Raw genomic sequence first — 72,089 nt, forward strand, 5'->3', positions numbered from 1 at the left:
TAGACAAGATCTGCTGCTCTCCCCTCATCCATCCACATAGTTGTTTCATTGTGGAAGGCAATCAGGTTGCTCAAGCATGATTTACCTTTAACGAATCCATGCTGACTACTCCAGATCACCTTCTTTTATTCCCTGTGGATAGAGGTGCCCTCCAGAATGAGGTGCTCCATCACCTTTCCAGGGACTGAGGTGAGGCTGACCAGCTGATAGTTCCCTGCATCCTCCTTCTTTCCCTTACTGAAAACTGGAGTGAAATTGGCTTTCTTCAATCCTCAGGCACTAGTCCTGATCTTCATGACCTTTCAAAGATAAGGAAGCATAGCTATGATGTCCATCAGCTGTCTCAGCACTCCAATGTGCATCATGCAGATAGGACTTGTAGGTGGCAAGTTTGCTTAGGTGTTCTCCAAACGTACCTTTCTTGACCAAAGAAAATTCTTCCAGCATTCCTTTACCCTGGTCTCCTGGGTCAGAGATTACTGCAGGCTGGTCTTGCCAGTGAAGACCAAAACAAAAGTGTCATTCAGTCACTCTGCCTTCTCTGCATCCTGTTACCATGGCCCCCTTGGCCCACATTATCCTTTGTTTTCCTTCTGTTATTGAAAAAGCCTTTCTTGTTGTTCTTGACATTCTTGGTCAGACTTAATTCTATGTGAGCCTTGGCCTTCCTTGTCCCATTTCTTCTTAGTCTGACAACCTCTCAACATTATTTCTAAGTGGCATGACCCTACTTCTACCTTCTGTGTGTTTTGTGCTTGTACTTGAGTAGTGACATGAGTTCTTTATCCATCCCTGCAGGCGTCCCATTCCTTTGCCCAATTTCTTGCTCATCAGGATGTATCACCCTTGAGCCTGAAGAAGCCATCCTTGTAGAACATACTGTCTTGGACCTTCTTTCCCTCCAAGGCCACAATAATCTTCTTTTAGTCTCCATTCCCTGTTAAACTTTCACACTTAAAGCCGCTGTGGGGGCTTTTTACCCCTTAAAAGCCCCATATAGGGCTTTTACAAGGTAAGCAGGTCCTGCTGATCACCCTTGGCTCTTCAACCAGCCTATGGGGAGGAGCCATGGAGGCGCAGTTGCAGCAGTCATCTGACCGGCGCACCTTTGTGGTAGCAATTGGCACCAGCTGTTTTTCAGCCTTCAGCAACCCCACAATAGAAGGGTCCTCCAAGAGACTAGTCAACATAGACAGCTCCCTAACTTCCTTCATCTCCAAGGTAGCTATACCAAAGACCAGTTGTTATCCTTTTGGGTCCTTGAAATACCCTCTCCTGAGGTAGTTTACACCAAAGATGCCTCTCAGGCAATCAAAATAAGGTGCTTTTTCCATTCAGTCCCAGCCAGGCTGACATCAGCCTCCAATACAGTAGCTGCTGGGACTCCCCTGTCATTCCAGAAACACAAATGGATTCTGTCCCTGCACAGTTTGAGGGCATTAAGGGTACATTGTGCACAGACCCCAGTAAACCGTGTCCCACTCCTCCACCTGCCAGGGGTCAGACCCCTCTAGTCCTGGTCATAGGATTCCTCACTTACTTCTTGCAAAAACAGATTAGAATTCCTTTCCATGTGATATTGAGGAAGATCAATCCTTCCACTTTGCCAGGAGAACTAGTAACTGGAGACTGGACAACAGGTTTTCTGGAAGAGCCCTCATTTATGATTGTTTTCCCTTAAAGTCCAGATACCCAGGCCTCTAGGGTTGTGGTAGGTTTTCCATCCCATCTAATCATGTCTTCTCCATACACACAGAGTACCCCATGGTGTGTATTTTCTATAAACTCCCTCTTGATCAAAAGAAGGCTTCCTGTTAATAGGTGAGATACTGTTCCACACATGGTTCATGCACACTGGACTTGGTCTGGATCTGTGGGTAATTGCAGGGTTTTTGTATGCAGATGTGTAATCTCTAGCACAGCTAATTCCCTGAGGAATGGGATACCTCTTCCAACTGTGACCCACTTGCCAGGGTGTCACATGACATCTTTGTTGGGATACCTTTACTTCACATTTAACAGCAGTCACCCTCAGAGAGTCTGAGGACTTATGTCCCTTTTCCAATCACATTGTCTATGCCCCTTTCCCTAGAAGGTGATCCAGCAGCTTGACTTCCCTAACCTTTTATTCCAGGCTACTGACCCCACAATGCAAGCAGCCAGGTGACAATGTGCTCATATTGGACAACAGCTGAAACCTTCTCATACACCACACAGCTCACCTGGGGACCGGGATTGGGTGGTTACCTCTTGTTCTGCCTCTTCTCTCTGCCCTTGTGGTGTCCCTGCTTTGTCCTCCTGCAGTAAACAATCTCACTTTTGTGACCATTTCTTCGTTATGTATAGGGGCAACTGGTTGTATCACCCATCACTGGGGTATCAGTAGCTGTAGTACCTGGTGCTGGGGCTTGAGGAGATAGTGCTTGTCACAGGGGTTTGAGTACAAGCAGTGCCCATTGCTAGAATTTGAGCAGCAGCATTGCTTGTCCCATGGTTTGGAGTAGACACAAACAGTGCTTACCCTACACAAGATCTGAGCCACATTCATGGCTCCTAGCAGGAGCACCATGCTGGTTTGAGCACTCCAAGGCTATTCAAAAATTTCAAAATTCTCGAATGCTATAGCATTTGACTTAGAAAAAATGGAGAAAACGTGCAAAGGTGCCTTCTCCAAAACTGGTTCTTGGAGAAAAGGTAAGATGTGCAATCATTAAGTTTCCAAAAGATGGCTCCTGCAGTACAGACATGACGGCAACATTGATTACCATACCAGATCAATTTTAAGACCACTCATCTGTAATATCTTAAGCCATTATGCTAACGTTAGTCTAGCCCTTGGAGGTTATAAACAGGAGGTTGTGACAAGGAACACATTCTGCAAGTAAGCTGTTACATAAAACAATCCTGGGAACAAATGCAACAAAACTGAGAGTGAAAAAAACTAATATTGTAACCAGCTATTAAACTAATACAATTAATACTTATAATAAATTTGTTCTAATATGTTCTGGTCATATCTGCCATTATCTCAATGCTTTGTGCCCCTCATTGGGCACAAAAAAAGACCATGTTGGTTTAATCCCAGCCAGCAACTAAGTACCTTCCAGTCACTCACTCACTCACTCACTCACTCACTCACTCACTCACTCACTCACTCACTCACTCCTTGTTCCTCCCCTCTGGTGGATTAGGGAGAATTGGCAAAAGGTAAAATATGTGGTTTGAAATAAGAAAGGTTTAGTAAATAAAAAGAAGTAAAATATAGTAATACTACTACTAATATCAATATTAATATTAGTGCAAATAGCAATGGAGAAAGGAAAAAGGGAGAGAGGGATAAAATCCTAGGGAAAAAAAGCAATGCACAATACAAATCTTCACCACTCACTGACTGAAGCCCAGCCTTTCCCTAAGCAGCAATCACTTCCTTACAGCCAACTCCCTCTGGTTTATAATACTGAACATGGCATTCTATCTTTGGTAAGTTCAGGTCAGCTGTCCTGGCTGTTCTCCCTCCCAGTTTCTCGTGCACCTACTCACTGGCAGAGCATGGGCAAACTGAGCAGTTCTTGATTTAGAGTAAGCACTACCTAGCAACAGCCAAAACATCACTGTGTTATCAACATTATTCTCATACTGAATCCAAACCCAGAACATTGTACCAGCTACTAGGAAAAAAAAGCAAGGCTGGTCCATGGAGTCTACTGGTAATAGAATTTTTTCTCATTAATCAGAGCAGAAAGTAATTGAGATGAGTTAAAGATGGGTATCACTGTCTCCAGTGCATTTACTAGGAATAAAACAGGGGGTAAAATTCTGCATCCACCACTGTGAAGTACCATGAATCAAAAAAGAGGAAGGTCTTTATGATATACATATACAATTACAGGTTTTAATTAGTCATTATGTCTCAGGAAGAAGCTTAGAGCATTAGGGGTAGTTCCATGTAAACATAACATCAATATTTAACATTACTCAAAAAGGCAAATAGAATGTTAAGTGTAAAGGGAGAAATCAAGTACAGAGCAGGAAATACCAACTACCACACTGCTACTATATAGATATTTTGTGCAATTTCATCTAATTGATATGATAGGATATATGATATATGATATATGATATATGATATATGATATATGATATATGATATATGATATATGATATAATATAATATAATATAATATAATATAATATAATATAATATAATATAATATAATATAATATAATATAATATAATATAATATAATATAATATAATATAATATAATATAATATAATATAATATAATATAATATAATATAATATAATATAATATAATATAATATAATATAATATGTATTATATAATATCTCATAAAATTAGAAAAATGTATCTTCTTTTAAGAGTAATTTTGCAGAAATTGAAGAGATACAGCAAAAGGTGGTATAGCTGATCAGTGTTGCAGAAGAGCTCCTCAAGGAAGAAAAGATAAATAGATGAGGATCCTTTGAGCCTTGAAAGCAAACAGCTGCTGGAAAAAAATGGTACATGAATGTCCACAAAAAAGATTAACAGGTAATTAACAGTTTTGATGAGGATACAACTTGGGGAGACACCTTGTGAAATTTAAAAGTAATTGAAAAGCAAGTCCTTATTCCCCAGAACATAATTAAAGTGCAGGCTAATAAGGTCATTGACTGGCATGACTGTAAAAGCGGGGAAATACCAAAGCAAAAAAAAGAAAAAAGCACCATATTTTTTCCACACATTGAACTATCTGATCAGGTGTCAATATGAACTATTTGATCATTGCCCAAACATCAACATAACTCAAGCCCTGAAGTACAGCATTGTTTGAAAGTAAAGAAAAATAAGTCATATTTTTTTTATCCATCTCATAGCTTAGTTTAGGTTCCAAAGGGAAAACTCCTGTTTGTGAGGGACTTCAGGAAAAGCCTATTTTAACAAGAAAATACTTGCACTACCAGCTAAATTGACAATAATGGCTGTCCCCCAAGCCCCAAGTTGTTTTCCCTTCACCTAGTCAGTTGCTCTTCTGTAATTTGTCTTGCAACAAGCTGTTCAGACAACACAGGGGATGCACCACACTCATTCAGTTTTCTGTTCTTTATTGCAAATGGGTTTGCATTGTCTCCAGCACAAGGACATCATCAATCAAGTTGATTTTTGCTCTGAATATCTGGAATAGGTGGCTTTCTTTCTGCCATTCAGATGTCCCTTAATTTTTGTTACTATTACAGTTGACGTGAGGGGATAAAGAAAATAAAATTATGATTACGGTCAGGTGAAAAGGAGCCTGGCAACCAGACTGACTTGTGCTTTGCATTTGGGGTGAATATTTCCTATTTTCAGTGCTCCCCCAACTTTAGTGTGATTCAGCAGCAGTTGCAAAGTGAGATGCATCTGATTTGTACTTTTTCTGAATTTTATGTCAGTAATAGATGCAGTCTCTTTGAAGTCTCTGCTAAGATTAAAGAGGAATGCATTTAAATGAATACTCTTCATTTTATCTACTCTTATAAGAAAGATAGTGATGGAGAAAAGATGTCCTTTTTTTATTTAGCTCTACTACGGGATGGGAAGGTCCTCATCTGATGAAAGAAAGAACCATGATGATGTCAGTTGACCTACTTAGAAAAAACATATGAAACAGAATTTAAACCAGCTTAACCTGTTGTCTTCTACTCATTTGTCACACTAAAAGAAAAAGTCATAGGAGCAGGATTGGAAAATAGCTTGGAACTAGTTTGCAAGAGCTGCAAATTATCATGCTTGGAGTAACTTCTTTCTGCCCTGAATCAGAAAGAACTGGGAAATACTGAACTACTGCTTCTGGGATGTCTGTATCACGTGCAATACAAAACCATGCGCCACAACAAATGCCCTCACCACTGAGGTGTGGAGTCACTGACAGTGCCCTCTTCCTCCTGACATGCGATCAGGGTGAGCCTGTGGTCTGTAGAGTATGTTGGAATTTTTAGGCTAGAAGCACTGGTCTCAATTAGGGCAGTTCCTCACACACATATACAGAAAGTTGTTGATGTAAATTATAAATTTACAAAGCACAAATGTAGCTGAGATTCTGAAATTACAGATAAGTTGTCTAGAGATGCTCAGGTCTGCAGTAAGATGTTGTCTTGTGCTGATGTAATTTTGCTGCGCATATCCATTCCAGTCTCCCAGTCCACTGTTTTTCTCATCCTCATTGGTGTTACATATTGCATCCTCTATTACATTTACTGTTCTTTTTCTGCCAAAGCAGAAGTTTCTGCTGTTTTCCCAGACACTAGGTAAATCCCCAGTAAAACAGATCCCCTCGAAGAGAAGTGAAACAGCAGTTTTAGCCTCCACTGTGCACATAAAACAAGAGGAACTGGAGGGTTGCAGTGACCATGTTTTGGGCAGGCTGAAAGCTTCAGAGTATCCAAATCTTGGTAATTGCCTTTTCCCCAGAGAAACAGCAAATTTTGAGACAATCTGAACCACTGTGTGGATGTTCAAGAGCTTTGTTTTTTGACTTTTAAACCAACATCATCTTAGCCATAGTTGAGCAAGCACATTACTATAATTCTTCTACAAATAAAGAGCAGCTAGACAGTACTGAGAGGCTTCAGCAGCTTGACAATCAGCTAATAGTAAAGGCTCATGGATCATTAACTCTTTGGGTTTCCCAATGCCTGTTGTTGCAGTCTGATTTGTTGCCGAGGGGCCTAAGGCCCAATAGCCCCCCAGGAGTCATTGGAAAGTGAGAAAATTCACTAATCTTCTTGGGAGAGAAGATGAATCTCAGGTCCCACCACTAAGGGTTGACAGATAGGACCGCAAGTACATGAAGACCATTAAGAGGTAATGGTGGAGGCCAGGGAAAGAGACAGAAACTAGTCTCACCTGGGTGAAACTGGACTGAAATGAACAGAATTACTCTCAGCAGCAGTGTAAAAACTCTAGTGGGAAGACCTACAGTAGAGGCACACAAAAGCAAAAACTTCAGTGAGATGCACTGGCCGGACCAACCTTTGACAATTTGCACCTTGAGGAAGTTCTGACACTGGCTGCCCAGAGCTGGAGGTTGCTCAGGACCCATGCTAAGAGAAAGACACCTCTAATTGACTTTGGATGTCTTCTTGATGACTTTTCTATAGTTGAATGATGCTTCAGAGTGATGGAGTGAAGACAAGACTAGGGGGTGTGGTTGAGGAACATAGGGGATAGAAAACGGCCGTAGTAAATTTTTACAAATGTTAGCTGTCTGTTTTCATTAGACATGCAGTATTCCCAGCATACAAGCCTCAAATCTTGGCACAAAATACATTTGTAGGCAGCTTGCAGCTAGAGAGTCTTACTAAATACAAATTCTTTTTAGGTAGACCTCATTTCCTGATATCTCAATAACTAATTCACAGAGCAAAAGACTTCTCTTGAATTTCTGGTCCAATTTCAGCAGTAGCAGCAAAGACCTTAAGCTCCATTTTAGATGCATAAAAGTTTATCCAAGCTGCAGTCTGTTGCTATATGATAGTCTGTTGTCTATGATAGTTATATGCAGTCTGTTGTCTATGATAGCCAGAATCAGGTTATGAATATATTGGCAACGTATTCTTCCACATTCAAGAAAAATTAGGCTTGCTGGGTCCTAAACCCAAGGCAGACTACTAGTACTGGGTAAAATAATATGACCTGATGCAATGTCTAAGCCACTATCTATCTCAGGAGCAGCAGAAGTGGCTCCATTCTTATTATATCAAGGAAAACCTACTGAGCACTGAAGAAATAGCTGTCCTTATACTCTTATCTTGAATTTTGTATCCCCTTATATCTCATCCCCTACTGTCTTTTCTGTATTTTTCAAAACTCAGTATTTTAAAGTCTTCTACTTTTCTCTACCATTTGGATTCTTAGCTAACATTTTTTACCCATAGCAGAGTATTGTCACTTCTGGAAATATGAAAATTAAGGTGACATTCCGCTTTGGAGAAATAAGACCAAGAGAGTACTAAATAACACAAAACCTAATCACATGTATTTTAGTAAGAGAAAGCAGAACACTTCAAGTAAAAAAAAAATTGCCATAACCTAGTTACTTTTTAACTAGTAATATACTAGGCAGTAATATACTTAACTGAAAATGTAAATTGAAAACATACAGCATATCAAATAACAGATGTCAAAAAGAAGTGTCATCATTGGAGTAGGGTGCAGGCACGGAAAATAAAAGACTTCTATTTTGTCCAGACAAATATGGTCTATGAGCACAGTCAGCACAACTGTTCTGTTGTATTTCATTTAACCTCCCCATAAAAGAGGAAATTGCAGGCATAGCTTATTGCATGGTCAAGCTAATCTACTTAATATTGGTAAAGCTGAGAGGGCAGAAGGCAATATCAAACTGTGGGTTATACATTATGTCAACTAATTCAGTACTGCTCCAATAAATCTGTCTTACTAAACGAATTTCTGTGCTTAAGCAATGTTGCTAGCAATTTGAAATTCTCCTGGAAGATATAATATATTTGTATGGAAACCAAATCTTTGCATTGCATCATTGCCAAGAAGAAATCAAATATATATCTATTGCAGAAAACATATGCTAAAACAATTGGATAAATGGAAGTAACAGCTGTGTGAAAACAAGGACTTGAAACAACAAAAAGTATCACTTCTTTCAGTGAAGTATTTGGAGCTGCTTAACCTTGAATCAAACTGTGCATAGCAACAGAGGTGAATTTGGCAGTCAACTGTATTTACATTCTGTGCTATTAGCTTTTTGAAATATAAATATCTTGCTTTTACCACTCTTCTGGTATAAAAGTTTAGGTTTGATTCTCTTCACTCTTTGATGGAAAAGAAAGTGAGTGGTTGTCAGAAATGCAGTCTTAGGAGAAGAAATTAGCTTTTACAGGGGGAAAAAGAAAAGTGGACAAGAAAAGAAAAGAGAGAGGAAAAGAATGAGAGAGAGCCCAGTTCTCCTTTTGACATACTGCACTTACTGGTACATTGTTTGACCCCACTGGCAGATTGGCTCCACAAAGAGGATGAAGATAGATGTCCTCATTTCTGGAATGGTCCTCTGTCACACTGCGTTTCAGCAGCTTTCAGCCACTGCACTGGTCTGTGGTCACCTGAAGGTATGAGTATCACTCCCACCGTGTACATGAAAAGCAACTAGGAGAAACAATTCATTGCTCTGAATTCAGCTGCATGCTGTTCTCACCCCAGGTGGAAAATTTTCAAGGGCGTGCAGTCAGGATGATGCTGTATCAGAGCCCTGACTGGCACGAGAGCATTGCAGATGCAGAACAGCACATAGCAGCACGAGAACCTGCAGAAACAAGTCCCTGCTCAGACCTTGGCTGACCCCATTTCCTGCTCCGTGAGTGAGGCAGGTGAAGAAATTCCATAGGAGCGCAGAGTGCGGTGGTTCCCTCCTGCCCCACATATTCAAGCTCCTCTGTTAACATACAGGTGCTTTGCAGATTCAGCCACTTCTCCTGTGGCCACGTGGAAAAAGCCCACGCAAAGCGTACATGGACAGCACCAAGAGGCAGTGTGCCAATGCCATGCTTAAGCCCTGGAAAACCTCCCCACTATGGCAGTTCCAGCAGGACACTGACCCACCAAAATAAGTTTGATGGATGAAGAGCTACTCTACCACCACTACCACCACCTTTTTTCCTACTTTGATCATATCTGTCCATCAGACTTAATTCCCTTCTAGAGGGAAGGATGCTATGGCCATGACTAATGGCCACTTCTCCTGGACACATTGACTGCTGTTACTCATCTCTGAGGAGAGGCTGGGGAGACCCATCCTGCCAGAAGGGCAGAGGCCACAGATAGACTGCAGGGCTTCCTGGAATTTCACCATTAGTACTGTGGTTTTCAGAGCTAAAACCTTGCAGCGATAAAGTCAGCAAAGTATTACCAATACCTCCAGAGGAACATACACACACAGAACTCAGCAAATTGCAGAGTGGGTATGCAGAACATGGAATCAGGTTTTCATTCATTTCTTTATTAGTACCCTAGCATCAAATCTTGTATCAAGAAAATAGTTTGGGAACAAACTATTTGGGGCGCTAACTTGGTACACAGTGGGCATTAAGATGCTCAGAATACCGCTAATCCTGAAACAGGTGAAACAGGCTAATTGCTATTTTGATTACTCTTCTACTGTTAGCATAATTTAAATATTTAACCTTGAATTTTTCCTCTTACCGGGGGAAAAACATCCCAAGTAATTAGAGAGTGAAAGTCCATGTAAATCTCTTAGATTCCATACAGATTTTCCTACTAAAAAATTTTTTTTTCCTAAAGAACATAGTGTCAAGAACAAACCTATCATTAAAAATACGAGCTGCAGACTGGGGATCTCCCAAGTCAGCATCATGTGTCTTCCAGGCGAGAGGAAAACTCCCTGTAAGGCAGACAGGGAATTTGAATTATTAAAGCTGAAGGAATAATCGACTCAGACTGATCAGAGCAGGGCTCTCTTGAGAGATGGTGGGGTTTTTCCATTGGCAGGGAGACTATGTTTTGTACGTGAGCTGCATTTAAAGCAGTTTATTTCCATATTGCTTTCTCAAGCAGAATTTCTATTGCTGCAAGTAGTTTCCAAAGAAACCTCCACCACTTCACCACCCACACACACACACGAAACACCCTTGTTGTTAGAGATGATGAAATTCAAATGAGAAACTAAGATTAAACTCTCTAGAAAATAAAAAGTGATTTCCTCATCACTGCACTGATTCCATGGGGGAATTTTGGGGGGAATTTTTTGGCTGAAAATAGCTACGACTACAAGTACATAATGCAGCAAAATGAAAATCAATGGGCACAGGGTTTCCCAGGCAACCTCTTATCAATTGTCTGTTTCTTGGTGATACTGTTCACTGCAATATAAAACCTTGAACAGTTTCATCTGCCGCAGACTGAAAGAAGGGGGGTGGCAGAGGGAATCACCCAAATGAGAGGCTCATGAATAAATTAGTATTTATAAGATTATTTTGATTCCTCTGAATAATTTTCAAGCTGAGTGCAAAGACTGTTTGTCAAGCAATGCACTAATATATTAAGAGAAATTATTATCCTAAACACTAAAGTATTTTCAGTCTCTTTCAGAAAATATATCTTGTATTTTAAAAAATATTTCCTGGCACCCCTGTGAAATATTTCTGGCTCCTTTCATAATTCAGATCTGTCACTCACATTTATTATGACTTGCACCTCCTGAGGTTTCGCAAGAAGAAATGCCAATCATGCTGCAGACATACATAAATAATCACTTTGTTGGAGTCAGCCTCAAAGAGCCAGGCATCAGGAAAAGCAATCTGATGTCCTGACATTCTCTCCTCACCATGTCAGTTGCCTTGTTTATAAATTCTCCTCGAGGGGGGGAACAGAGGGTTGCTGGGGGCTGTGCTCTCACCTTGCAAATTTGCCTGGTGATATCACAAAGGGCTTGAAGTACCAGTGAAGCTGAAATCTCATGAAAGGTTATGTTTTGGGTAGGTATTTATGTGATACAAAGGTACGCACCTGCATTGAGAAAATTGAAAAGTCTCCAATTACTAAACACAAAAGCTTTTCAGGATATAAGAACGCCTGTAGCCATAAGCCTGCTATCCTCACTGACAAACATCTTGCGTAAAAATTCTCCTGTGAGTTCCTGCAGCAGCCAGATCTTCACCTTTTCTTTCTCTCCAGCACACTTCCTGCCCTTTTTTGTCTACTTGCTTTCATGAAAACCTGACATTTGGGTCAGTCCTGCCAAGATGGGTAAAGAGTGTGTGCCCGTAACCTAGTATGTGCCGGTAACTTATGGAGTCCCTAAGAAATCACAAGCGTATTTCAGGAGCCACCTTTCAACTCCCATCCTGCTGCACTAATTGTAGTTCCACAAGTACAACAACAAGGCAAACTCTGCTGTCTTTTTGTCCTTTCATGTTCCCTTGAGAAAATGGTGAAACTGTGTCCCATATCTTGGTGCATACGTACAGAGGGAAACAAGTTCTTCATTTTCTTTTATTTTCTCCTCATATGGCAAAACCACTAAAGTCTTGTTGTGGGCACACAGCTTTGTGGATTCCTCTCTCATGCAATTTAGATTGGAGATATGGGGAAACACTCAGCTGGGAACCTTCAGATCACTAATAGTTAGCAGGGAAGTAAGGGAAGAAATTTATGCCAAAAAAATGAGAAGGTCAAAAGCTGACTCCATACTTTGAATACTAAACAGACTAGCACTGCCTGGATATGTTCAATCACTTCCATATTTTTACTGCAGCTTGATTCCAAATTTTACTATTAAATCATAAGGTTAAAGCATTCGACACAAAGGAAATGTGACCCAGCTTTGGTAACAACAATAACCAGTAAACAGCAAGTAAAGCAGAACCACTGCTTCCTTCCAGAACCACGCACCACTGATAGCTAACATCTCATCAAGATGGAGTTTTTGAGACTCCCAAAGTAAAACTCAGCAACAATTACTAAATATGACAAAAGGAGAGTGACTTTATTTGATACCCATACCAAACACTATGACAAAATTTACTGCAATTTTTTATTTTGTTGGTTATACGTAAATAGTAGAACACAGAAATAATGTTTTGAAAATGAATTTTAGTAGAAGGCAAACAAAATCTGCTACTCTCATCTACAGGAGTCAAGAGGGAGAGATTAAGCAACACTACTGCTTGAACATTGCTAATTAATAAAAATTGTTCTGGATTAGTTAATTGACTTTGCAAGACAATAAAGTAATCCAGACCCTGATCAATTCTTTTTGCCACAGCAGCACCTCTATACAAGACAGCATCCTGCAAGAACTGCTTCACTATTGCTTAGTGTGGAACAGACCAGCCAGCCTCATGGAGGTAAAGCGCTAGATGGAAAAGATAGGGTGTGTGGTGTCAGAGAACTACAGCGTCACAGGTACCACCTCTAACTGCAAAAGATCACCTCAGAGAAGCAATTCAGTGTGGAAAGAAGCCTCACTGACATCAATGCCTTGCTAGTGTCGGAAAGCAAAAGCTCTGCAGTCTTACATGGCGTAGCTATGGAAGGCAGGGCAACAGTGATTTTTCAATTTGACAGTAATATACACAAAATACTTGAGTGCTTCTCTCAATTCCAGATCCCCAACAAAACTTATGCTATAGTAAGCAGAGATTTTGGATATTTTTGGGGAAAAAACCCTCATTGCTCCAGATTTATTCATATTTTTCTCCACAACACCTGTTGATATGCAGGCAGGACATAGGTCTACTGATGAAAAGCCCTTCACTGTCACCTACCTTAACTCTTAGCTACTGGCCAGAGGGTAATACACAGCTTACACTCAGAGCTAAAGAAATCAAAATTAAAGTCTTTTTTCTCAATGAAATGAGAGTGAAAAATTGAGATGCACTCTGTGATCTAACAAATACCACTTTCTCCTTGTTAAATGTTTTATTATCTTATGTTGTGGTTACAAGAAAAACAGTACCAATACGGGTGTAGCCTAAGTATGTATTCCACACCCATCTACATAAACCCTGATGAACTTTTAATAGTGAGCCATTTGCAGAAGCTGTCCCATGTACATCCCACATATGAGCTGAGTGTAATGTTTTCTTTGTCTTCACATGAAGATCCTTAAGGGGGATCATCTCAGACAATGAGCCATCAAGGACTCCCATAATATTCTATGACTCATAGGAATACATCATTCCATTGTGAAAATGCCCACCCTGGGGGAGGTACCAAACATTCCTGCCTGTATACAATCTGTGGCTCAGGACACCACCACCACCACTGGACATCTGGAGGGGGACCAGACTTTCCACAGGACTACATCTTTGAGAAAGACTGCAGTCATCTCTCAACAGCACTGCTACCACTGCCTAACAGAACTGAGACCACCACCCTGATTAACAGGGGCCAGGTTGTACCTCGTAGTTTTAAGCCAGTTTTCTGTATTCATTGCATTTGTTGCAACCTTTCTATTAAATTTCAACTTTGACATAAAGTCCCTTGCAAGGTATTTGTGTGGGGTTAACTTCTCCTGCTGGCTTACCTTCGAGCCAGCACAGTTTATTAAAAATAATACCTAAAAAACACTATCTCATTACCGCTGAGTGACCTTAACTCTTCTGTATGTATTTTTGCTATATGTCCAGATGGCCATAATCCTTAAAACTCCTCTATTAATTACCTTGATTAGCTGTGTAAAACATAGTAGGCCACAGTTAGTTTTTGAAGTGCAGAACTCTATACCTTTTTATCACCAGTTCCAAGTTCTGAAGTATCAAAGGACAGAGGTACCGCCATCTGATCACAATCACACAAAAAGGCATGAAATTAAGAGGTGTATCCATCCTGAACCCAAAGAGAGTGCCCCTCTCAAATGCAAAATCTGGCCACTGCAAAGTGCAGTACCAGGTTTCTCTTCCCAGTCAGCAAAGACTACCTTTTATGCTACCCTCTCATTGTATTGGTGGTTTTTGACAAGTTAGAGCACTTGATGCTGATTTCGCTGTCCTGTTGCAGCCAGAGAGCTCTGCTGTGGGCACGGGTCTGCCTTATGCAACTAGGTATTCCAGAACCCCCCTGCACACACAGGCTCCCCACAAGGGCTTTGCTGGGGTTGGGGTCGGCATTACTGGAATGGCTTAACTGCACAGACATCTCTAGGGACCTTCGTGACTGAAAATCTTCCAAACTAGAAAAACTAAGTAAAGTAACTGTTATGCTAATTCCACTGCTTACCCAGCAGGAGAACAAGCACTTTATGACTGATTTTTGGCAGTAATTTTACCCAGTATTGCCTGAAAATACCGAAGCAAAAGCAGTTACCTGTGCACAACTCTGGCATTAGAGTGCTGTTGATGGCTGTTTCCAGTCCCAGAAGTTAACTGAATGCCCAAAATCTCCTTTCACTTACAAGTAGGATCAGTTAAATGTTGAAAGAATGAATGCCATTCTGAATTCATCACCAACAGAGTTAACAGGCTTCAGCATTTTATTACTTTGCCATATAACCCAAAGAATATCGCTATTACTGAGATCTACCATGATTGTCTACAAGAGAAGCACAGCTATTTCACTGAGACTACAAGCAGAAGCCTCAAAGCTTAAATTGTGGCTTTTTTCCTAATGTTCACAATGAAAGAAGAACTGTGGGATTAATAATAAAATAATAAAATATAATTAAATATATTAAAATTTGGCTTTCTCTCAGGGGCAAACAAAATTAGCCTAAAAGATTACCATGATTACAGACGATGTGCATTTTTTCCAGATGTGGAGTTTGCAAAGTTCCTAAGTGGCAGCATTAAAAATCTATAAAACTCAAATATTATTACAGAATTGAGACTTTTACAAAGGAATCACAGTTTTCAAATATAAATGGGAATCCTGTTTTCTCAACCAAATCCTAATATTTAATATGGAAAGCATAGCTGAATACCTATTTTTTTTTAATATAACAGATTTTCCTTATGAATGAAGACATCTCAAAGGTTATTAGCTTTTCAAAGGACTAAATGCCAGCAGCCTGTGGACTGAAAAATGTTTCGTTGCAAGAGGAATGTGCTACAATGTGCTGCTTCACCTTCTTATTAAATATTTCTGGTTAAATGAAATAATGTTCTGGATAACCACAGACTCTTGCTATATGATCCTCTCACCAGCAATGCTAAGGAGTCATCCTCTGGACCTGATAAACCCAGGTAAGCTGATGGACAAGCTTCCCCCTATCATGTTGGATACACTTTGTACTTGACTCTAAAAAGAGACCATGAAATTAAAAATATGTGTAATAAACAGAGGCATCTCTATAAAAGTCCCCTAATTTAATTGCACAGCATCCTGTTGGTTGTCCAGCAGTTTCTTAATATTTCAATATTACAGAGTTGGGATGGTTTTGCCTCTGTAACTGCACTTGTGCCTTCAAGAAATGATCAGTAATAGAATCTTGTTTTTTTCTACTCCAGGAAGATTTTCCTTTTGCAGCATGATTAGACACAGCATAAAACAGACAAAAGCTTTCAGATGGGGCAGCAAGAGCTGTGGAACTTCTTACAGGGTTTCTGCTATGAAAAAAGGTTTCTGCATGTTTTCTGCTGTGAAAAAAGCAAGCTATCATACTGTGGTTTGATTTTTGTCTAAAAGCCACCTCCATATCAGGGGGTTTCATCAGTATCTACAGCAATACTGGAATAGTCACAACATTTCAAAGGGATGAATATAGAACTTATTAATCTGACGAAAATCTGAAGTCACTAATGTCTCTCTCATTTTTTGTGTGTTGTCAGTAAGTAAGCAAGAAGCTTCTCTAAAAGGCTTGGTCTACAGCAGACAAGTTAATGAACCCCCACAGGACATATACAGCTTACACAGCAGGACTGCTTATGCTGACACAGGTTGTTACTACTGCCACAAATGAAATAAACTGTATTGACTTGTTTGTGACAATGAGTTGTATTTGCACCAGACATTTACTCTGCTGGTATAAAAATGCCCATTATTTCATTTTTTACCCCACAAGCTCAGAGACTTGGAAGAGCTTTTTGCACCAACCTGTCCTAATGCCTTTCCTTCTCCCTCCTCTGCTGGAGAGGTCATTTCATAACTGACTGTGTTGCTTATGAGGCTGGTGGGTAGCCACAAGTCCTTTGAGCATTTGTTTTTCAATGCCCCTAAAAATGCTTAGGAGAAGAGGCAAGGGAAGAAAATTGAATTCTTATTTTTATTTAATCAGATCTCGGAAACTAGTTTTGGAATGCCATCTGCAGGAATGGGATCTGGGTGGAAAATTTTGGTTTACCACTTCACACATGCACAATTCTCAAAGACATGTAGTAACCCCTAAAAAAGGCTGCTGTGGATTAAGGAGACTATTTCTTTCCTCTTGTGCCTATCCAGTCCAAAATACTGTGCTCATAGATTAAAATTCTTGATAACCCAAAAGAGCAAGGATGACTATCCAGAAGATTCTTATATTATTTCATAGCTTCCAGTGTGTTTCTGCTCCTTCTTAATCTACATTAAGGAGATTGCAAAGACAAACAACTTTGCAGAAGTAGGAATGATAGTGACACTAAAGAAAGTATTTGTATTTGCTGGAAAAGGAGAGTCATGCAATACAGAAGCACATATCAGAAGGCAGGTATGACTGAATTCACTTATTTTAGCATACAGGCACTCTTGCAAGCTTCATAACATAAGGTGCAAGCAGCAACTGCCAGAGAGAAAAGAACTAAATATGCCTTTTCTGCTTCTTTTTAATACAGAAGTAAAGACCAAGACTTCTGTTATTCATTAGAAAGGCAAATTCTACCCATCTGGCCAAAATTTTAGGAGATAACAAGAAGTTGGATATTTGGGAAAAAAATCAAAGTGGTTTTAACATCTCTTTCAAAATTAGGAAAAGATGATTCTTCCGAAAGTTCAAGTACCCTTTATACTATTGCCTGTGACATAAGCAACAATTATCCTGTTATTTAAGGGAGGACCATCCTGGTTTTAAGGAACGCTTTTGTACCTCCTTATAGATTAGGAAAACATAAAACAAAGGAAATACATTTATGAAAGCAGAAATGTCTCATAACTACATGCCAATATCAGCACCTTATTTACTCCCTTCCGTATCAACTCCAGGCATATTTTAGAACTTCAGATTTTAAAATGCAGTACCAGGTGCCACCACCCTCCCCAAGATCTTTGCAGCAGTAGTGTCAACTGCCTGGTGAAAGAAGATGTAATTATTCATGTACAAAGCCATTACTCAAGTTAAGGTCCATAACAAATAATTCATAAATTTGAAATAAATCAACCAGAAAAGAGGTTTTCTTCCCCCTGAACTTACAAATTTTGCAAAACTGTAAAGAAAAAACTACAAAAACTAAATAATTGTAAACTCTACTTTCTCTGGCCTTTTTCACCCTTTATTCCTAAATCTGTAGCTCCCATATTTTAAGCTTTTCTTTGGCAGAACACCACCACCTAGTGATCATGTGTGCTTACAGGAGCTTCCAGAAAGCTGATAAGAACCCGAACATAAGGCTGATGGGAAGAAAAATCCTTTTTTTATTTACATTGGAAACCGTTCCTAAGGAAGATTAAATAGGACACTTTAAAGTAATGTAACAAGATTTTTAGAGACTGATTAATTGAATAATAAATAAGTAACATTATTGTTTGGGTAAGAAAATGTATCCTTTTAGCTGACACTATCTCAGATCAATTTATTTCATTAATATCAGATAAAATTAGAATTAAATTTACATGTAAAATACTAAGAAACAGGAAATCCAGACGTTTTTAGGAAAACCCTCCCAGTAGTGAGAGCTACTAAGTGGAAATAGCATCTTGATTACCTTATATCCTAAAACAAGGCCGTACACATTATAGAATTGAACCCCACATTTACCAGCATCTCATATAGTCCAACTGATTAATTTCTTTGGAATTTTTTTTTGGCTCTGAGATACTTAAGAATCAAGGTGGAGGTCTCATTTGTAGATAAGCTTCTCCCAAGCAAATCACTTAGTATTGGAATCAGTATTAAAGTGTTTTCTTCTGTGAGACCATACCACCACTCCAGTTATACTCTTTTCACCTTTGGAGTAATTTTAAAAGGCAGAAATACAAAATAAAGACTACCTCAGTATATATTTTCTAAATATTAAAAAAAAAAAAGGAAGCATACCAAATTTTTGAAGATGTGTTCAGAGACTTGTAAAATTAAATGTCATTGTTATGTTGAGCTAAATGTAAGTAAAAGATAACACACATTTAAAAGCCAGACACATTGAACTGTTCCCTAGAACGTTTCTCAAAATGGACATACCTGGAGCTTCAGCTTGTTCAAGCAATGAACAGCTATAACTAACACAGCTATAATGACAGCTACAACTAACACAGAGGAGCCACACAAATCTGCACAAAAAGCAAGAAAGTATTTCAGACAGTGAAACTACATTGCAGTCAGTTTAACCAGGGAAAAATCACCTCAACAAAATGGTCTCTTTTCAGGAAGTTCACTTCAGAATATTCATAAATGCTTTGCCTCTTTAAATGCTTGCTAAAGCTTATTGTCCTAAATTCTTCTGCTTTGAAGTGCACTGGAAGGATCATATTTATGCCTTTGTTGCCAATAAAGTTCAATTCCAGGCCCCATTCTGGAGTTTTGTCAATTATATTTTCTACGGCTGTAAGTGGGAATCTCAAGTAAGAGCTGTAGCAAAGGGAAGATTACAGTCCTGTAATTACCTGTCCTAAGCAGGAGGTGACAAAGAACTGTCCAAAAGGGAAGGCAAGCCACACCAAGCCCAGGTGCAGAGAGACAGAGGCCAAAGCTTCACTACTCCTCATTAGAGGAGCTCACCCCCTGCGAGGCACAGTCTTTGCCAAGGTGCCAGTGCAGGGCTGCCAGAGGGAAGCCCATGGCCTCAGCAGGGCTCAGGCTGTTCTCTGCCAGCATCCCTCCCACTCCAGGTGGGGACTCCGGGCTCTGACTGCTGCTGTGCTTGCATGGGGGGATGCCCTGAGCATTAGTGCCCCACTGCCATCGCCGGGTCAGGCTCCAGAGATGCTGGCTGACCCTGAGCCTGCTCAGCATCCCACAGGAGCAACAGAGGTGGAAAATGCCAGGAGAGAAGAAGCCAGCATTTGTGTCTCAAACACTGATAGCTGCATGGCTGTGGAGTCAGCCAAGGACTGGAGAAAACATGCAAGAGCTGTTGGAGGTAATAACCACACGTGAGAAAGAACAAGGTGTGACTGGAGAAGGGGGCCATGCTGAGGTAGGACACCACCTGACAAACATCCTTGTTGTAGTGCCTGGAGGTAAACAAAACACAGTACAGCAAAAGGGTAAGAATGAAGCCAAGAAGTGAGCATAGGCTGTAGAACAGAGTCAAGACGGTGCAAGAACCACCACAAAGCCTCTGACCCATTTCTGGATGGGTCTGAAGAAATGAACTGTGCATGACAACTAATTGGCATACAAGGCAGGAAAAGTGGCTTCTGAGCAGGGAAACCCACCCATTGAAAGGAAGCCCTTAAGTCCTGGGCCGTACTAACAGGACCATGGACATCTATTTTATCATCCGCATCAATGATGGAACCAGGAATGACATCCCATCATCTGGATTGATGTGGAACTAGGACTGTTGGTCTCTTTCTCTCCATCTTCCCGTCCCTCTTTTAATCCACCTCTCCTTTTCTCCCTTCTCTTTCATCATACCCCTTTCTTCCTAACCCCTCTGCCATGTGTAAATAGGGTAGGCTAGGACTGACAAAAGTGTATAATTTAGAACCAGGACTAGTGGTCTCTCATGCACTTTTTTCCCCCTTTTCCTCCCTCTGTTTAATTTATGTTTTCATCTCTGCTTTCCCTTTAACCCTGCCCTTTCTCCCAAACACTCTGCCTTGTGTATATAGGGTAGGGTATGGACTAATACAGTAATTTCCATGCCAAGTTTGTAAGTTACTAATAAAACTTGGTGAGGTTTTGCAGACCCTGTCACTTTTGCTGTTCCTTTTGATCACAAGCATTTACAAGTATTGTATGCTTCCTACCCCGTAAGGGGGGGATTCACTAGAAGGTGGTTTCACCATGGACACACTAATGAAAGGTCTGTCTCAAGAAGTTTTCTTCCTCCCATTTCTGGGAATCTCTTGGGCCAGTCCTGCAGGAGAGGACCACAGAGATGCCAATGGAGGAGAACACGATCCCCAACTGTTGGGGCAACTGCAGTGAGTGGGACACAGCCACAAGCTCTTAGGGCGTGGGGTCTGCGCTGTGCTGCACCTCATCCCATGACACAGACACAGTGCACAGGAGCTGTATTCCTGTACGAGTCTCCCCTGCGGTCTCCACTGGGATCCAGAGGCGCAGCCAGCAGTCAGGACCAGGCACACAGCATGCCTGTGGCAGCTCCCCTGGGCAAGCAGGACCCAGAAATGCCTTTGCCCAACATGGAGAACATCAGCAGGACACCTCTGCCAGGCCCAGAGAAGAATGGGGAGGATCTGAGTGTTATCTCCCAGACAGAGCCTTCTCACGTGCTGAAGACCAGCAGCCAGGTAGGCCATTGTACATCCCAGGAAACCTACATCAAATACTGGAGCTATATCACAGAAAATATCCCTCAAAAGAAACTGCCAGGAGCTATTTATTTGGACTTCCTCCCAGATATTAGTCCCCAGTTGGATCTGGCACCCTTTTCTACACCTGATACAATCCTGAGGAACTTTTAGCAGGTACTTTTTAAGCTTTCACCACACCTCTCTAAGAAGGGCTGTTTGTTTTGCCTAACACAGTAGGACACTTCTCACATTACACTTCATTTAGGCCTTGGATCACCACCAAATGGTGGACAGCTGATTTTTTCCTCTAATTTAAGGCCTCAAGAAGCAATGTATCAGCCATATGATACTAATTACCTGTAATCCAGCCAAACAAAGTATGAAAGCCCAGCTGCAGCAGGATTCACAGACTACAGGCAAGTAAAGCAAAGACACCTATTTTAATGAACACAACAAGAAGGAACCATTGTGTAACTCAGCTTCTCTCCAGCTTGGATCTGGATCTTATCTCCATGCTGTACTTATCCTCACTTGAAATTAAAGCAAGGAGGTCCTTATGATCTTCCAAATCCAGAAATACTATTTTGTCTTACCTCTCTTACTCAGCACCTTCTCTCCACCAGTAATGTGAACCAAACCCAAACTTTAATGGTCCCCTTAAACACTAAATAGATACATCCCAGTTGCCCCACAGGCCACTGGGAACGCTCCAAGAGACTGCAGAACAATGGCAGAGTGACTTCAGTTATGATCAATACAAAAGCCTTTATCTACAGTTTCATTATACAATTTTTCATACAGGTTATTTGGCAGCAGGAAGACAATTAAAAAGAAGAAAAAAAGCTGAAGGATAGAGAAAGGGACAAAGTCTACAAAACCCAGTTTATGCCAAATACCTTCTTCAATGGGAACACTTGGAAACTGAACATTTTAGTAAAGATTTTCTCCCTCCCTTCCATCAGTTTCAAATCTAGGGAAAAAAGGACACATTCCAGCTTCTACTCTTACAAAGAAATAAGTTTACCTCTTAGGGTCCTTTTAATCAGGATTCTTCTAAATGCCATGTTAATGAACAGCAATGACCACTTTGATCATGTGGAGAGAAAAGGTAGCAGTCAGAGAGGACATGAGAAGCATGTCCTAGGCCAGTTTATGAAATCATTGCATCTTGATTGGCAGAGTGAAGTAGCAACAGGCCAAAAATCTGTTTCCTAAAAGCAGGGTTCCTGTAGGTTATCTTTACTATTTTTATATAAATTAAATAGTGCTAAACAAGTAATAAATGTCTCCCAAGAAAAAAAATTGAGAGAGAGAAATTTTAAAGAACAGTACTTGGTGCAAATAAGTCTTCAGTTCCGGATTTAAGATGAAAACATACTATACATACATACATATATATATATATATATATATATATATAAAAATAATTTTTTTTTAATGCCTAAAAATCCCTTTTCTTTTAAATCTTTGGATACCTTTTTCATCTCCTTCTCTTTCACAGCCATTCATATCCTTGGCAGCTTTTTTATTAACTATATCAAGTCCTGCAGTAGTCTGTTTCAGGTCTAACTTAAATTTCTAATGATGCTGTGCCAGAATTAATGAATACATGGAATAGTCTGAACTATGAGAACATCCTAAGAGGACATGAGAAACTAAGTAGAAGCTCGGAAGCAGAAAAAGCTCTCGGTTTAACCCAAGAATGAGCAACACTGCTCACAGTGAGCAGACTGAATTTACAACAGCCTCACATTAGAGTATGTTAATGACTAAGGAAAAGCCCAATAAACCAAAACAACATTAGTACAGAAGAAAGAAATGAACTTGAAAAATGAGGTATAGAAAGAAAAATTGAAGACTACATTGAAAGATGAAGCAAGTTGTACTGGTAAATATTTTTTATTTTTTATAAAAGAAGTAGAAATCTTATAACAATGCTCAAGTTAATCAACTATTAGAATACCATTTGGCCACAGGCCTCTGAAAGACTGTTTCAGCTTGTCTAAGTGTGAGTACTTTTACGGCCAAAAAAATTGAAACTGGAAATACCACTGGATCAATACTTTTTTCCCTTCTGTATTTCAACTAGAATTCAAAAACTAGCATTCTCCACCTGTCTAGTAGTTGACTATATCCTTCTCTCTTGTACTGTGCACATAGAAGTTCACCAAACAATTATGGAATCTCCCAACACATCTTGAGATGTCTATTCTCAATTTATTTATTTTAATCAAACTGCAAGACTGATTAATTAACATTAAACTGGTTTCTTTCATACATTTACTAGATTGAGAATGTTTTAAATGTAAACTGTCTGCTGTGCTATTTTAAACCCACAAACAAACTTACATGTGGTTCATTGCTTTAAACTTAGTTTTGGAAGTTTTTAACACACTTTCAAGTATCTGCACACTACTGTAGAAAAAAATAATTCAGTCAAAAAAAGACTGGTGGATAACCTTATTGACATTTGACCTTTTTTTACAACAAGGAAACATTGAAACAAACATAATTCCCTCTTTTTTTTCCACTGCTAGCTAAGAGCTAGCATGACTAAGAGCTTCAGGAGTTCATTTGTTGTGCCACCTTCTTCCTTATCTTGGTATTGTAGGCATGCTGCTGGTTCTAGTGGTGAGAGCTGATGTTTCAACAATGTCAGCTAGAAAAAACCAAAAGGAAGAAAACATTTAGTTCTCTCTTCCACAAGCTACAAATGACAGTACCGTAATGATACAGTGTATGTTGATACCTTCTCCTCTACCATAAAACCAGAATGCAATACATGAAATAATAACTACCTCCATCTCGCTATCTGACATGCTTAATCAGTTGAGTTTTTTCATTCCAAAGGAATATGGTCCCAAAGCTGCAGCAACTGCTCTCCAACTTGTGGTTCCAGCTCCTAGAAGCGATCAGGAAATTAGGAAAGTTATTAGCACTGCTGCCATTGTGCATGTAAAAACTATTTTTACAAAATCCTTAGAAGAGGCTGCTGGTGGTCTTTATGAAAAAATTGTTACTTTTGCTATTGTGACTTATATTAGAACTATCCCTACAACAAGGGGTCAACAGAAGATTAGAAACTTTCATAAGCAATCCTCGCCTACCAGTTGTTTGAGGTTTTTTGTTTCAGGCGAGATGTCAATTCTCAAAAAACAATTTGTAATGAAGATACCATCACTAGAAGAGATGCACCATACAATTTGTGCCTTCCACAGGTCACTTCCTTATTAACTAAAGATCATTATTCTCCACATCTTTTAGATTTAATTCCATTAAATGCAGTGGAGAATGTGGAAAGGCAGGTCACAGATAATGCAGTAGCTCTTGGCGGAATCACAGACATTAATATAAATCACTTATTTTTTATATTGTTCAGATTCTTTAGGTATTAAGAGCGACTTAAAGGAGAAGCACTGTCAACTTCAACATGTGCTATGTTCCTTTCCTTATTCTTGCAGCATGCTCCTTTCCTTATTCTTACAACTGAAGAGGTTTTGGGGAAGCAGTGAGAAGACAATACAAAAAGTTTAGCTCCAGAATCTTATATCAAGGAGGGGACTGAGGAGAATGTAAAAGCTGCCACAGAGAATTCTTGTGCAAATTCTTTTCTGGCTTTTTGTAGTTGCATTTAGCTTTAATAAACTGGAGAACAGTACTAAGCTTTATTCTGCCTCAAATATCAAGATTCTCTTGAGGCTTTAAGGAAAACGCAGACCTCTATGACTCTATGAACAGTTATTTGGGTATGACAGACTATTTTATCTCGGAGAACACATCTGAACCAAACAGGAAACAAACTGCCAGAAATTAAAAGAAAACCACCAACACCCCATTTATTTTGAGAAAATTCAGCTTTAAATATTTTTTTTTAAACACCATTAACAAGAAACTGGTTTGATTTTAACAAATCCACTACTCAACAGTAATTCTGCATTAGCAGAAGCTACAATGCACACCAAGGACCTGGGATTCAGATTAATACATACATTAGCATAGTTGAGTTCAAGGCTGAACAAGCAATGAAGAAAACGCACTTCTACCAAGCAAAGAAGACTTTAGAAGAGGGTAACTACCTGGCCATCTCTGCTTATTTGTACTTTCTTATTGTCATTCCAAGGGTTGAGCAAATGATGCGCAAACTGAAAAGGAATGCTTTCTTTTCGGATCCACTCCACCTTAAATACACCTCCAAGTCCAGTAGATCCCCAGTCCTGACTTTTCTCACACCCTATTGATGAACACATTCTAGCAAAACCCTGGAAGAAAAATTTAAATATGAAAGAATGGACTTACTGAGAGCATATCTATTTGTGCTGGAATTAAATAAAAGACTGGACTTCATATGAAAGTTTCAAATTAGTTTCAGTGACTGATTCAAACACTAACACACATGAAGCTGGATCTTCTAAAATGTTTACACCTAGAAAGTTAGAAGTATAATTTGTTTTTTCCACTTCAAAAATACCTTCTAGAATTTTACCATAAAGGATGTCTTTTAATTAAATCTCTTGCAATTACTATTCAAGGGGCTTTTTAAAGCTTTGTAATAGAGGTTGAAAAGCTGTTGTAAAAAGTGCAAGGTATGAAGATGAATGTTCTATCCCCATTAGCTATTCCTTGGTACTTGTACAATATTCTTTCGAACATCGCTTCCTTCTATCATTTCTTCCTTCCACCCATCCTTCCATCCTTCTTTCCTTTATTCCTTCTTTGTTAACAAACTTTCATATGCAATTAAAAATGTGGAGCTGTTCTCCAAAGAAATATGTTAAAACTGCTTAAACTTCCTTTTTTAATGAAGCTGAAAGAAATTCCCACAGGTCAAGTATTCAGAAATTAAATGAAAGAAACCACAAATCCAAGATTGCATTTAACTTGCTTAAGGATACCCTTTAAACACACACACCAAACAAACCAAAAATAAACCCAGGGCACGCATAATTATCAACTGTTGAGGCAAATTTACTCCGGTTATGACTTAGGAGTCCAAGAGATGCAGTGCACTGCCTAAAGTTACCAGCACACACTGCTGCAGTAAGTCATGCAGTCCTAGGCAGCTCAAGCCTTAAATTAAAATCAAGGAAAATTAATAAAAGGAACAAAGGAAAAATATAGGCGGAAAGTAGAGACACCTGAGGCAAGAAGGTATTATTAGGAATGTTAATCTCACGTTCCCATGAAGATCCAAGATACTTCCATGTCAAAACTGGAAGGGAAAGCCAACATAATCAACCTACATCCTGATTTCAGTGTGTCCTCCCCTCCCAGCTTTCTTGTCTAAGAGCACCAATACAACAGCCCATTTTCAGATTCAACTGGCATGCTGAAAATTACTTCCCAATATGGCATTTGCCAAATCACTGTACACATATGGACACTTCACCACAATCCTTCAGTGGTATCATCAAGACCTCTATGTTTGGACTGGTTCATTAAATTTTAAGTTTAGCAGACTTCTATTAATAGTTTATAATATATAAAGAGGTAAATTGAACTTTCTCTACTTGGAACAATTGAGTTTAGCAGGCTCTACAACACAGTTAACCTGCAACTTTGTACTAGCAGGTCAAATCTTTACCTTTAAACTTGCCACAAATTTGTCAGCAAATTGTAGACAAATACCTCACGAAATGTGAACTCAAGACAGCTCTGGAAGAAACACGGTCATGACTTTCCAGCTTCCTAACTCTGAGAAACTACAGTTCCAGCAGAACAGTATTTATTAAAACTTGTATTAAAGACATATGAATTTCCTGGCTTTAGAAAGCTGCGACTTGATTGTATCTTCTTGTTCACTTACATTTATTTTGTCATGCAGAGAAAAAGGCAGCAATCCCCGGCTTTGTATGGATTTCTTTGTTTCTTCCACTACTGCTGTTTTAAAGCATTTATGTAGGGTAGAAACATTATCCTGATTCATTATGTTTGGAGGCCACTTAGTTTTATCCTTTGAGGGAAAAACTGAGTTCATTAAAAAGGACTATTTTGGAGAAGAATGAAGTACTCTTTCTCAGCAAGCAGAGACACTGGCACAGTACTCTACTTATTAGAAAGTGAGAAGTCATAAGCAAAGACCTCCATACTGTACACAGCCATTTGCTGCACTCTCCTAAACCATCAACCACCACCAACAGTTGGTATCAGCTAAGGACTCACCTGAAAGTGTCCAGACCCTTGAACAGAAAATACTAAGTAAACCATGCTGCTTTCCCAAAAGGCTCCATTCAGTTTTCGTTCATTACTTGGTGTAGTGGACCATATACCCTTCTGCTGAGAAATCTCAATGTTCTGCAAGTTGCTGCTTTTCATTATAAAGTACCGAACTGGCATATTTTGTCTTGGTGAAGGTGATTTGGCAGCCTGAAAGAATTTAATTACATTAATAAGTACAATAAAATAAACCAAACTTTAGCTCTGAAGCCCTACACACATGAAGACAGATCCTTCACGGAGTTTTTCCTCTCCTCTCCAAGGTTATACAAGAAATATGCTATCTATCAGCTGTTCCTGTCAGAATTGACTTGCAAGTATATTTACATCTATTTTACTTTTTCAAGTATTTTTCAAAATTATAATTCATTCATGAGGGGCAGCAAACAATTATGGTAGAACGCCTAAAGAATCTAGTGATTAATTACAATTTTTTGAAGTCTGAGACAACTTCAGATGACACAAAATTAATCACTCTAGACTGTAGCCTGCAGCATACTTGCAGTTCCATTTTCAGGAAACAAATGTTCTCCCTGTAATACTGGCTGAATTTAAAAAATACAGGGAGATTTATGAAAATAACCTCATTAAAAATGTATGCTTTAATAAATAATCATCAAAAAAACTGCCAAGCAGTCACAACAATGCAGATAACACAAAACCTAAAGAGAATCAGTACCAATGTATGCTATAACAGAAAGAGAGGAAGACAGAATGCACAGAGTAGCAAGTTTAAAAAAAAAAACACACCCCTCAAAATTGGATTTTTTTTCTACTTTGAATAGCTTTACTTCAGAAGTCTGCAAAGAATAACATTTTTACTGTAATAAACTAATATAACAAGGATATTTATTCTTGACTTCTGATTCCAAAAGAAATATTATGTGGTTGTTAACAACGAAAATCTAAGTTAGGTTCTTAATTTATCAAGACAATACCCAATAGTTGCTGAAAGATATGAGCAAGATCAAGATTCTCTTCATTTTGAAGAGCAGGGTAATATGTTTAGAAGACTGTACCTTTGCAGACATTGGAGAAGCTGGACTAGCACAGGGGCTAGGGAAGCTACTGCTATCTGCAGACTTCACTGATGATCGATCTGACCTGTCATCTGAAGTTCGTTTGGAGCGCAAAACAGTTTTCTGTTTGTGCTTCTTTGGCTGATGAAGCATAGGACGTGTAGATCTCATCAGAACTCTAAAAAGTAAAGGGAGATACACAACAGACTGTGAGTTTTGCAAGAGGTCACAGAACAATTTATATATACCTATCAGCCTACTGCATGACCATAGATATTACAGTCATTCCAAAACAAACACTAAATAAAAAAGGATGCATTCATTCTGAGTGGTACGGTTAAACCTCTTTTGCTACTTCCCAAGGAGCACAACTCATGGACACTATTTCTGACTGCTCTCCCAAACAGCCAGCATATATATTAAATAGTTCTCAATGAAATCACAACTACAACACGGCACAGGACAGTATCAAAGCTTTCAGCTGTACTTATATTGTTTCTTTCTTCTTAATACTAGCAGAAATTCAAGTGATGCTTTTACAGATAAATTAAAAGATACAGTCTCTGGAAGATCTCAACACCTTACTTTTCAGCATTAGGGGAGTCAGAGAATTCAGTTTCTGCTGTACTTCTCCTGGTGTTAGTTGACCTCCATGTAGATGGTACAAGACGATCTTCAGAAGCCACAGGTCTTGGTCTCTGACCAATTCCTGAAGGCTGCTGCAAACCTGCAGCCTGTTCTTCAGCAGTTAAAACAGCTACAATTGCTCTTACAGTTGCTTCATCAACTTGAGACCACGGTTTAGAAGGAGCTTGCATGCGACGCAGAAATAAGCTATGCCACTTCTGTCTGAGTTGCAACAGCAAACCAGCAGCCTGTAATGAATTTCAGTTCTGTTAAAGACTAATAAGAAATATATCAGTTTGGCAAAGGGTATCCTACATCTTTCCTATCAGGCAGCAGGTGGCATTCCAGCAAACTGAAAGGCAAGACTAAGGTCTCAGGGAGGGGAAGAAAACCTCACATTTAAATTATGCCGTTATTTTTTCTTTCCTCAGGTCCAAGATAATTTCTAAACCATTTCATGCTGCACTGCACAAAACTTAAAATTCTAATGTAAACACACAGGATTTTTTACTTTAAAAATTTATCTTTTCTTTAGAAGAAGTCTTTTCATGTCTAATGCACTTCCTGCCAGTTCATTTTGTATTTATGGGCTCTTTAGACATATTTGATGGTAAAGACCTCTAGTTACTCTGCCTTCTAAGACAACCAGAGCTTCGCAATAACCAGAAGACTTGTATCTTCAAAGGCTGGGGCTCTTTTCTTCTTTTTATAAAATCTGACAGCAATTTTCTTTCAGCAGTTCCCGTTTCAGGTGCTCCATTTTAGTCAAGCAACTTCAGTCATCCTCTCAGAAAAGGAAATACACAATATGCCATTTTTACTGTTCTCTCAACTCCTGCTCAAATTTTGTCTAACCCAGCTCAAGCTAAGGTTTTGTGTGCTGGGAGCACCACACAGGCAATACAGGTGACCACTGTCACAGCAGAAGGGCCATTATGCAGCCACTACTCCTGCAGCTTGCTGCTCCCTGCAGCCATTTTCTTTTGTCTAGCAGTTTCTTTAGAATCTCCTAACTTATGGAAATGGATCAAACTGCCAAGGTGAAAATGATAAAACACCAGCTTACCCAAATTGCTTCTAAAGCAAATCCAACAGCAGCTGACTGCTGAGGCTTTCCTGCTTCCCAGTGTGATATGTGGGACAGCTGCACCATGACAGAGGAAGAAGGATGAACACTTGCAGTTGGCTAGGTAACTAATTCTTTCTTCCTTTTTGCTCACAGGTGCAAGATTTAAGAGTTATGGGTTGTTACAATCCATAGGAAGCCCTACAACTTGGGATGCTGAATATGTGAATTCACACAAATGACTAGCCTGGGAAAAAGAAGATTGTGTTTTGCGTGTTTTTCATATCTCCTACTGAACTAATTAAATAAAAGTTAACTCATTTAGTATGTTTTCCTTTAAATTTGAGAGACTTGAAGGGGTCACAAGAGCCATTCTTACAGTAATTTTTTTGTTATCCAACTTTTTAAAGGACAGTATGGCATAACTATTCTTCTACACAAAACAAGCATGGAAGTGATAGATTACGTACTTCAGAGTCCAGTTTGAAGTGGAGCCATTCATCTAGCTTCAATAGTGATACATTAGAAGTTGTTCTGTCCTCCATCTCACTGTCACTGCTATCACTGGATACCTTGTCTCCTGAATTAAGTAAAGAAGGTGCATTAACATTTCTGTATTATTTACATTTACATACAAAAACTTGAACATTACTACATTACCAGCAATAAGCTAATTTTCCTCCTAAATTTTCACTTAAAATGTAAACATTTGTAAACACACTTTTTCATTTCTGCATATACACCTCAGGGAAGGTCTTTGCTTCACTTAAGAGAACAAGACCTCTTAAGAGCCCTACTACATAAACATCTATACTGATATGATCTGACTCTTTCATGTACCTTCATCAATAATTAGCCATTATCAAACTTTTGCCTAAAGTTGTTTGTAAAACCACACGTTGCTCTATGCTTTATATCTTAGTATAACAATTAAGAAAAAAATTATAAATGCACATGGCTATTAAGGATTCCTTTTTCAAAGTGCAATTCAATCAGCATTATTTTAAGGGCAACAGTTTCAGAGTAGAAAGTCAGCTTGAACTCTTACTTCAAACTAGTATTTCTACAGAACTGACAACAGATAAGATAAATTTTACTTCTATTCTTACAGCATGCCATTTAAATATGAAAAAAGGAAATTTTAATAAATTCTCTACTACTTCTACCTAGTAATATGGCTAATTGACATTAAAAGTTATCAGTAGAAAATAATCTTCAAAATGCATGTGTCAAATGAAAGCAATATGATTATTTGCCACGTAATGTAACTATATTATTCAGCTTGAATCATCTGGTTCAAAGTACCAAATAAACTAGGCTGTAGAAAAAATAAACATACTACGCTTCTCAGCATAAGTACTGCCTTTAAACATTTTGGTTGCATTTTTTATTTTTTTGAAAACTATACTGTAATTTTGGAGACTCCAGAACCGTAAACATCATGAACATACAAGGATTCACAAGACATTTGTTACACAGCCTATAAATTATTCCTGAACAGCTGCTAGAACTATACATGGGTCTGTATTTCAAGAATGAACCAAATTATGTAGAAAACAGACTTGAAAAATAAGTTTTCCAAATCACGTACTAATATAATACCAATGCAAACATTCCAAATCCACACTCTGGTATACCTTGAGAGGATGAAGATGCCTGTAAAGCATTACTTGGTAACCTAGCTGGTCCACAGAAGAGAGCCACAGTGACGGGTGTTACAACAGAACAGCACCTGATGTTTGCTATCCTGTGAGCCCTCGTCATTTCATCATATATCAACCAGTCTGTAGGGAGTGCCTGAACAGCTGCAGTTTGGCCATTCACTGGGGGAATCTGTGCAGGAGCAAATAAGACTAGGTTATTTTATCACCTATGTGTCATTAAAATAAATTTTAAACTGAGTTCTTACTTTATGTATGTAGAAATAAATACATAAATATTTACATACACACGAATATGAAAAACACAAGTATATTCAACCAGACTTAAAAGTTATCCTATCACCTTGAAGGAAAATATTTTACTTTAAGAGGGTCTGAAGAAATATCATTTTCAGAAAAGAACCTTTTCCTCATAACAGTGAACAGAAATTGTTACCTCATCCAAATACTTTTACAACTAGTTTTTTCTTTTTACTATTTTGTCTTGTTCCACTTAGCAGTACTAACTGAAATACTGGATAAATACACCAACTCCAATTTTTTATTCTACCACCTGCCAGAAAAAATATTTTCTAAAAAGTCCGAAGTGTCTTTACCTTTTTATACTGAGGTTGACTAAGAACAGAGGTTGGATGAAATCGCACTTTCTTCTCCTTTGATGCAGTTAAAACCATGCTCTCTCGATCTACATGCACAAGGTTGGGATACATCCCAGCCACTAGGGCAGCTTTAACTACAGCCCAGTTTTCAGAGTTAGCATTAACATCTCTAATATCAGCTCCTCCTCTGGCTCTAATAAAACCTGAAGAAAGAAGGAGGTCAAAACTGTGTTATATTTGTTTGTATTTAAGATCTACTTTCTTGCCTCTCAAAAGGAATTAAAAAAAAAAAAAGTGAAATAAACTACAAATTAGTTGCATTTTTCACAACTGCGAACATTAACAGCACCAAGAAGAAACCCTTAAACTGAAATCCTTCCTGGTAAGAGGTTTCATACTAATGTAGAATAGAACTACTTTTTACAATACTTAACAGAATATTAGAAATTGTGTAGTTTAATTGCAACCTGCTTACAACTTAGCATGAGTGAACCCTGCTCAAAACCTAGAGTAGGTGAACTTTAAATACAGTGCAGGTGAACTGTTTGTTAGCATAAACAGCTAAGCAGGGGAAGTAAAAGATATCTTTGGATAAAGGATGAGACCTTGGAAGGGCCCCAAGGCTGGCTCAAGCAGGTGATGCCCACACTGAGTTAGTGGAAGACCCCAGACCATAAATTGCCATTGGATCAAGAGAAGCATGCAAGGAACAAACAGGGCACATGAAGATCAGGCACACTGACAGCAAGGAGCAGGACACTCTCCAGGGACATCCAGCTTGAGATGAAATTAACTGACTCTGCCTCAGAACCTAGGGTCTGAACTCGTTTCAACAACTGCCTCAATAAAAAATTTAGTAGAATATAAAAACCCAAGGAAACATGTCTTACACTGCAAGACAGCAGGATGCTGAACAATCAGGGTGCTTTCAGTTATGCCAGCTGTTCCCCAGCCACATTTTCTCACCCTAGCATCTCCCCCATGCCCAGCATGAATATGTACTGGTCTTTTTCAACTTAGGAAGGAAAATGACAAGTGAACACTATTTTCCTTACAATTTGTATACACTGAAGTCTAAAATTATGTTAGAGCTTTTTCGAACCTATTTACCTGAGGCTCTAAGCTGGCCAAGCAACTGTGTTCTCATTCCTACGATGATTTGCATTGTGGCTTGAGAAAGGAAGTTCTTTTCACAGAAGGCTCTCTCCCAGCCATCACTGCGTGCCTTCTGCCATGCCTGTAAAGAATAATTTTTTAACATCTGCCTACTAATTTAAATATCTAAAATTCAAAAATGCAGAGTTCTAAAAGCTACATTTATGTCAATAAAATTAACCAAAGCAAATGTATCAAACCTGTTTAATTTATTTTTTTCCCCCATTCCCTAACCAAAACATAATGATAACTTTGTTATTTTACGTTCATTATGTTATTACAATGATCACTATGTCAAGGTTGCTATTTTAGGTTACCCGTGTACCAGGATGTAAAGCGGCATCTTGCTGGAACTTACAGAATTTAACCAGGTTTGAAAAGGTCAGACAAAATGTGTCCCTCAGAAATCTGTGAGTCCAATACACAGGAAGGCCTTAGTTGGTAGGTGATTTACTCTGATGTGTGAGCAGTCCCCATTCTGGAAGGATACCTGAAAAGCCCTGAGAAGCACCATGTGGTCGCTGAAGGTTCCCGCAGTAAAACACTTCCTGCACAGCATGGCTGCCCGCTTTTGAGAGGCCAGCGTGGGCAGCACAAAAGGGTCTCGGTAGGCCAGAGCACAGGCAATGGTAAGAACAGGATCCAGGCACTTCAAGACAACGGCACACAGCACCATTTTACCAAGGTGCGGCTCCACTGGCAATTCCGTGAGGTGATAACCAAGTTCAGTGAGATCCTCCCAAGGGTCCATGGCATCTATAGTCTGTTTGAAAAAAGAAAGAAGGTGGGGATGTAGGGAAAAGGGGAAGAAGGGGTAAGGGGGCAAAATTAATTTACAATGAAAGCAGAACGGATACAAATATTGGACATCATCTGGATTTGCTCTCAAACACTAAAGAAGCAAGTCAACCTAGTTTCAGCTCAAGATTTTACAGTAGTCCCTTCCCTTAACATGGAGAAATACATACACACACACACACACAAAATGAAAACCAACAAAAATTCAAAGCATCATTAAGTAAGTGAACAAGACTTTGAGAACAGTTAAAAGTCATATATGTTACCACACCACAAATACTTATTAAACACAACTCCCATCTAAATGTATTCATCTGCTGACCTTGAGCATTTGCAGAGCATTTTTCACAATTAAAGCTGGTGGAGGATCAGGAGCTTTCATAAGAAAGTCAGCAACTGGACAATTAATTGGAGCCAGAAGTTTTGTGTGTAAACAAAGCTCCTGCAAATTAAAAAGAAGAAAAATACTATTCAGGTCTGGGAAAGAGAAAATAAGTACACACCTTTTTGGAGTTATTAGTATGGTCTGGTGATAAAACATTTTTTAGAAGTTGTTACTTCTAAGTGAACACGCACCTGAAGTGGCATTCTTAGAAGTTCTGGAGTCTGAAATTCCAACATATTCTCAAATCGGAGCCTACTGAAGAGACGAAAACAGACTCCAGGCTGACAGCGCCCAGCCCTGTAAAATAAAATGTGGGAAGCTGTGAAAATTTGTTTCTTTTTTACAAAAACCCAAACAAACAAAAAACAACCCACACAAACTTGGAATGCAAATGCAGAAGAAGGTCTAAGAGAATGGTAATTTTGTTTTTAAGAGGAAGTCCCTCATATGAATTAGAAGTTTTCCAGTACATTAATTATTTTTGACAGTATGGAAAATTATATAATGTTATTACAAAAAAATACTTTCAATAGTTATTATATTATTAACCCTACACTGAAAAATATGGACAAAAAAAGAAGTAAGACTTATCTAAATAAAATGATATAACTTTTTTGCTAACTTGACACCAATCCAAATCTCAGCCATCTTGTGCCACAGGGAACCTAAGCTGCAAACTTTGTTTCTTCCTCTTCAAATTCCCCAGTCAGAAGTCTAGATGTAAATGGTAAAATAAAGACCCTAAAACATATGAATGAAGGAACAGAGACAGCAAATGCTCACAATTCATGCTCAAAAACCTGGAGGATAATGACAACATTTTATCTCCAAAGAGGCATTTGTTACTATCTACACACATAACTTCTCAGCCCTCACTCACTGCGCTGGGAGGAGCATGATACTGAGCATCCTGATGAATATGCAAAGTCATGAATACTTTGGAGATGGTCAATAAGGAATCACTGTTCAGCGTCACTTCTTAAGAAGGGATGCCAGGATATCAATTAAAAACTAGCAGTAGGCAGACCTTTGCCCACAGACAAGTTACTGTGGCTGCTGGTGCTACATGGCAGAAAGAGGAATTAAGTCCACAGGGGAACAACAACCTATACCTAGTGTAAGTTCTGGGACATTCCTGAATGCCACTTTTCTGTGTCTTGGGAAATCAGTCCAAGAAAATACATGCTGACTCTTAATTTACTGCAGAGAAGAATTATTAGCCATTGTTCAACATGACACTGGACTAGCCTAGAAACATTACCCAGTGTGGCCGCTATACGTTTGCACTTTACTCTTAATATATGGCATGGTGGATATCTGCAAAATAAAAATCAGTATGAAGCATTTATTACCTGCCTTTTCTCTGGATAGCACTGGCTTTTGAGATCCACACCATCTTCAGCATTGTTACACAACTCAGTGCATCAAAAGACTTCTATAAAAGCATAGGAATGAACATAAAACCATGATTAACCATGATACATGAAGTTAAAAGTTATTAATAAGCTTTTAACAGAAGTTCTTTGAAAAACAGAATAATTTGAACAACCAGCAGGTTCTGGCACAAAGGTATGCTCTGAAGTACCTCCTTTCAACTGAATTTATAATACATGTTTTGCATTATCTTTGTGCTATAGTTTCCTAAACTGAAGTTCTCTTTCTAGTCTCAGTAGATAATTTTGAGTCAATAAAAGATACAGACTGTACTTTGAATTATCACAAATCAGGAAAAAAACATGTTGTTGTATTGATTAAAGTCTTCTTCTTTGTCTCACTTGGAAATCATACCCTTATTTTCTTACATTTGATGCAAAGTTCCACAAAAACTGTATTATCATAGGAACTTTAGAAATTTGGCATGTATCTCTCCTATGAAATGCAACTTCATTTTCAAAGACATAGGTCTTAAACTACCTCATCATACTATCTCTTCTTTCCTTCACATGTAATTTGGGAATGGGCATTCAACACATCATAAGCAATACTGAAAAACTTAATGGCTTTGATTTGGACTTGACACAATAGTAGGACAAAGGGAACTCCCACTGCCCTCTTAAGTCTCAGGAAGATGGGGTCTAAACAGATGAACTTGTTCTAAAACAACTAACAGAAATTGTAAATTTAAAAAAAATGCATTAGCATATCAATCTACAACAGTTTTTATAAGGTTTATTAACAGCAAATTATTTACAGTATTTGTCATAAAACAAATGTCAAAACTTCTGTGATCTTTGTTACTTGACATGCACTAGCTGTCAGCCTACTATAAGAAAACAGTACTCTAAAATTTACCTATTATATACAATAGAATAACACTAGGAAGTTTACTTGTCACAGAAAGTTTTAACCAATCATACCTCTTTCACCTTGCCTGAGTCAATAACAAATACAACATCATTGACTGTTATGCTGGTTTCTGCTATATTTGTAGAAAGAATCTGCAAATAAAACAACCAAAACCATAGTTAAAAGCAATGACAAAAGACATTAATACAATATCTGATTAAGTCCTCTAAAACTTACTATTTTGCGCACGCCAGGAGGTGGACTTTTAAGCACTTTCTTCTGATCCAAAGTCTGCATATTGGAATGAAGCATGAAAACCTGATATCTAATGCAAGACAAAGAGCACATATAAGCACTTTTAAAAGACACAATAAAAACCTCAACCATAGGAACCAGAGGCTTTACCTGTGCACATTGTCAGCAAATCTCCTGTCATCAAAAAGAATACGGTCCCTCAGGCTAACTATCTCATCATATCCAGGAAGAAATATTAAAATCGCTCCTGAAAAAGAAGGTGGTTGCCAGAGTTAAGTAGCAGATTCACTTAAAATACACATCAGTACTGTACAGAATAGCATTTGGGAGGTTTTACTTATTTAGTGTTTCCAAAAGAAGGGCAGGATTCATCAAAAGTTGAACGTACAGTAATGTACAGTAATGTACTGAAATTACAGTAAAGTAATGGGAGTGTGTGCTTATACTTACCGGTCTCACAACTATGACAGATGTTATAAAGTAAGTGCATAATGAGGTCAAGATCCACTTTTTCATCATCAAAACTGTGATGATAAGCTGTCAACAGTTCTCTGTCCTCTGCACTAAGGTCACTACCACTTGTTCGGACCAGGGAACTTTCATCCAGATTTCCAAATCCTGCTGAAGCACTAAAATAGAAAAATGCACAGACCAGAGTCAAGGCTGTTTGTTTCAGATTTGCACCCAGCCACCAGCTAAACTTAGATCAACACCAATAAGACTATTCCTTTCAAATTTAAATTTTAAAGAGTAGCAGAACAGCATCTCCAGAATACTATTACTGTTCACTGATTTAAGTGTAATCCAACAAAACATGAAACTTCAATTTTTTGCATAACTTTGATTTTCTTACTCTTTATTGAAACACAGCCATAAGCAGAGTGCGAGAATTCAAAGTATAAAGACACTACTTGTTTACCTGTTAAATAAGAAGTACTTAAAAGAAATGTTTGCCCAAATGTTTTCCTCACATGAACAGGTACTACACAAAAAGAATTGACACTAAAAAGTGCTCTAAAATTACTGGTTTCTATCAAATGATAACTGAACTGTAAGGTAATCAGAAACCAATTCTTGAATGACCTTGTGTAAATGTTGCTTCTATTAAATTTCTTTAATATGGCTATTATGTATAGACAACAATGTTGTCTATACATAGTATATGTACAGACAACAATGCATAGATAAAAACACAACGGGTTTGTTACCTAAATAAGCATCTGAAATTAAAAATGGTACATAGTAGAATCATTATCCCTATTTATCTAAGTCAGTTATATATGTTATATGCCAAGACATATAATCATGATAGCAATGTCCACATCAAAATGATAAAAAATAACAATATGAAAGAAGTTTACACCACTCTTAACTATATTTATCCTAGAATTTGCACAAACATAATCAATGAAATACACTGAATACAAACACACTTTTTTTTTAAAGAGCATCTTTTTGAAACATGCCTGGTCTCAAATAAATCCTGCTATATAGGTCAGATCTAAAGGCATAAAAAGCTAAAAACTGTTCTCTTTAGAAGACAAAATGCAAATTTCCCTTCAACATTTCCCTTCAACTGTTTCTGCAAAGTAGTTATAGCTTACCTATAGGATTCCAACAGGTCAACAACCTCTGTCTGTCCAAAGTGCTTAGCCCAGTCCACAGCCATCCTGAAAGAATACACAGAAATATTTTTTAAACTTTTCACTTCAAAAGACATACAGCCTAAAACTCTGACTTAAAAATCCAATTTTTAATTTCCAGAATAAAATGTGATAAACAGAAGTTAGAAAATGCTCTGAATGTCAAAATTTACTATTGCTTACAGCAGTCTATTAAGTTAGCTATTAGCTTAAATGTTAAATTTCTTTCTCATTTGTATATTGACAAATGAATATATGCTTTGGTTTGTCTGTTTGTTTTTACCAGCCATTAGATGATCTGCAGTGGATATTTGCTCCCATACTGATCAGCTGCTCTACTTGACTCAAAAAGCCTCTCCCCGAAGCAATCATTAGTGCAGTCGCACTGGTTTCACTGTGCCTATAATCAACTGAGAATTACAAATAAATAAATAAATAAATAAATAAATAAACCAGCAAACCAAATAAAAGTATTCTTACTTTTTCACCTAAAAGTGGTATGAATGTAGTTTACATGACGTTTAAAATCTAGGCCAGAGAGAATTTGTTTTCTTACTTCATCCCACCACTCAGTTCTTATGAATTTAACACTACTTTAGACACTGTAACATCTGTTAATACTTCAAAACAAGTACAAACAAAAAATGACTAAGCAATTCATTAATTCTGCTAACTCTATTCACTTTTCCAACAGGCATCAGAATTCAAACCCAACAATGTTTGAAACTGGAGATAAAGCAGCCACAGAAATTCAAGTAATTTTGTTATTGTTTTTTTCTTATGTTATAAGATGACAGACTTACCACTGACATTTTCAGTTAAAATGAGATGGAACACCTGAGCAAAGGCATCAATATCTTTATGCAACCAGATGTCAGAAAGACAAGAATCCATTTCTTTTATTAACCATAGTTCAAGGCAATTAGAATCTTTTTCAGTCTGGAGAGGAAAAATAGTATTAAAAGATATATGTCTTCCAAGATTTATCTTTATTCTCATATATTACACATTAAAAAATTCAAGAGCTGCTTTTCCAAGTAGCAATCAGAAATCAAGCATTCAGGTACCAGTTAATCATTTATTGTATCATGCTAGTACTTAAAGCAATGGCAGTTCAGCTATTTAAGCTGAAGAGAAAGTTGTGCACAAACCATTGTAAGTGAAAAGCACACTTTGGCTAGAGTAGTTCTTGATAATTTAAAAAAATAATCTATACAATATGTTAATACCCTTCAAGAAATTCTACAGGACCTGTATCTTTGGAAAACAGTTTTTAAAGCAGATTTAAACGCATCTCCCAACAAAAGGAAAAACTTACCAGTTGATTAAATACTGTGTCACCATCATCACCCAAAAGACTACACTCTTTAGCTGCCCTTGGGACAAATCTTGGTCTCTCAGGTTCCAGCTTACTATTATTTTCTTGAGCAGAACACCACTCGGTAAGAGTGCTTTGCTGTTTTTCTTCTGGAATGCATATAGGACTTCCATGAAAAGTTTTATAGCAATCCTAATTATCCATTAATTTCAGTTAAAAAAAACTTGCAATACCTAATTACAAAGTTTAAACTGTTTGATCTCTTATTTAATCTAGAACATTGTTACCAGTCCAATATAAACTCCATGATAAGGGCACCCAAAGTGCACCATAGCAAAAGTCTGCTATAAGAACAAGGTAAAAATACCACTTGGTTGCTTAAACCATTAAGCCTGCAACTTGCTGGATTCAAACGAGATTCCTAAGTAACTTCGACACAATTCTAAATCCAGATGTTTCTCCAGAAGTGAAATGCCAAAGAGCAGTGATATAACTCTTGCATGTAACAACTAATTTTTGTGTACCAGTAAAAGAAACAGTAGAAGCCATCAGTGCCCCAACTGAGCTTTTCTACACAGTGATCAGAGCTGAGCACCATGCTAAATGTGTAGTTAGGATTGTATGTTACAGCTTTGGGGTTGGCCTTTTCAAAAATATTTTTAATATTCATGAAGATAACTACTTTTAGCAGTCAGGAACACTCAAATATTGTGATCAATATACCCAAATACTAATCAATTGAAAAGAACCCCCTATATTTGGTTCTAGTGTGTTACTGCTCCTTGACCTAAATATTAATGCATCCATGTGTCAAGAATGCACATAAAAATGTTAATACTAGAAACCACTTCTGTGCAAGACGTACAAAATCCTGCCTTCTCTAATGGCCACACTTGAATTTGCACCTAAATGTCAGCATTTTGTATCTTACAAATGTATCTTACTTCTATACTGCTCATGTGGGCAAAGCCCACGCATGTATGTAATTCTACTTCATAATAATTAGGAAAAATACAACACTTATCAACTAAGATAAGTAAGAATATAACCATTGAAAGTAAAAATAATTTTTCAATTACAATTTACATCAACAATGTAAACACAGAGTTTTAAAGATATGTGCTGTCATTTAATCATGTCTCATTTAACAATCTGACTTTAGAATTTTAACTAAGAATCATTTTACTTGTTCAATCAATCAATTAGACTCATTGTCAAGACACAGCAATTAACAAGTCCACCAACCTTGCTGCTTCTCTTTTTTGTACTTAACCATCTCTTTGTTTGTATACCCAGTACTTCGTAAAATGTCCTCCAAAAACATCTCTTTAACTTCAAAAGGTCTTCCTTGGACTAAAATCAGAAATAATTCAAAAAAGATTAGATATTCCCAAGCTTTGCTTTAAGAACATTAGTTCTTAAAAATAGTTTTTATAGACAGGAAAGTGAATTAAACATGATTAGGGCCAGATTTAATGAATTCTTATATTCCTTGGAAGGTCTTGTAAGAGTATCTTCACTTGAGATTATCTTCTTTAAGTGATTGGGACATAAGAAAAAATTCAAAAAGGAAATGCCAGGTGCTTAACATGTTTTTCATTAACCTCTTCAATTCTATTAAGTGTTAATGGCAAGAGAGGTAAGATTGACAGTTGTTTACTGCAATTTTATCAAATGAGAAGAAAACAGTCACTTTTGTTTAGGCATACAAAAAAGAATTCACTGTGTCAGCCACCTGAATTACTCAATATAAGAAGATTGAGACAGTTTTAGTGTAAGATCCCACGAGCAGACTGCCGTGTCTGTGTTCAACTACCTTCTTTCATTAGAAGTATATGAGGAGATGGACTTCTCTCAATGTCTTCAATTATTGCAGCCAATTTTGGCTTTCTTTGCTGACTAGTTCACATGGTCTTTCTCTCCTAAGAACTTACTCTGATTTCTCTTTTAACATCACTGTTTTCTAGACCTTATTTATAGATATCAAATCATTTTTCTACACAGGAAGAATCTGTATCTATTTTAGGTTTCTTAGCAGACACTTCCCACAAATAAGTTCAGACCACCTAGGACGTATCTCTCCTTCAGAAAGAACAAGCTACAGTTCACATATTTTTAGAAGCTGTCATAAAGGAAGTCTTCTAGCACTAATCACAAACTCTGTGTTCTACAGAAACCCACAACTAAAAAATATTGTTTCTATGGTCAGGATTGTGTCAACTACACTGCTGAAGAATCAAAGCATTTTCATTATATTAACAGATAAAGTATCTAAACCTCTTCATTCTCAAATTAGCAAAATTGGAAAAAGCATCTTTTCAATTATGATTATCCTGTGAAATCCAGTATGAGATAACAGTAAAACTACTGCAGTAAACTGAATAAAGAGACAGTAGCCAGAATTTCCAAAATAAATCTACTAATCTTAAAGGATGAGAAGCTGCAAAAAAAGTAAACTAGAAAGCCATACAAAAATTACAATGAGGTTTTTCTTCTCCAAAAAATTGCCAAATATTAAAATTAAGTGTAACTTCCAGATTCATGCCTCCAACAAGCAACAAATCTTATTTTCCTAGGCAATAATTTAAACCTGAAAACCAGAAATGAACATTTTTATGTGTAAATAAGAAAGAATAATGCTTTCTCATTAATATCCCATAAAATTAACCAAGGAATTGTGTAGAAAATACTAAACAAAGCAAAGAATCGTATGATTAAAATATACATCCCAATTTGCCTAGGACTGCATTTCTGAAATGAATAAATAGAGTTTTTGAGTTTTATCCTCTAGCTAGTAGCAACCTCTGAAGCCAGAACTACAGTCTACTTGAATATACTAATAGATATTACACTCTTGTAAATCCTAGGGTCTGCAATGCTATGCAGACCAGCATTTTAAGAACATTATCCTCCTTCAATTGAACACAGAGGGGACCAGGACATCCCTGCATTTATAAAATATCCATTGATAAAAACACTTCCCTCTGAGGTAGATGCAAATAGTTAAGAAATAACAAACATAAGTAAACAAGGAACAAGCATTGCTGGTAACTGTAAGTGCATTTATCATGTGCCTTTACTCAGAATGGTTTCAGTTCAGTTGAGATCTAGGAGTCTCTGGGCAGGTATACTGAGATTTAAGAGTTTACTTAAGTACTTACTGTGTATTACTGGGCAACATCCAAAATACCTAATAAAGAGGTCTGCATCTAGAGCAGCACTAGAAATAATTAGTTTTAAATTGGCTTGGCTTTGCAACACATCTCTTAGTTTTATTAATAAGAAGTCACTGAACCTATCCCTCTCATGTACTTCATCCTGTATGAAAGGAAAGAAAAACAAACAAAAAAAAGAACATGTAAACATCACAGATCCAAGATCATAACTTTTCACAAATACGATTTTTTTAAAAACTAAAACATGTAATTTGGTGGTGCATTGCAGAGGTATAAAATGCTTAAGTTTAACATAAGAAGGATTTTTTTTATCTAACCAAAGGTAAAAATATACTTCAAAAAGTTTTATAATGATATCAGAGTAGACTGCACTGTAATGCACAACCCATCAAAGACCTTCCTTTCAGATATCAAAAAGAGCATCTGAAACTTCTCTAATTCTTGCGCTTGAATCTCATTTTCAAGATAAAACCACAAACTGCAAACCCTAAAATCTTATTTCAATGAAATTACCCTTCACAACTGATAAGAATTTAAAAAACTGTATGATACCACATAACGATAAAAAAAGATAGATTTCTTGGATCCAATCAATCACAAAGCATATCATTAGGGCACATGTCTGACTAATCATCTTTGCCTATCTTTAATTTAGTTTTATATTCAGAATGTATGAATCAAGAACAAGATTTGCAGGCTGAAGTCAAGAATGCACAAACCATTCTTGTGCTTTTTTCCTCCTCAGTAAACAGACAGCCACCTAAACTTACCATGGTTTTTTATTTTCCAGCAGTGATGAACTTGCAGTCAACATTCTGGTTCCACTGACTTATCAAACTCCACAATAGGAAGTTCACATAATCATACATCAACACAAATAATTTGCTAGAAATTAGACTACATTTTATGTTGAAAACATTAGGCAAAGAAAGGGACTGCAAAATCAAGTACATGATAACAAAAATTCTGACACACTTGTATCAAACCTTCCTAAGGCTTTTCTGCTGACAGAGGAAATTCAGAAAAATTATGACCTCTACCCTCCACAATCACATCACAATTCCAAAATTAACTGTTTACAAAAACCTAAAATAAGATGCTTTTACAAGAAAAAAATATAACAACAAACCCCAGAAAAATATGCATATTATAATAAAAATATCAGTAACTCTTTCAAGTTAATTCAGATTCTAACTTAACAAGAACACCTTAAATGTCCATCAAATTAATACAGAAAACTAGGGGCTCATCCTCCAATTAAAAACCAACACATACTGCTCCATCTCACATGAAATACAAGATCCTTACCACAATAACATGTGTCACGGTTGATAGGGTGCTGTCTCCTGCCATCAACGTGCGGAGCAGTATGCCATTAGTGCAAAAGGTTACCAGTGTCTTTGGAGAAACCCTAGTGAATAGTGAACAAAGATGCTGCTGCTTTTTTCACCATTTAAATGCTGCTAGCTTTCCACTATTTACCAAAAATCAAAGACTGAAGGGCTCCTCATCAGAAGTGGAATTACATTTCTGTCACCAAAGAGTTCACACATACTATTTGTTTATAAATTATGCCTGTTCCCTAAGAGTTCCTAAGGTTTCTTAGTGCTAATGCCCAAAAACTTCAGACAAGTGATTAATAAACACGGAGAGATTCATTTTTTCTAAATTCATAAGCAAGTGAAACAGAGTCTAGAGAACCTTGCCATGCTGTATTAATTTACTGGAAAATTCAGTGTGGACGGCCTTGAAAAAACAGGTTACAATTCTTCCTCAGATATAGTCTTTGTCTACATGTGGAAGGTTGACCTTGGCTGAATGCCAGGCACCTACCCAGGCTGATCTATCCCTCTCCTACTCAGCTGGACAGGGGAGAAGGAATTCAACAAAAGGTTCAAGGGTCAAGGTAAGGACAGGGAGAGACCACTCACCAGTTACAATGATGGGCAAAACAGACTTGACTTACAGAGCTTGGTTTAGTGTATTACCAATTAAATCCAAGTAGGATAAGAAATAGAATCAAATGTTACAAAACCTCCCCCCATCCCACCCTTCTTCCCAGGTTTAACTTTCATTTTTCTCAAATTCCTACCCCTCAGTACACAGGGGGACATGGAACGGAGGCTGTGGTCACTTCACATCTTGTCTCTGCTGCTCCTTCCTCCTCACAGCGGGGGAATTTCTCACAGTCTTCACCAATTGCTCCAGTGTGGGTCCCTCCCATGCAGTACAGTCCTACAGTACTCCAGCACAGGACCCCCAAGGGTTCACAAGTCCCACCAGCAGAACTGCTCCAGTGAAAACTCCACTTTCTGTGGGGCCCCATGTCCTGTCAGGAGCCTGTGGGAAGCCTGCTTCAGCACAGGCTTCCCACAGCACCACAACCCCTTTTGGGCAACCTCCTGGTCTAGTATTAGAGCCACCTCCAGGGGCTGCAGGTGGACTGCTTTATTGTGGATTTCCATGGGCTGCAGGGGAACATCCTCCCACAGTGCAGTCTTCACCACAGGCTGGACAGGAATCTCTGCTTTGGCACCTGGAGCACCTCGTGCCCCTCCTTTGGCACTGACCCATTGTCTGCAGAACTATTCCTCTCAAACATTCGCAACCCTCTCTTTGTACTGCTGGGCAGATTTTCTTCTCAAATACGTTGCTCCAGAGTCATGCTCAACTGCAGCCGATGGGCTCAGCCTTGGCTAGCCCATCGGCTGTAAGGTCTCTCTTACAGCCAACTGCCAGAGGCTTTATCAGACACATGGGAAGTTCTTCTCACAAAAAACAACCCCCTCACTACCAAAAGTTTGCCATACAAACCCAATACACTATACTTGACTGAATCTCAAAGAAATAGGCTGAATCTTTTCAAATGCTTTGATTTTTCAAGAATCTAAAATTCTTTAGAAGTACCTACTACCTGTGGCAGTGCTAGTTGTGCAAGTAAAATCAGCAATTACCTCCTCCAACACTGACACTTTAAGTACTGAAAACTTCCACAAGAAACTGTAGACTGCTAAACAAAGGAACACACATACATATGTCTCTATTTCAAGTATGGACTTCTTTTTTCACTTCAAAAATACTCTTATATGTTGAATTCAGGGAACACATAGCAGATGGAAGTGCTCTACTTTTTTGATCTCTTCTCTCTCTTTCATCAGCCTTCTAGAAATCACCCCTACTGTCTAATAGACACTAAAACATAAAATACCAGATTTCTGTGTTACAGCAACACTTCCATCCAACACTTTTTGCCAAGACGGAAACAGTGCCATCTCTCCCTTTTGCTCTTTCTCAAGTGAACTCTTCGGTTGTTCTGCACTGCTTCCAGTAATTCTTCCATCTTCCATACTTTGTTTTTCTTCATTGAGCATAATTCTTCCACACAATAATCATCCACCTCGCTTGCAATTCATCTTTACTCACTCTTCTGATGCTCTTCTAGACTTGTGACTGACCTTCGGTATGCATAACAAAATTCAACTTGGCTTTGCTGTTCATGTGCTTTCATTTTCATTAGAAATGTATTATCCTCATCCATATAAGCAACATAACCAGCCATACCTTTTGCCATCTTCCTCTCACTTGTATCCCAGCTGCTGCCCATTCCCGAAAAGCCCACCATTTACACAATTCAAAGATTTTAGAAACCACACACAATCTTCAGACTTTCATCCATCCCTGCTCTAATTTAGGAGCAAATTCCTCAGGTCATCTAGAATTTCTGCTTTTGCTTTAAACATAAAAGATGAAACAGAATAAATTTAACCCAAAGTAGATTGGTAAAGCTCAACATCATTGTTCACTTTCTGATTTTGTTGTTTTCCTTCTTCTGCGCCCTATAAACTCTCCCCACATAGCTTTTGTCACAGCATGCTGGTCTTCCTAGCTATTTTCAAATCTTGCAGAACTTTTGGATTTACTAATGTTAAAAGTAGAGAGGACAAGGATATCTACACACATACTCCCTAGAAGAAATCAAGAGAAAGCGCTTGCAGTTCAGTTCTATAGAACAACTCACTGCATGAAACTGCATAATACAGAAGAAAAACCATCCTTTCCAACTCTTAAACATTCATTACCCAAAATAACATATCCTACTTATCCTACACAGTGATATTTTACTTAGCTGCAACCCAAATACTCTGTAGTTTAAATAACCAAGACACAAAACACCAATACCAGACCAACTGACTTAAAAAAATGTCATCAGTACCTGCTTTCTAATCGGATCTGATAACCAACTGTCTGGCCAATCTTTTCTCTTCTTTCTGCTGCCACTCTTTCAGCCACAGCGAGTGCTGCCAAACGTCTTGGCTGAGTGCAAAATATACGGCAGGGAGTTCCATTTTTGTGACAGTCATCAAGAATAAACTGGGGGATCTGTAAAGAAGTGGTTTAAATGTGCTTTTTAGTTTGATAGACTCATAACTTTTTTATCACAATGAAACAATTTAACTACACCTCAGTATCACAAACCGTGCAAAATTACTCACAATAGGATTATCATTGCAAATGTACCTGAAGTGGCAAAAAGGGCCAGAAAAATCAATTTTGTCTATTAAGCTTCATCTCTTTCAAATAAAACACAACAACATCAAAACAAAAAAAACCAACAAACCAACCAACCAACCAACCAAAAGTTGGTTTCTCTCCCCCACTTCAGGGAAATCTATGTAAAAAACCCTGTAGACAATCTTTCATTGTAACACAATAATACTCCACATACTAGGAACTAGCTTTAGAAGGAAAAGGGTATACAAAACTGTAGCTACTTTCCCTTCAATATTCTATGATTATTTTAAAGAATAACTGATGTCCATCAAATTGTGCAGAATAATTTATGCTTTAAATGTGCATATGCTGGTTTAGTATTGCAAGAGCAAAAAAGCTAACTGGAACACTAGACTTTGAACCACATGGGAAAACAAAAGCCTTAAAACTAGAATAATAAAATTCCTTATTATAGAAATATTACAGATTTTTCATGAGTTTGGTATAAACACTGTTATGTTTTTTATTTCACTCAAACGTACTTGTGTAGTTTTTCCTGATCCAGTCTCTCCTACAATCAAAACAACTTTATGGTCCTTTATTATTTTAACAATTTCCTCCTGTTTTTCAAAAACTGGTAGTGATTGCCTGAAGGAATCAAACTCTGATTCCCCTCTTTTCACAGGAACCTGGGGGATACCATCACTAAGTCGTCCACTCGTCTTCACTTCTTTGTTTTCTGTGAAAAGAAGTAAATAAATTATAATGGAAGGTCACTAAAACACTGGTTAAAATTGTACTTAAAAATGAACACTTCTGATTTTTTAGCATCCCTGTTGTTAAAGTGAGAAACCTATGACATATTTAAAAGTGATTTTCACGATAACACATCCTGTTACGGTGCTTGAAATAAATATAGTTCAAAGAATTTTTTTACTTTCATGGAAATTTTAAACTAAATTTTCAGTATTAAACTGAATTATCACAGTACATTGCTGAAGTTAAAAAAAGGCATGAAAAGCTTAAAGAGAAATAGAAACTAAAACAGAGGAAAAAAGCCTTGGCTTTTGTATCTGTTTACACATTCCCACCTCAGGAGTTTGCCTACAAAAATCCACCAGAGAGTTAAACATTTAAGTTATTCCAAACTATGTTTTCCAACAAAAAGATAATTTTACTGTGATTAACATGCCTTCTTTCACAGCCTTACTTGTCTTTTAAGACAAGTAAGTAACTGAAAGGAGTTTCAGTCAGTCCTACATAACATAATAGCCTAGTCCATAAGATTTGTCTTAACAGGTACTAATTGAAACATGACTTATTGAGAGCCCTGGAGCCACACAGCAATGTGATTTATCAGAAAGCAATGCATAAGTAGCTAAAAAACCTGCAGTCTTCTGAGGAGGCTACTTCAACATCAGTATGTTAAATGCTACTCTATAATTCCTTAATAATTATTTTTCAGAAGAATGAGAAGCTCACTGTCAATGCAATTTTAATGTAATTATAGAAGCATAATGCAATTATTTAATGCAATTAACAGATTCACATATTAAATTCCAAACACTGTTTTACCAAGACAGACACAGACTAACACATTAAATGAGCCAAAGACCATTCTGGAAATGTAAAGAAAGATAAAATTTACAGTAATCATTAATTTATACTCTATTCTCTAAGAGATTCTCTTTGGTACTTTTATCATAGTTTCCCTCTGTTCACTAAACAATCCTATTAAACAAATGAAAGAATTGAGAAAGAACACTAGCAAAGGAAGCACTTAAAGAACGATCACAATGACTCAGAAATATCCATTTAAACAAGGCATACTGCTATGTTCTCTGTTCACTACACCCAGCTTTGTACACAGAAACACAACTTTTACAAACATAACTTTAAGGCAACAGCCATGTCAAAAGCATTATTTAAAAAAACCCACCTTATACCAAAAGTTTGTCTTCCAGATGACTTTTTCTACTCTAGAAATCAAGAAGTTTACATAATAGCCCAAGTTTACTTAATAGCTCTTACAGACTGAATCTATTTTAGGTGGCAAAACAAAATACGAATTCCTTCTTTTATCAAGGATATGAATTCCTACAGGCACAACAGACAGTCTCATTTTTCTTTTAAGGGTGCTCTTACACAGAGCGACGGTAACACCTGTCTCTTTAATCTTACCCCATGGAACTTGCAGAAATCCACATTTCCCAACTGTATTTTAAAAAAAAATCTGGTTGAAATTGTCTCAAATAATGAAAATTAACTTGGTACAGGGGAGACACTGCAATGACTGCCTGGGCATCCTATGACATGGGTTTTGAAAGACTCTATATTAACAATTACAAGACAAGAAAATTATTAGTTTTGTTTAGAAAGAAGAGTGTCAGTTAGGACAGAAGAAGAGACAGAAAACAGAGGGGTTTGTTTTGGGGTTGGGTTGTGGGTTGTTTTCACAACTAGTGTTGATTGACAAGTCCATATCACAAGACACACTGAACATACCAGATTCAACAGTGCATGCATTTCCTTGTTTTGTCTTTGGCAGAAGTTCTGTTCGTTCTTTATTTGTGACAGGAAAATTTCGAATTAAAGTACAAACAGCATGTTTTGTACCAGGAGTTAAGGCACAAGTCATTACTGCACGTTTCAGTTCTGATCCATTCTTTTTTCTTACAGTTAGGTATCGATTTGCTCCTTTCCTGGGAGAAAGGAAAAAAGGCATTTCAGGAACAAGTAAACTAGTTATCTCCATGAAATGATCTTTGATAATAATTCAAGATGACTTTCAGCTTATTTTCAAATATAATGTCACAACAAGAATCCTCCAAGTAATGTCCTAAGGAGCATAATGCAGCATTCACCATAATCATTATCAAAAGCAGCTTCTATTCACATGAGGTAATGCAGAACAGACACTGCAGACATGGGATGACTAGGCCCCAGTTATCACTGCACTTGTCTCCCAAAATACAGCCAGCTCTACCAATCATTTTATCAATCAGTACTGAGAGTTATAACATCAAATTGACTTTTAGACTAACTTGAAAGATTTAGAAGTTAAAAATCAACAAATAAGCAAAATAGACAAAAAAGCTCCCTGCTAGTGGCATTCCAAGCTTTAACAAAATCCAGAAGAATGTATCAGATCTCAGGATGTTCATTATCAAAGATTTATTATGTAGAAATGGACCCAAAACACTTAACCATAACACTGATCTACTTCTCAGACTGAACTCTTGACAACAAAATGCAAAGAATTGTCATAAATGTATTTGAAACTGAACTAACTTGTGCCTGGGCTACAACTGACACATCAACACTTTCAAAACAACTTCTCAGGGTAAGAACAGAAGGTTACACTAAGAGCCCAGTGACCTGTCCCTGGCAAGGGTGGAAGACTGGTGTAGGCATCCAGGTGCTGGCAAGGGCAGCCTCTGTGAGGAAAGGCACAACGACCTCCAGCAGCCCCTGGTAAAAATGACTCAGTCCTCTTTACATCCTCATTTCAAGTACACTGTTGAGATCCCCCTGAGCCTTGTCTTCTGCAGGCTGAAAAGTCCTAGCACTCTGGCCTTTTCTGCATAGAGGAGATGCTCCATCCCTTTCACCAGGTTGTTGGTCCTTCACTGAACTCTCACCAGTCTAGGTCTCTGTCCTCCTGGTGATCCCAGCCCTGGACAGACACAACACTCTTGGTGTAGCCTAATCAGTGCTGAGTAGAGGCGAACTATGACCTCCCTCTGCCTGCTAGCAACACTTGAGCCCTCTACTGTGCTTCCCAACAGAAGTACTCTTTTGAACATGTTATTCTAAGTTGCACCTGACAACGCAGGAGATTCTATGCAAAACCTTTGAAAACACATTAGTGCAACGCAGGAGATTCTATGCAAAACCTTTGAAAACACATTAGTGCAGGGAAAAAAAAAAAACCAGGAAGGATCTTTATGAGAAGTCTTTCCTATGCACAAGAAGTCCTCTGAACTGCATTACAAACTAGAACGTCACGCGTTTTTTTATTCAGGCATCAAGCAAAGCACAGAGGCAACTATTTTTATATTATTTTTAAAGTTTCTTCTCTAGTACCATTCCCCATGACACCGCAAAACAAGTTAAAAACACAGATCGTTTTAACACTGATAACGAAATCCCATAAATTTGCACCAGAAAGAGAAAACAATACATACAAATAAGAGTCAAACTTACCCTTTACTCTTCGATATCAATCCAAGAGAATGACAAAGCCGGTGAACAAAAGCTCTTTCGGTTCTAGTGAAAGAAGACGGAAACTCCATTTCTAGAAAGAGAATTAAAAAAATAAAAACCCGAGCACAAAAACTCAACAGGGAGTATTCCCGACGTAAGACCTCGGCGCCGCGAGTTTATCAGTCCCCAAACCCACCAGGCTCCCCGCGCACAGCGGGACTGGTGGCAGCGCTGTCCCGGGACCCGTGCGGGACTCGCCCGCCCCGGGGCAGCGCGGCCGCCCGAGATGGCTCCTGCCCGGGAGAGCCCGCGGGCCCGGCTGCCCGCCCGCCCCGCTCCGCTCCGGCGGCTCCCCCACGCACCCGTGTCCTCGCCATAGCGGAACCGCTCCAGAGCGAGGTTCACCGCGATCTCCACCTCCTCGTCCACACGGATATCCCTCAGACCTTTGCCGCCTCGGCCGCGGCCCGGCGCGGCGGGAGCGCCCGAGCCCTTTGTGCCCGCGCCGTGCCGCCGCGGCGGGACGTTCCTGGGCCGCGACATGGCTCCGGCACAGAGCGGGGCTCCGGCAAAGAGCGGGGGCTCCGGCACACGCGGGGACCGCAGGCGCTGCCCCCGACGCAGCGGCGGGGCCGGGCGGGCGCGGCGCCGTGACGTGTGCCCAGCGCCGGGCGGCGATCGCACCGGCGCGGCGGCTGCGGGAGGCGGAGCCGCCCTGCGCTCGGAAGGAAGCGCTCGGGGTGGATTTGTGGCCGGCAGAACCTTACGGAGTGTGTCCTGGCATCCGTGTTGCGTAATAGTGTCACAGTCGGCCGTGACTGAAGAAGCAGCGCGATACCTGTCAGGTTTCATGCGATTTCATTGAATGGCGTTCAGTGTAGGTGGTAATATCGCAGTCCTCTCAGCCTTGTTTGTTTTGAATGTTTTACGGAGTCATCAAGATTTTCCTTCTCTTTTCCTCTTTTCCGTCTTCATTTCTCTCCTTTCTTGTTCTGTCTTGGTAAAATATGGCTATCATATTCTACCCCTTGGTCTGTACCAAAGTCTGTGGTGAGGACTGGCAAGCTGTTAGTTGTAGAAGTTGAGAGCTTGTTAGCCAACGCTTCTGCAGTTATATAGAAGTACTGGAAGAGCTAGTTGTTGGATTTTAGGTGACTGTATAGTAAAAGGATAAAAGTCCCTGACATGTGGACTGGCGTCTTTGTTCAAGGGAATGTGAAATACAAAACTGTGTTTCGTGTCAGTACACAAAGACAGTGTGTGTATTTGTGATTGTAATATGTGTGGAAACCAACTATGGGACAGTTATAAAGATGAATTCTAATAACTGAGAAAAGTAAAGCATGGAAGAAGGCCTTTGAACCTATCCTTTGTTTTCAGTTAACCTTTATAAGTCTTAAGTTGATTTAGAAGCATTTGAATTAAAGCTTTAGGGATATTTTTTGACAGGAACCTTCTGCTTGTAGTTAAGCCTTAACAAGTTTTGCAATAATATCTGTTATGAACAAAAAAAAGGGTTATCCATTTTTTTTAACTGCAAAGCTTACAACTGAAACCAATAACTGCCAAGTGGGAGTCCTAACTATTCATGGTTTATAATTTCATGTTGTAATGTTCTGTTAACAGTATACTTTGAACTACCTGTTCTCAGTAGCTGCTAGGCTGCCCGAAAGTGGTGGGGCCTGACCTCCACCTTCGGCACGGGCCCCCCGGGCCAGGGATGATCCGGGAGCGGTGCAGCGGCCCCTCCCCAGCGCGGGTCCTAGCGGTGCTGGGGAGCTCCCACGGGCGGTGTCCGCGGGGACGACGGGCTGACCCCCCCTGGGCACGGGTCCCAACTGAGCTGGGGAGGGGGCACCCCGGGAGCAGGGACCGGGGCAGGGACCAGCCCGAACCCTTTTCCTGCAGGGATAGCTGCTGGGCGCAGCGCGCTGTTTCCCGGGAGATGGCACCCCGACAGATTGGTATGCTAATGTAGTTGTTAACACTGTATTGTATCAGCATCACCCTGCCTGGTACAGGTAAATGCCTGTTTCTCGGACGGTGAGAAGGAAGGACATCATCAGGAGACATATGTAAATGAACCCCAGACCCAGGGTGCAACGGGGTGAAAACCCCCAAACTCATCTAATAAACCCCCAAAAGCAACGAGCCAAATCAAAATTGAGAGATTAGAGCAGGGTCTAGATGTCAAGAACAGAGTTCCAAGCCTGCGGGGATGCTGGAAGCCTCAGTCGCCCCTCACCCTACTGAGAAAGACAACAGCATGAGTCAGGACCCCGGGACTGGCAGACAGAAGGATAAGGGTATACCCCAGTGAGGACGGGACCTCCAGCTCTGCTCGCCCCCCATGCCCCGCCCAGGGGACAAAGCTGCTGCACTTTCCTCCTCCTCTAAGCCACCCCTGGGAGCAGCAACGACAAAACCGCGGACCTGTCGGCTGCCCCCATCCTGAGCCCATCCTGAGCTGATCGCTTTTAATAAAGGCATCAAAAGGAGAAAGATCTCCTGTAGTAAGGATCTTTGAAACTATAGCTTTAGAATATATAAAAAGGAAACATGCAGCTTGAGAAAGGAAGATGAACATCAACTCAAGGATTAATAGTTTCGACCAAGGGAAGCTGGACATCGTTGTTAGGAGATTTATAGTCCTTGCAATCAAAAGGTGGATCCGCATCTGGAGATTAGACCTCACTGAAACAAATGGTCAAGGGATCTTACTCCTTTTAACACCTTTATTAAAAGTGATCAGCTCAAGGTTGGGGAGCCCGACAGGTCCACGGTTTCGCTGTAATCATTCTCAGGAGTGACTCAGAGGAGGAGGAAGGTAGATGCAGCTTTGTCCATCGCGGGACAGAGCTGGAGGTCTTCTCCTCATGAGAACAGATCAGCGTATACACTCCTGAATCCCACTTTTTAAGGTTGAAATCTTGAGTCCCGGCTCCTACTAACATTTTCTTAAGTTGTGGTGAAGGGCCATGAAGGTTTTCAGAGTCTCTGCCAGTTCCAGACTTCGCCCAGATGTCCAGACCCTACTGTGACTTCTAAATTCCATATTGGCTCACCGGTTTAGGGGTTTATCAGCTTGCATTTGGTGCATTTTGCTCCTGGTGCATCTTGGTTCAGCATATCAACTCCTGATCCCCTTCCCTCCACCGTCTGAGAAACAGTCATTTACCTGTCCCAGGCAGGGTGATACTGATACAATACAGTGTTAACAACTAAATTAGCATACCAGTCTGTCGGGGTGCCCCCTCCCGGGAAACAGGGGGCTACACCCAGCAGCTGCCCCTGCAGGAAAGGAACTCGGGCTGGTCCCTGCCCCCCGTGCTATCTCCGGGGTGCCCCCTCCCCGGCTCAGTTGGGACCCGTGCTTGAGTGGGGGTTTGGCCTGCCGTTCCCGGATCATCCCTGGCCCAGGGGGCCCGTGCCGAAGGTGGGGGTCACGCCCCACCACTTTCGGGCAGCCTAGCAGCTACTGAGAACAGGTAGTTAAAAGTATACTGTTAACAGAACATTACAACATGAAATTATAAACCATAAATAGGTAGGACTCCCACTTGGCAGTTATTGGTTTCAGTTGTGAGCTTTGCAATTTAAAAAAAATTGAGTAACACTTTTTTTTGTTCATAACACTCACCATCGGGGAAACTCCTTCCTTCTTTCAGAAAACTGAAACACCTTTTTCTGGGATACATCCTGAGAAAAACTAAATCACAATAGAGTATAGAATTGTGACATAAGAATTGGGAATAGAAACTGCTGATGAGTAAAAATTGGGAAGAGGAACTGTTATAAATTATTGATTCCGCAGCTAAATTAAAAAAAAATTGACAAAGATTTATTAATTACAAATTGGATAAAAATCCGCCACAGCCAAGACAGCGTCAGCTCCGGAATTTGGCGCTGGGTGAACCTGGATCCGACTGACAGAGTGCCAGCGTTTCCCGGAGGTTCACTCCAATTGCCTCGTACTGCCCGCTTATATACCCTATATTCTCCCCAAGGCCTGCATAACACAGGATGTCTCTTGTGTTGGTTCATATGTAGGGTTCAAACATAGGGATGCAAAGAGTCACTCCTGGTGCTTCTACAGTCCTCTCAGTCCTTCCTGGATGTTCTTTTCACATGTATGGCTGAGTCCATATGGATGCAAAAGGCGTGCCTCGATGTCTGTATAGCTGTCTTCCACATGTATTAGGGTGGTGCCGGCATTTCGGCATTTCAGGAAGCCCGATGTAATCAGCTCCTGGGGTTGCCTTCGTGAATTGTCGAGAGAATCGACGTTCTTAAGCTAAAGACTTGATATTATCTTTATTGTGTTCTCGGAACTGCTTGAATAGGAATGAGACTATGCTCCTGGCTGGAGTGGTCAAGGACATGTGGTGGATCAATGTAATATTTTATACATACATATATTTACTAACAGCATGAATTAATCACACATATATAAGAGAAACTGCTGAGAAAGTTTATGAATACCCCTATAAATACCTGTATGCCTTAACTATCGGTGTGCAGTTGGAGGGAAAACTTCCCCCACTCTACCCAGCGCTGTATTGCTCATATTTTACCATATTAATTAATAAATTGATTGCTGCTTGAATATTGGCCTAGTGAAGCTTCTCATTTACAACAGGAACAAAGAATTTCCAGCGAACATCCCATCTCCAGCCAAATGGGTTGTGATATGGTCAGATAGGGAAGTTTTCTCAACAGTTTGGCGGTCAAAATGGAACCCTAGGCCACCACCTTCACAGCCTCCCTTATTCAAACATCCAACTGCTGTGGAGTTCATGGGGAACTGCCTGAGTTCACCTGAGATCTTTGAAGCGGGGAGGATACAAAAGATAAATGTTGAAATTCCCCAAGTATATTCAATATAAACTACAAGGCTCTCAAATTATCTTTAATAAAAATCTCTAATTATTTCAGACTTTTCCTTACTGCAGCATTATGTACATAGTTGGTGGAATTAGGTTAGTGCGTAGAGTATGGGTGCACAGCCTAATCAGTGCAAAAGGCACACTTAGAGGGGTTTTTAGGGTCTCTCCCAAGTTGCACAGGGGACTGAGGTCACCTGTAAGGTGTGCAGGGGAGATTGAGGTCTCTCCTAAGGTATGTGGGAGTTGTGGTCCCCTGTAAATCATGCTGGTGGTTTGGAGTCCCTGGTAAGGCATGCAGGGGCTGGGATCCCTCGCAAGGCCTGCAAGGGGGTTGAGGTTTAGGATCAGCTGTTGAACTGGGGTCAGTCAGTCCTAAACAACAGGCAAAAGCTGTTCAGAACAGGTTTGTGATCTCTGCTGCTCTTCACCAACTGGAGTGGGGAGATGAACTCAGATGCCCAAATCCAGGGTGGCACACGTGGGTGTCGCAAGGCACCCAGTGTGCTGATGTAACCCATCGCAGAGAAGCCATCAGGAGCTCCAGGGGAAGTTCTGACAGTGCCCAGTGAGTTCTCAACAGCCTGTGGCCATCCAGGGGAAGGGAAAGTCCATGTCACACTGTACCCATATCCACAGCAGGTCTCCAAGGTAAACTGCCCATATCCCAGCATTGCTCTGTGAACATGGACAGATGATTTGAGGGATTAACTAGACTTGGTATAGCATGAAAAGATGGGGAGGAGAGTTGTTTAGGCATTTTAAAAGATTAAGTAGGAAAGTATTGAAAAACCTGTGCTATATCATGTGAAAGCAGCAGTGCTTTAGTGTGTGGTGATTCCTTGAACACATTTCAAGAGTTTATTTTGCAACTAACAAATAGGCAGTTGGTGCACAGATGGACCACATCTCTGGAAAGCATACACACTGAAGGAGTTCACTCTAGACTGCTCTGTGCACACAGTCTCTTCAAAGAGGGGGACCCACAAAGATCTGATGTAGAAGGTTCAAACCATGTTTGTGACTATTTGATTGTTGTGGTGTAAATTTGAAATACAATGCCAAAAGGAGGTTCTTCAGAAGTTACGCTGAAGGGCTGCTTTATTTTTTGTATGTGCACAACTAGTAATAATGGTGGTAGTTCTGCGTATACGTCAAATAAATAATTATAAACCCACATTTTTCCACATGTACATTTATTTTAAGTGTGAGGATGGTAAACATGCAAATAATATTTGGAGACTTCCTCCAGAATATGGAGAAGTGTTGCAGTTGTCTGGTAAGATTTGCTATTCATAAACAAAGGGCATTCTCAGTGGCCTGGTTTACTGGTGTTGTTACAGGGGCAGGAAATCTTTTTAGTATTCAAAATAATGTTATATCTATTAATTTGGGGAATTCTGTTTCATTTTCTTATAGGAGGATAATATGCAAAGAATACTTCCTGAGCAAGAAACTGTCTCTGTTGCCTAGTGTCTTGTATTGCCCCTTTGATGAAAAACAAAAGGAAAAGCTGCTGTTTAAAAAAAAAAGGTGAATGAGAAAATGTTTTTACCTTTAGGAGGTATGTTAGGCCCCTTGAATCTGCAGACTTCAGCACTTACTGCACTGCAATTAAGATACAAAATTACTGTAGTCAGCTCTTGTTGTACAGTTCATGAAAATAACTTTTCATAAGAAAATAGTGATGAGAAAGAACAGTTGTAATACTAGATTGTGTTGCCCTAGCAGAAAGGGAACAGAGTGCATCTCCATCCATGTTTCAGCTGTGTCAAATGGAAAATTAAGTATTTAGACTGTATTTTGGGGAAGGGGCAATAAATTATAACAAAGAAAGGCCATAATTAAGCTCCCACGTCTGATCACAAAAAGTAGTCTTGAGGTTTTCCCAGAGCTGTGGCATCTGACATCCACAGATTCCTAGGTTAGGGGAATCAACTAAGTCTTGACTGAGACCACTGAGAACTTCAAGAACAGCTAGTGGAGAGGTAATGCAGAAATTAGGACCTCACAAGAAATCGACTGCAGCTACATACAGTTGCAGCAGGAGCACCAGCCTGTATTAACTCAGTGGCAGCAGCAGGAGGAACCTGAAGTTCTAACGCCACAACAGACACATAGATATCACATCTTAACACCTTTAATCCAAAAATCTAATAGCAGTACCTAATGATGGGGAAAAACATCACCAGGGTGAGCAAGTGGTGCAAATTTCAAGTAAAGCAGAATATCAATTCTGACACAGAATATTTAGTCACTCTGGCTAAATGGTTTCATGATAAATCTTATTGAGGGACTCAGGCAATATTTATCCAAGTGCAAAAAATATGGCCAGCAATAGCCACCACAGGAATTTAGCTCCAGGAATTTATGCCACCACAAACGAGAATCACAAATGGTTGCCTGACTTGACATGAGTTTTCAGGTAGCAGACTGAGCTCACAGTTAAGAGGGTGACCATGGACTGATTTCCATTCTCAGGGAATGCAAAGAGACCCTGCAGACATGCCGTGTGTGGCTGGGTGGTAGTAGACCAGCTGTCAGGCCAGGCAGAAGCCTTTTTTTCCAACAAAAAAGACTTATTCAGGAGGAATAATAGAAGCCTTCTTGAAGAAATCAGTGCTCATTTTAAAGCAAATATGATACCAAAATTTTCCAGATAGAAACTTTCTACAAGAGTTTTGAGTATTAGAAAGCAGGCATTCTTTATTGAAGCATGGTGGTCACTCAGAGGACCCTTCCTCTAATTATTTGTATGTTTTACTTTATTTTACACTGCCACACCTCTTATCAGAAGTCCTTATATGGTTCTTTGGGGGTCTTCTTCTTTGATCTTCAACATCTGGTGTCCTTTTTAGGTGGCTGCTCCTCGACCCCCGCTTTTGAGTAAGCGCAATATTGTTTATAACTCCTGCTTTGTCAGCCTTGCAGAGCTTGGCTGGTATCCTGCTTGTCTTGCAGGACTTCTGTTTGATTAAGTTACATCCTATTTTTATTTCTTCAAGGCTATACTGTTCCGTTCTACTGTCAAATACTCTCTAGACAAATACAATCAATCAGCTTGCTAACAACACCAAGGTCACATACACGTTCATGTATTCACACACAATCTCCATATGAATAATTTATTTAAAGAGTCGGCCTCAATAATCATTTTAGGTTCCTTCCAATTCAGAAAATTCTCTGTGAACTTATGTCCCAGTTAAGGCCTGTTAGATGGCAATGAATGCTTGACTTAGTATGTTAACAAGTAGAGAAGGATCAGTCTCTTGATCAGTAACTGACTTTTGAGGATCCTTTGTGGTTTCATATCAATAAATATTTTTGTCCTATGACATTCCTATTAGTCTTCATACTGTTTAGTTTGTTGCTTGTTATAATGCTGTATATAAGAGCAGTGGTAAAATGCATTGAAATGGTTTTTTTTCCCTCTCAGTATATTAGCAGGTGAAAACACGTGTGTTAAGATAAGTGTTAAGATATCTAGTCAATGCAGACAGCTCAGTGAGCAGCTGCAGTCCAGCTGCAGACTGGGCTCTGATTGGCAGGAAGCCAAGGAAAGAGATTGTGAACTAGTGTCTTTTTATTTTGCATTTTAATAGTTTCCTTAAGAGGGGTGAAGAAAAGTGATTCTAAAAATTTCCCTAAGATGAAAGCTGTCCTGTGGGTTGGGAGTGGCCAGAAGCCGCTGAATATTTCTATTCAGACGGCCCTGAGAGTTCTTGGGATCAGTAGTGCGGGGACTTCCAGCTTTGTGACCCAATATTGTACCTGAAAGAAGACCAGCCATTTCCCAAGGCAGAAGCTCGCCTCCTCCATGCATCTCGGAGCTGGTTTTGCAGCAGCCTGAATCTGGAGTGAGGTTTTCTCTCTCCAGTTCTTAGAAAGTGCCGGGTTTGAGTTACAAGGTTAAAGAGAGAGGGGCTAAAGTTACTTGTCATGCCTTGACGGGCTGGAACAGAGAGGAACAGAGACAATTCACAGAATGGCTAGGTTGGAAGAGACCTTCAAGATCATCAAGTCCAACCCATGCCCTAACACCTCAACTAAACCATGGCATCGAGTGCCACATCCAATCTTTTTTTAAACACATCCAGGGATGGTGACTCCACCACCTCCCTAGGCAAGCCATTTCAGTACTTTATCACTCTTTCTGTGAAAAACTTTTTCCTAATATCCAACCTGTATTTCCCTTGATGCAGCTTGAGACTGTGTCCTCTGGTTCTGTCAGTTGCTGCCTGGTGAAAGAGACCAACCCCCACCTGACTACAGCCACCTTTCAGAAAGTTTAGAGAGTGACAAGGAATTTATGCCACCCTGAGTCTTCTTTACTCCAGGCTAAACAACCCCATCTCCCTCAGTCGTTCCTCTCAGGGCTTGTGTTCCAAGCCCTTCACCAGCCTTGTTGCCTCATCTGGACATGCTCAAACATATCAATGTCCTTCCCAAACTGAGGGATCTAGAACTGGACACAGCACTCAAGGTGCAGCCTCACCAGTGCCAAGTACAGTGGGAGAATGACCTCCCTGCTCCTGCTGGCCACACTGTTCCTGACACAGCCCAGGATGCTCTTGGCCTCCTTGGCCCCCAGGGCTCACTGCTGGTTTCTGTTCAGCTGCTGTCGACCAGTGCTCTCAGCTCCCTTTCTGCCTGGGCACTCTCCAGCCACACTGTACCCAGCCTGTTGTGCTGCAGGGGGTTATTGTGGCCAAAATGCAGGACTTGGCACTTGGATTTATTAAACTTCATCTTATTGGACTTTGCCCATCCATTCAACCATTCCAAGTCTCTCTGCAGCGTCTTCCTATCTTCCAACAGATCGTCACACGATCCTAGCTTAGTGTCATCCACAAATTTACTCAATACCCTCATCCATGTCATTGATAAAGATATTGAACAGAACTGGCCCCAGCACAGACCCCTGAGGGACATCACTGGTGACTAGCTGCCCGCTGGATGCAGCACCATTCACCAACATCACAAGGACAGAGCCCAGACCTTTGGGGTTCCCAGGAATCTCTCTAGTCATGGCAGCCCACTCTGTCCCACCCCACCCAATCCCAGATCTTCCCATGCCCAGAAGGCAACTGGAACTAAGAGGATAAGCCCAAGTAAGGTGCTCGCCATGAATACTTCATGTGTCCGTTAAATCTCTGTCTGCTCTGCCCACACCACCCCCTTGTAGACAGAGCAGAGCCCTGCCCAGGATCTTTCATGCATTCACACCTGTCCCTTCTGACATGCCACTGCTCCCACTGATCCTCACAAGTGACCTGGAATAATTCCTATTGCCTGCTCAAGTGGCAGCTGCTGGGCACTAGGGACACCAAGCTTGTCATCACCCTAGTGGCACACCTCCCCAGCACCAGTGCTGTCAGCCTGGCCACGTGTCCTCCTCCCCTTGGAAGGGCTGAGCCATGTATAAATGACAACGGCAAGGGTGGCAGGGAGTCCTAAGGCATAGTCAGAGTACCACAGCCACTGGGCTAAGTCCTGCTGGGGCTGGGGCCAAGCTACAGCAGAGCAGCAAGAGACACTGAGGGTTTTGGCGCACCAGTGAGCCGGACGGCTGCCTCTCGCATGGACTTCTGTGGGCTCTGCAGGTACGTCGCAGCCTGGCGCAGATATCCATCTGCTCTGTCTCTGTCCTCTTCCAGCTGAACAGAGCACAAGGGGACAGAGGGAAGGATTGGCATTGTCTCTTTCCCTTGGACGGGCAGCCCCTGCATCCAGGACTGGCATCCGTGCATGCACACTCCTGATAGCCAGCCAACAGTTGGGCTGGAGGGAGCATAGCATTGGTTACTCCACAGGGACCCTCAGTGCTGTCCTAATGCCAAACCACAGCTGGGCTTGGGCTCTCTTGGCAGCCTGGCTCAGGGAAGCACAGGAGCCTGGAGAAGAGCCTGCTGGGCTACGTGCCAGAGGGAGTAGTGTGTGGGGAGGAGGCTGTTGGTGATGAGTGCAGCAGCAGGCAGGGGCTACTGCTGCCAGCCCCTCACAGTGGGTATTGAGGGCAGAGGGCTTGTTCAGATACAGTCTGGGGCTTTCAGGCCACCCTTACCAAGCACTCGCCAAACTTCCACAGCTCTTCTGTCTCCAAAAGCTGCACAAGATTCCACTTCTTCAGGAATACTGTTGCTTGAATCAGGGTTTCCCAGGAGGCCTGCAGAGCAGCAGAGACTGGGAGATGGCAGAGCATCCCAGGCATAGGCCCAGCCAAAGGCCAGAAGGAGGCCGGAGTGCTGCAGTCTTGGAGGCATTGGAACAGAAGGCAGCTGAGCCCGCTCGCAGGAGATACTAGTACCTCCATGTCCTCACCTCCGCCACAAACTGATTCTCATCATACATGTGGTAGAAGAGCGGAATCAGGCTCTGGTGCACACAGTCCTGCAGGGCCCATTCTCCATCTTCCCTCACCAACTCCATCACTGCTTGAAAGAGGTGAATGGAGAGCAGCTGCACATGGCTGTCATCCTAGTGAAGAGAGCAAGGACATCAGCACTGCCTGCTCCAGGCCTACCTGGGCATGGAACTGAAAATCCACAAGGGAACACTTTCCTGGCAGCATATCGGGGGGAAGCGGGGGCGGAGGGGGGAGGTGAGAGGGGCGGAGGAAAAGAGGTGGGCACAGACCTTTACATTGTCAAACAGTGGCCGGAGTGCCTCAGCCAGCTGCAGAGCGAGGGAACTGGCAATTGGCACATCTCTATTCAGGAGCATCTCACTTAGCACAGAGAGGGTCATCCACACCACCTCCCTGTCTTGATCTTTCAGTGCCTCTGTGAGGCCTTCACTCAGGTTTTGTATGCTTTCAGCCTGTGTGGAACATAATGCAATGTTGTGAAGCCATGAAAGGCTGAAAACCACTCCAGCAGTTTAATTCCATGCTAATGCCTCAGAGCCCAGAAGCCAAATGCTTTGCCCAGGCAAATAGGAAGTCAGGAGAGCTGAAAGAAGCTTCCCATCTTCTGAAGTTCATCCAAGTGCAAGTTACTGAGTTACTCAGCCCCACACTGCCTGCACAGCTTCAGCTGGGCAGCCTGCTTCTCACCATAGATGGTCTCTTGCAGAGTAATAACAGGCATCTGAGCACCAGAACACGCATCACTCTGCTCTCCTTGCATAGGTAGATTTGGACAAGTTGTAGGATGCGTACGTCCCAGTTATCTAACTTAAGGAAAGGCAGGACCTGAAACGTAAACAGCAGTGAGAGTGTTGTATCAACCGCAGCAGCAAGGGACAAAAGGCACAGAGCACAGCCCACCTCTGCCCCTCCTTCACTGATTGGACTCCCCTGCAGCCGCATCTCCAAGAGGGCAGAGTGGTGGGACACAGCTCGGCAGGGCAGTGCTCACCATCAGGCTCACCTCAACAAGGAAGGCCATGGCAGCCACCTCCCAGCGTGCCTCCTCTCTGCGAAGCAGCCTGAACAGGTAGCGTGCAATTCGGTAACACAAAGACTGTGAGATCCTGAGCATTGCTCTGATAGGGGAAAAAGACATTATCAACTCTGAGCAGGGCAGGCAAACCTCTCCTGGGACTGACTCACAGAGGCCTCTTCTTTCACCATTACTTCTTGCAAGGAGGAGGGCAGAGCCAAACATCAGCAGGCTCATTTCAGGAATGAAGAGGCTGAAAAGCCACTCTTTCTGCCCACAGGGCAGTCCTGTCCCCCAGGCTGTCAGTGGCCCTCAATGCAACCTCCCTGTTCCCAGCAGGCTGTCCTCAGTGAGGCTGCCTGCAGACAGAGCTCCTGCTCTGTGCCACCAGCACAGAGACATTGGCACTCCTCACAGAAAGAGATGCTGGCATTTTGGGTTGTGGCTTCTCCAGTGCACCCAGCCCTTCAGGAATTGTCCCTCTGCTGCACCATTTCTCAGTGACAAGTCCCTCTCACCCATGATCACAAGGATTATGTAGACACTGTGGAGAAATAACAGCTGGAGCAGGGAGAATGAGGCTCTCACCTGGCCAGAAGACCCACTGTATGGTGGTGGGTGTCAGTGTTGAGGAGTGTGTCCCAGCCACACTCACGTTCAACTTCAGACACCACATCGTTATACTGAAGCTCACAGAGCAATGCTTTCATGGTCATCAATGCAAATCTGTGTGCAGAGCAAAGCCCAGGTCATGCCAGGAATCCTGGCCCCAGCTCCAAGGGCACCATGGAGATGGGATGACCAGAGTGAAGCACCTGTTGGGGTTCTTGGGCAGGCAGTGCTTGTGCTGGCATCGATTCCAGAAGGCATTGACTTCCACTGGCATTTGCTCTGTGCTGGAGAAAACTTGGAAGAGCAGGGCCACAAAGAGGTGAGGGAAATACAGAATCAACATCTCTGGGCCCTGTGGCAGGTGAATGATCTCCCACAGTGCTCTGGTTGCCTGCAAAAACAAAAGAATCACAGACCACACTCAGCACCGAGTCATCTCTGTTGCAGGGCCCAGCCATGGGAAGATGAAGCCCAGGAATTGCTCTGTGCCAGGGCAGGTGCAGGGAGAGCAGCATCTGCCCTGGCTGCCTCTGCACCTGCCACGAACCAGTTTTTTAGAACACCATGTGAGGCACAGGATACAGTGATGGATGGGGGACAAAGGATGGAGAGATGCCAGAGAGGCAGCCCTTGAGGATGTGATTGGGTCTAGCCCAGAAACTCACAGCCAGAGGAAAGACATCTGAGTTGTCCTTATCAGAGGTGGATGTGCTGTGCAGTGGCCAGTCCTCCAGCACACAGAGGAGCTCTGGCAGCACCTTCTCCACAATTCTGCTTGAGGATATAATTGCTCTCCACATGGTCACAGCAACTCTGCAGGCCCAGAACTCTGTGTCAGTGGGGTTTTGGCCATAACACCGTTGGCCTGGCTAGCTGCAGGGTCCCCAGCTGGTCAGCAGCTCTGCCTCTGCCCTCTGCGCCTCTCCAGCAGCACCAAGCCACACTGCTGCTGTGACTAGCAGCCAGCCAAGTGATGGTGCCTTGAATGACAGGGAAGGAGCATGGCAGCAGGGTCTCGGGCCGACATGCCATGACTGGGAAACAGTGGCATCAGAGGGGCCTGAAAATCTTCCTTTTTCTGCCACCACATGTGGGGCACTGTCTACATGCTGACGAGCTCTCAAGCTGATGAATCCTGATCCCTCCATGCCAGTGGGCCTCATACCTGTCACATGATGGGGCGCACCGCAGGAGGGTCACCACCACATCAAGTGGCTGTGCAAGGGTCATCTCCTGCAGGGTCTTATCCAGTCTATGCTCAGCAGACACATCCGTGATGAATGCGAGCCATTGGTAAATGTCCCTCACAATGGTCGGCACCTGGAGAAGACATGGCAGGGAACTGGAATGCCACTAGAGAGAGCCATTTCCCCACCTTCCCCCAAAAAGTGTTTTCCTTTGCAATACTCCATGCTGGCCTAAAAAGCATTGACAAGGCTGTCTGGGGCTTTGAGTCCATCCTTACCAGGCTCTTTTCAACCCTCCATTTCATTTCCAGTAGATCCTCAAACTTCCTTTCTTGCAGGAATGTGTTAACTTGAAGCAGAGTTTCCCAGGAGGCCTACAAAGCAGTAGATACCAGGAGATCTAACCACTACTGAGACTACGGAACCTGTATCCCTGCACGTGGGCAAGGCTCAGGGCGTTTCTTGGCCCTTAGTGGGAGGATGCAGCAGCTGGGAACCCAAATTCATGAACCTGGGCAGAGTGATGAGTTAGCCCCCACCCCAGGCAACTAGTAGTGCCAGGACAGGAGAAAAGAAGTATCCCAGAACTGCTGCTCTGTAGCTAAGAGGAGGAGGATGCAGTGGCCATTGGTTCCACCAGGCATCAGCACAGGAGGCAGCCAAGTCACATCCAAATTGAACACCAGCATTTAAGAAGTTCTAACCTCTGCCACAAACTGGTTCTTGTCATGCAAGTGGCGGAATAGTGGGAACAGGCTCTGGCGTACAATTCTCTCTAGGGGCTTTTTTCCATCTTCCTCTACCAACTTCATCACTGCTTGAAAGAGGCGAATTGAGAGCAGCTGCACACGGTTCATACCCTAGAGAAAAGGAAGATGGCAAGAACCTCAGAACTGACGGCTCCAAGCCCACCTCCACATGGAACTGAAAATCCACAAGGGAATAGTTTCTTGGCAGCACACAGCACCTATGGTGGGGGGCACAGAGCCTTACATTGTCAACGAGTGGCTGGAGTGACTCAGCTAGCTGCAGAGCAAGGGAACTGGCAATTGGCACATCTCTGTTCAGGAGCATCTCACTTAGCACAGAGAGGGTCATCCCCCTCACCTCCCTGTCTTCATCCTTCAGCACCTCTGTGAGGCTTTCAGTCAGGGCCCACATTGTGTTGGCCTGTGTGGAACACAATGCAACGTTGTGAAGCCATGAAAGGCTGCATTGCCAAAACACTCCAGCAGTTCAATCCCATGCTGCTGTCTCAGAGCCCAGAAGCCAAAGGCCTATTCTGATGGAGTCTCATAGATGAATTGCAAGTCAGGAGAGCTGGAAGAAGCTTCCCATCTTCTGAAGCCCATCCAAGTGCAAACTACTGTGTTACCCAGTTAGGGGGAGGGTCAGGGAGTAGTTAAGTTTAAAATGCCAGCTTTGGGAGTTGGAGATGAAGGTTTGAGTCATTTCTTCCTGAAAAAGTGGGGTGAACAGTTGGGTGACTCTAAGAAGGGGTTTAGTCTTCAATCTTTGGCTTACAAGACCAATGATTTTATAAATTATTAGAGTTAATTAGAGTTTTAGTAGTTTATTTTCTAGAGCGGCCGTGAGGGGCAATAGAACTAGAATGATTGTGAAGTAAGTGAATGAGGCTAGTTGGCCGATGATGATGAATGGGTGCTCTACTGGTTGGCTCCCCACTCAGGATGAGGACGTTGGCAACTAGGGTTCAGAATAAGATTTGAGATAGAGGGCACAGCTAGCTGGCTGGCTGCTTCTTACCATAGAGGGTCTCTTGCACAGTACCATGAGGCATCGGAGCACCAGGAGACGCATCACTCTGCACTCCCTCCATAGATAGATTGGGAAAAGCTGTAGGACGCGTTCACCCCATTGCTTTATGTTAAGGCAAGGCAGGATCTGAAACAAATCAGTGAACAGCATACACAGCTGATAGAAGGCTATCACTGCACAGGGCTAGGTATGGACAGCAGTGTGGGCATATGGAAGATCAAAGGCAGAAGAGCCAAAGTTGTAGTGGCTGCAGAGCACCCCTGTGCTTCCACTGCTCTGCACAGGTTGCTCACTTGCCCCACTCTGTCCATCAGCTCTGGGCAGCCTCCAGAATCCTGGCCTTGAGAAGACATGATGGAAGAGGAGGAGCTGTCACTAGAACAGCACAAACCATAGGTGACACACCAGCAGCAAGGGACAAAAGGCACAGAGCACAGCCCACCTCTGCCCCTCCTTCACTGATTGGACTCCCCTGCAGCCGCATCTCCAAGAGGGCAGAGTGGTGGGACACAGCTCGGCAGGGCAGTGCTCACCATCAGGCTCACCTCAACCAGGAAGGCCATGGCAGCCACCTCCCAGCGTGCCTCCTCTCTGCGAAGCAGCCTGAACAGGTAGCGTGCAATTCGGTAACACAAAGATGGTGAGATCCTGAGCATTGCTCTGATAGGGGAAAAAGACATTATCAACTCTGAGCAGGGCAGACAAACCTCTCCTGGGACTGACTCACAGAGGCCTCTTCTTTCACCATTACTTCTTGCAAGGAGGAGGGCAGAGCCAAACATCAGCAGGCTCATTTCAGGAATGAAGAGGCTGAAAAGCCACTCTTTCTGCCCACAGGGCAGTCCTGTCCCCCAGGCTGTCAGTGGCCCTCAATGCAACCTCCCTGTTCCCAGCAGGCTGTCCTCAGTGAGGCTGCCTGCAGACAGAGCTCCTGCTCTGTGCCACCAGCACAGAGACATTGGCACTCCTCACAGAAAGAGATGCTGGCATTTTGGGTTGTGGCTTCTCCAGTGCACCCAGCCCTTCAGGAATTGTCCCTCTGCTGCACCATTTCTCAGTGACAAGTCCCTCTCACCCATGATCACAAGGATTATGTAGACACTGTGGAGAAATAACAGCTGGAGCAGGGAGAATGAGGCTCTCACCTGGCCAGAAGACCCACTGTATGGTGGTGGGTGTCAGTGTTGAGGAGTGTGTCCCAGCCACATTCACGTTCAACTTCAGACACCACATCATTATACTGAAGCTCACAGAGCAATGCTTTCATGGTCATCAATGCAAATCTGTGTGCAGAGCAAAGCCCAGGTCATGCCAGGAATCCTGGCCCCAGCTCCAAGGGCACCATGGAGATGGGATGACCAGAGTGAAGCACCTGTTGGGGTTCTTGGGCAGGAAGTGCTTGTGTTGGCATTGCCTCCAGAAGGCATTGACTTCCACTGGCATTTGCTCTGTGCTGGAGAAAACTTGGAAGAGCAGGGCCACAAAGAGGTGAGGGAAATACAGAATCAACATCTCTGGGCACTCGGGGATGTGAATGATCTCCCACAGTGCTCTGGTTGCCTGCAAAAACAAAAGAATCACAGACCACACTCAGCACCGAGTCATCTCTGTGGCAGCCATGGGAAGATGAAGCCCAGGAATTGCTCTGTGCCAGGGCAGGTGCAGGGAGAGCAGCATCTGCCCTGGCTGCCTCTGCACCTGCCACGAACCAGTTTTTTAGAACACCATGTGAGGCACAGGATACAGTGATGGATGGGGGACAAAGGATGGAGAGATGCCAGAGAGGCAGCCCTTGAGGATGTGATTGGGTCTAGCCCAGAAACTCACAGCCAGAGGAAAGACATCTGAGTTGTCCTTATCGGAGGTGGATGTGCTGTGCAGTGGCCAGTCCTCCAGCACACAGAGGAGCTCTGGCAGCACCTTCTCCACAGTTCTACGTGAGGTGACAATCGCCCTCCACATGGTCACAGCAACTCTGCAGGCCCAGAACTCTGTGTCAGTGGGGTTTTGGCCATAACACCGTTGGCCTGGCTAGCTGCAGGGTCCCCAGCTGGTCAGCAGCTCTGCCTCTGCCCTCTGCGCCTCTCCAGCAGCACCAAGCCACACTGCTGCTGTGACTAGCAGCCAGCCAAGTGATGGTGCCTTGAATGACAGGGAAGGAGCATGGCAGCAGGGTCTCGGGCCAACATGCCATGACTGGGAAACAGTGGCATCAGAGGGGCCTGAAAATCTTCCTTTTTCTGCCACCACATGTGGGGCACTGTCTACATGCTGACGAGCTCTCAAGCTGATGAATCCTGATCCCTCCATGCCCAGTGGGCCTCATACCTGTCACATGATGGGGCGCACCGCAGGAGGGTCACCACTACATCATGTGGCTCTGCAAGGGTCATCTCCTGCAGGGTCTCATCCAGACTGTATTCAATAGATACATCTGTGATGATTGCGAGCCTCTGGTAAATGTCCCTCACAATGGTCGGCACCTGGAGGAGACATGGCAGGGAATTGAAGTGCCACTAGAGAGAGCCATTTCCCCAGCTTCCCCCAAGTAGTGCTTCCTTTTCTAGCACACCATGCTGGCCTAAAAGTCTGTTGGATGTCCAGCAGACCCAGCTTAAAAATGTACGCATTTGCTCCTTGGCCAAGTCCTTGCCATAGACAACCTACTTTCTTCTGGAGAAGAAGTCTGGAGGTGCCACTTCCCATGACCACATCCAGCATGGCCGAGTCCACTGTTTTATAGGAGTCATCATTTAGTATGTCCTCAGAGGCCATGTTGGTATTGTCTTCAGGATCAGTAAGCCTCAAAAATAACTTAGGGTGAGAAAAAGAGGGATGTCAAATCTAGTGCTCTGCAGCAGTGCTGGGCTGAGCTGCAACAGCAGATCTAGTCCAGGCAGGGAAGTCTGCAAGTACCTGCCCATTTCTGTGGAAGTGGTGATGAGTGTGATTCTTCTTTTCTGGCAGTTTCTTAACTGGATTTGGCAAAAAGCAAGCACAGTCAGAGCTGAGGGACTGCAGGAGAGACTGGAGAACACAGCTGAGCCCTGCCCTCCCCAGCACGGGCCAGCTCTCGGACAAGAACTTGTGGGGACAACAATCCCTTTCTCTCTGGCTGCAGCCTGGGGCTGAGGGTGCCCAGTGGATGGAGCACGGCTACTGAGGGAATCAGCTCTATTCCCTTTCCCCTTATTCCCTGCGGATGCCCACAGTGCATGGGATGGCCCAGCTCAGCCACTTACCTGCCTGCAGCAGCTGCACTCCCTCCAATTTTTCAGGCTGCTGTGCTGGAGCAGCCCCAGGGCTTTTACCATCATCCTCATCCTCGTCCCCCTCTTCCCCTTCCCTCCCGTTCACTGAGGTCAATCTGAGCATGCTTGAGGTTCTCTCCAATGGGGGGTCTCTCCGTTTGATCCTGCTGGAGCTTGGATTTTGAGGGCTTCAGCCACAGGGATGGGAGATGTCCTGGAAAAGAAGACAGGGGTCAGCAAGACATGAGGTGGCTATGCAGGGCTTCCTTGCAGCCCCGCTCTGTTTCTTCCTGTCCTCTTGTATCTTCTGGGGTTATGTGGTTGGATGCTTTGATGCCAGAGACGGGTGACAAAGTGCCCATATGGTGGTGGGTCACAAAGAGGCCCATGACACATGACATCCACTTGGCAGTGGTTACGTCACAGTGGGTCCATGGCATGTGCCATCCAATTGTCAGTGTCACGAACCAGCAGGCAGATTCCAGTCCCCCCAAAAAGGCCCACACAATCATCAAGTGCTCTCCATTCTCTTTGGAGGATGAGAACAGCAACTCCTCAGATCCCCAGTCTGAGCATCACTGGGCCCAGACACAGAGGGAAGCCACTCAGGAGGGTGACTCAGAGCTGGTCAAAATTATCCTGGCCTTCCTGTAATTTGCAAATGCAGTGGGAAAGCGACTGCCATCATACCTGGGAGCCGGTCCCCTACAGGGAGTTAAAGGAACTTTGTAAGGTTCAGGGATCCCACTTTTTCAAAAACCTGCTAGAGGCTACCTTCTCCATGCACCTTTTAGTTCCGCATGACGTTAAAAATATTATGAACTGCCTTCTCTACCCTGCCAAATACATGTTATGGACGAGGCACTGGAAAAAACATCTAAAATCATTATCTGACAAATATGCCAAAGATGCCAACAATCAAAGTTCATCAGTGGAACAGATTGCCAGAGAAGGTGACTTCCAAAAACCCCTAGACCAAGCAAAGTACCTTCCTGAAGATGGTCTAGCTGACATAGCAAC

The 72,089-nt window shown here is 41.3% G+C and overlaps 1 protein-coding gene across 1 annotated transcript; it reads right to left on the minus strand.

Moving 5' to 3' along the window:
• Window positions 1–22,970: 22,970 nt before the first annotated feature.
• On the minus strand, window positions 22,971–52,611 carry LOC311165305 (3'-5' RNA helicase YTHDC2-like). Its single transcript, XM_084225168.1, has 30 exons — window positions 52,338–52,611; window positions 51,976–52,066; window positions 50,275–50,471; window positions 48,312–48,508; window positions 47,492–47,658; window positions 44,587–44,689; window positions 43,264–43,420; window positions 41,348–41,455; window positions 40,103–40,251; window positions 39,588–39,723; window positions 39,068–39,194; window positions 38,746–38,811; window positions 37,592–37,770; window positions 37,292–37,388; window positions 37,124–37,211; window positions 36,958–37,038; window positions 35,953–36,035; window positions 34,792–34,897; window positions 34,538–34,657; window positions 33,908–34,180; window positions 33,373–33,499; window positions 32,260–32,465; window positions 31,640–31,835; window positions 30,473–30,582; window positions 28,895–29,184; window positions 28,310–28,487; window positions 27,237–27,440; window positions 25,154–25,336; window positions 23,876–23,979; window positions 22,971–23,736 (listed from the first exon to the last, which is right to left on the minus strand). Exons 1-29 carry the CDS (start codon window positions 52,516–52,518, stop codon window positions 23,917–23,919), a joined length of 4,263 nt encoding a protein of 1,420 aa, XP_084081294.1. The 5' UTR covers window positions 52,519–52,611; the 3' UTR covers window positions 22,971–23,736; window positions 23,876–23,916.
• Window positions 52,612–72,089: the final 19,478 nt, after the last annotated feature.

The sequence above is a fragment of the Fringilla coelebs genome (genome assembly GCF_963513975.1).
Source record: "Fringilla coelebs genome assembly, chromosome: Z".
Classification (NCBI taxonomy): Eukaryota; Metazoa; Chordata; class Aves; order Passeriformes; family Fringillidae; genus Fringilla; species Fringilla coelebs.

Bases quoted from the DNA above. Each gene is read 5' to 3' on its own strand.
- LOC311165305 (XM_084225168.1), bottom strand. From the start codon at position 52,518: ATGTCGCGGCCCAGGAACGTCCCGCCGCGGCGGCACGGCGCGGGCACA. The intron at 50,472-51,975 runs GTAAGTTTGACT...CCTTTCTCCCAG, and splicing joins TTGATATCGAAGAGTAAAGG to GAAAGGAGCAAATCGATACC. The intron at 28,488-28,894 runs GTAAGGTGTTGA...TTTACTTTTTAG, and splicing joins GACTCCCCTAATGCTGAAAA to AGTTCTGATGAGATCTACAC.